Raw genomic sequence first — 66,374 nt, 5'->3', positions numbered from 1 at the left:
TAGATTGTGCGGGGGTTTCATGCCTCAAACTTATTACATTACTAGAATAAGAGACAACAGTACTGGCCATCTCTTTCAGCAAGTACTTCCTGTTGTATGTATTGCGCTGGCTTATCCACATCGACATGAAAACCCATCAATGAACGCGGCTATAAATAAACCCAAGCCCTGAAATTGCATTAATTATTGATCGCCAAGAGTTTTACAAAGTTGTCCTTCCTTCCTTTCAGCGTGGTTAAAAACTAAACTAGCTTATACTACTACAATCAGAAAAACAAAAATGAAAAAGTTTTCAATTTGACGGTGTTCTTTATATCTAGTTAGTTTAAGAATGGACATGGTTTTAGTTTTTTTTTTAAATCTGCTTTAGCCCTTCCTAGAGTCCAGTACTAGTAATATACAGAGTTGTTTATTATTCACTCCACCGCCTCTTCTATAAGCAAAGGGGATCTGTTTTCTGTTTTTATTACTCCATGCAACACACCAAAACAGAAAACTTACGCATTTCGTTATAATCTTTACAGGTTTGTTGCAATCTGTTTAGTGCGAAAATTAAAACAATTCCTCCTTAAACGACAGCCTCGGCTCCTAGATTCAATTAAGAGCTGAGCACTGTTTATATTCAGCACGACGCTTCTCCCAGCGGAGGAAGCGATCCATTATCTTAGTATTGTCTGCTTTATTACTGCATGCATCAGTCCGATTGATAAATTAAACAAATACAATACAAAAATAAAATAAAATAAACTACTACCGGTACCCTACAATGTATAATATTAATAATGCAGCCCATCCAAATTGTGAAAAAAAAAATACCCAATGCAAAGACATTTTTAAAGGCTCGTTTATTGTCAGATCAAAGGCATTTGTTGCAGCCGATATTAAACCACCGATCATCGATGTGTCTATTGTCCAATTAGATGTGTTTCAAGTAATGACAAGAACTGTAATTAATAATAAGCAATCTATTATATTTTGGCTCACTTGGATTATTGGGCCGTGGCTTGCTTCTCTCTGTGTATTTCTCTCTCTATCTCTTTGTGTCGTTTTCGTTCAAAAAAAAATGTATTCTGGTTTCCTATTGCTAGGACTAACCTTGTCCATAAGTTTCCAGCATTTCTCTACGGTCTTCTTATCCACGGCCCCGGGTTGGTGGTGCGAGTGGAGGTGATGATGGGGCTGGAAAGCGTCCTTCATCAGCCCAATCAGCCCGCCGCCCCTCTTCAAATTCCCTGCCATGCCAGTAGTACTGCCACCGGCACTAGCGCCGGACCTCCAGAGCAGCGAGCCTGCTTGAGACAGACGCCCCGAGCTGTGTGACAGCGCCAGCCGAGAATCCAGCGGGGGATGGGGGGTCACCGGAGAAAAAGTCCCATAAATAAATTGAGATCGCCGTACCGAAGGGGGACACGAAGGGGGACTTAATGGAGCAGAGCGGCCGGACCCGCCCGATAAACAGTTATCCTCCTCGGCTCGGCTCGGAATAAATTCAGTTGTTTTTAATTATATATATTTATTTAACAGTCTCTCTCTCTCTCTCTCTCTCTCACGTCGTTTTTTTTTTCACTGTCCTCCGAGAGAGAGAGAGGAAGTTTCTAAGTATCTCAGTGAACGAGAAAAACCGAAAAGCAGAATTGACGCCACTCACCAAACACTGCGTGTCCGTACGGAAATATATATATATATATTTACAATACTTAAAAAATAAGGAGAGGAGGAGGCGGCGGGTTAAAAATAAATAAATAAACACATTAGAATAATTAACACCGCCTTTTTCTATCACCGTCCACCCCCTACGAGCCCCCGCGCACATCCTTTTCCGCTTCTCGAGCGCCTCCCCTCGCGAGCCCCGCCCTCGCTCTCTGCGTTACGTTGACGCTCTTACGTCGCGCATTTTTCTCTGCAGCGTTTCCATCTCGGTATGTTTTCAAATGTTTCATTTCTGTCGTGGATAGCTGTCTGAAGTGCTGTGATTAAAGAAAAACGCGTACAAACCTCTTCCTCGCACCACACTGTCTCAGCAAACCTAACATGCAGTAGGGGGCTTGTTCACAAAGAATTAACTCGCGAGTCGTTTGAAGAAACTTATTATTATAAACGAGTACAGTATTGAAATTGGTTTTTTTTTTTACTTTTTTTTTTTTAATACAACCAAAAACCACGTAAAACAATAAAATACACATAACACGTCTAACTCTTACAATATGAAATTAAGATAAGAAAAAAAAACACACGCAGCGCCCTTGCACATGATCAGTATCCACACTGTAAAACCGCGCACAGTTGCTTTGCAGTATGTGTCCGGTGCAACACTAGGGTTACCATATCGGCTCCAGATTAACCGGACGCTTTGAGACAGACCGGGATTTCAAAATTCCCCCTAAATTGAAAGTAATTCACGTATAAATGAGCTCCACCTTTGCTGAGATTAATCCTGCTGTGGTGGAATTGCTTGGGCGCAGCAAACAAGTCACACTGATCAGCTGCTTCTGATCAGATCTTAATGAACGAATAGCTAATTTATCGATAGAGCAACGAGATGATGATGCGATTGTATTTGCAGAATAATATGGCCGATTGAATTTTAACAAACAGAAAAAATTAGCGACTGGCTGCAATTCATTCTTAGTATAATACAATTATTTAACGCGCATGCGGGTATTTAATTACCATTCTTAATTGTAGCTAAGGATGGTTCATTTACACCTTCATTTATTTCAATTTAGGGGCAAGTTTGAAATCCCGTTCTGTCTCATAGCGTCCGGTTAACAAAAGGGAAGTAGCAGATCATTTTTAATGAAATTGATATTTAGGTTTTAAAATACTTCTGTGTGTAACACACGTCGCTATATTGGGTTTTACACATAAAAGTTGCAGCAGTTTTAAAATGCACCTCTCGCTTACTGCATAGTGACATATACTGAGCGGGGCGGGTATTCTGTCTTTCTGAAATACGCCACGGCCTTTCTGCACTCACCACAACCTAAACAAACACGCAATACACTTTTCATCTAAACATGAGATAGAAGTAAAGCGTGTGTTCAAAACGTGTGCTACTCTGACTCCAAAGAAGCCACAGCCGGTTAAAACAGCGCCATTCCTTACAGTTTATGTTTTGGAGAAATATAACACGGAGTCCTGTCTCTTTAATTAAAAGCGCGACTGCGTTGCTACATGGCGTCTCTGGTTCCCTCGGCAACGAGAGACTCCGGTATCTTAGTAACAGTTATACCCGCCTTCTGTGATAGGTGATAGGTCTGCTACAGCCTCGAAGGTGTGTCCCTAGCACGGTGACTGGGTGCGTTGCCTTTCAATCACCAAGCGCTTTGTTTATTTGGGGGGGGGGGGGGGTAGTTTGTTTCCTACGTGAGAAGTCATTGTAGACCACAGATTGTAATTTAAGGTAAGGTTTATATTTTGGGGATAAAGTTAATTTTCTCAAATGCAGTATTCGTTTTTTCTAGGTGAAGGAATGCGATCAGCATTAGAAATTGTCGAGATTGTATTTTCAGTAATTTTAGGATTTCCTTGCAGTAGCGTGTTTATATTTCTGACTCACACAGAGCAACGTACAGGTCAAACTGTGGCTAGCAGGAAGGAGGAAAAAGCATGAAGGTGCCCTTTGCAGCTTTGGGGACTGTAAACAAACTGGACTGTCAACAATGCCTACTTCCCATCTCTAAATTGCAGCATGCAGTGAGCAGGCTCCAAGACATTATATTTTGTGTGGCATTGAATATCATTGCGGGGCACGCCTTTAAAAGGCATAATAGGTGTTTTAATTGACAGGTATCTCAAAAAGATCCTTGACAGGCATTATGGCTTGATTATAGACTGCTAAACCCTGTCCGGATAGCTGTCAAGTTGTTGTATTTTTTTTTACTGTTACTGTTTACTGTTTATTAATTGATTGTTGACAGGCAGGTGTATAGTGTCCTTGACAGGTACATCATGGGGCAGCAGTGTGGAGTAGTGGTTAGGGCTCTGGACTCTTGACCAGAGAGTTGTGGGTTCAATCCCCAGTGGGGGACACTGCTGTTGTACCCTTGAGCAAGGTACTTTACCTAGATTGCTCCAGTAAAAACCCAATGGTATAAATGGGTAATTGTATGTAAAAATAATGTGATATCTGTATAATGTGAAATAATGTATAATGTGATATCTTGTAACAATTGTAAGTCGCCCTGGATAAGGGCGTCTGCTAAGAAATAAATAATAATAATCATGTTTTTTTATCCTTGACAGGTCTGAGAATCTGCGGCCTGGAAAATGCCGCCTAAGAAAAGGGGAAAAGCAAAGGGGAAGAAGGGAAAGAGGAAGAAAACCTCTGATGGTAGATGTTCTGAGAGAGAGAGAGAGAGAGAGAGAGAGAGAGAGAGAGAGAGAGAGAGAGAATATAAACCCAGCACACAGATCTTATAGGAGTAGCAATCCTGTTATCCTTAGATATGTGGGAGAGAAGACAGCTTCCTGTCGAGTGGAGGCGCCGCAGCCTTGCTCTCAAAGCAGCCCCTTGCGGAGGGGGGGTGGGGGGGGGAGATCACGACTTATTCACCAACGCTTGGGGTTCATTTCTATCACTGTTGTCTGTGTTTCCTGTTCTCTGAAGGAAATGAATTGCAAGAGAAGTACAAGCGCAGCACTCTGGATGTGGCCGTGCTGAAGGAGCACCTCGGTGAGAGAACGATACACTCTTTCCTTTGTTATTACAAAGTGAAGGGATCCTTACGTGCAGACATGCACGCACACTGCACAGAAATGCAATAGTCAGTAACTGCATGACTGTTACTGAGAGTCACGGCAATACAAAGAGGGGAGATGGGCAAGTCAGCCCAAGTTTTTAAAACTTTCTCACGTATTTAAGTGAAGGATTCCTTTCATCTAACTTGACTGTTTATGTATTTTTTTGTCAGATGTACTAAAATCAGACAGAACCTTTAATATTATAATAATATATGCATTCAGTACTGCGTAGACCTATGTTGGAGAAACTTCAGGGCATTAATAACCTGGAATTATTGATTATCAATTCACTGAATGAACAGAAAGTGCCTGAAAAAAAAGAAGTTGATTTTATCAGGTAGAACTGCAAGAAACTTAGTAGACAAATGTGCCTTCTTTAGTGCACATGTTTGCCTGCTTATTGGTTCCTTATAGTTTTTACCTTCAAAATTGTGATTGGTTGTTTTGAAGTGAGATGAGCAGATTGAGTTACTTGCTGTGCTGTGCTGTGCGTGTGTCGCCCCTCTCTGTAGCCCTGCGGAGGGATGTAGCGAGACAGGCCCAGGCCTGCAGTCACAGCCTGAAATCCAGACTGGCTGTCCTGGAGCAGGAGCTGGACGAGGAACGTGAGGACAAGAAGGATATCAACGCAGGTGAGCTGAGGGCAGTGAAGTGAATCTTAGTGAAGTGAAACTAGCCTGGCCACTGCTTGTTTAGCTTTAGAGCTTCCTCAGCGTGAGCTCCAACGAAGGAATGGACCTTCAAATCCAAACAGCAATTGCATTGTTTTTAAAAGGAGTGTGCATTTCTCTGATTCATTCCCCCTCTCCCTGCCCGTCCCCAGACCTGACTCGACAGTACAAGTCCATGCAGATGGAGACGGGGGTGAGAGTTCATCAGCTGGAGATTGAGGTCAGCCGGCTACGCCAGCAGCTCGGTACGTTCTACCAACAGCCGAGACGGAGATCACAGCTGAAACGCTGACTGAGCCCCACAGCCACTGCAACGGCACGACTAGATAAAAAGTTTCTCAATATATGCCACGGCATGAATACTTGTGTTAAGTTTCACTTTATAATGCATCTGTGTGTTTTTATACACTGTATAATTCCCGTACGTGGTTTGATCATTCTAAAACTGAACTCCTGTATTCGTACCCCCCTTTCTCCAGCTCTGTGCCAGCAGGACCTGCAGGGCGAGCGAGAGGAGAGGCAGCGCACAGTGCAGGAGAAGGATGCCACCATCGCAGAGCTGCAGGGCAAGATCGACAACATGGAGACAGACTATGAGAGGATCCTGCATGTGAGTCAGCAAAGGGCCCAGACACTGTATTATTATTATTATTATTATTATTATTATTATTATTATTATTATGCAATGCAGGGTTCAAAGAAGGTGGCTGTTGAGAAGGTTGGTATGGATCGATGTTCTGCCCTTGAATCACCAGCACACTTTTGATGTATATATCCCCACCTGCAGGATGTAATGCTACATGACAACAAGACTAAACTTCACTGATCAAAAACCGTGTCCACAATTATGCTCTAGATGTTGGAGAACTGAAGACTTGTGTTTATTTCTGCTACGTGATCCCCCTGTGCCGCTACCCCCCCTAATTCTACCTCTCCCACTCCCCCTTCTCTCTCTCTCTCTCTCTCTCTCTCTCTCTCTCTCTCTCTCTCTCTCTCTGTCTAATTTTACCTCTCCCACTCCCCCCTTCAGGACACTCTTGACAGCCTCCTGTCCCGCCTGGCTGAGTCCAAACTGCGCTGGGTGGACGAGAGCACCGCGCTGCACTTCAACAACAAGGAGAGGCTGGCAGACTTTGGGCTCAACCCGCTGGACATCTGACCCCTCGCTGACCAGCGCATGGATGACCTGGGGCAGACAACGCAACACACGCAACCCCTAGGAAGGTTCATTGAGGTATCGGAAAACACATTGTGGTGAAGCACAGTGAAACACAGTACAAGAAAGGCAGGTATCCCCACAACGATTCTGACACAAGGTGCATTGATTATTAATGAGAAACTGCAACCATTGAGAACTTTGATAAGCTTTTCAAAGGGCTGCATGTAATGTAGTCTGTCCCCCCAACCCGTAACATGCAATGCACTTTAGTCTTTCAATGTACCTTGAGCAATATCACCCCCTGTTAGCACTGAGAGCACACAGCAGTTCAGGGTACCAGATCATGGGGTTCAAGAAACACAGCGATGCACCACGACTGTCTGCGAGAAGCTGAGAGGCTAGTGTCTGATCTTGTGTTTCAAAAATAAAAAACATATTGAGCTCTGCTTTTGTTGTTGTTTTTTTACGAAGGACAATGATAGTTATGGACGAGGTCTGTGGTTCTACTAATTTCAGAAAACCAGAACACATGCAGTTTTCACTAGCATGGAGTGAACACTAGATGTCTCTTTCAACCCAGAAATAAAAAAAGATTCACAGACCTCTGGATGTCTTTTTCTTTTAGCCTAATCTAAAATCTGTTCAGATCTCCTGCTGTAAATCGTGGTAAAAGCTAAGTTGAGTATGAAGAAAAGCATGTTTTAAAGAAAACTTTAGGAAGTGCATAGAATAATTATTGCAAACTCTGCGTGGTAAACTATGTAAGATCAGTCAGAAATACAACATAGAACAAATGCGGTCTTTCTTATCTGCAAGGGGCGTGTTGCTGGGGGACTCTACTGGTGTTTTCTTATGTTTTATTATGTGCTACAGCAGCGTCGGTGGAGGTGAAAGAGATTGAGAACGATAAAGGAATAACAAAGCGGTCCGTGCAGGGACAGGACTGAGCCGATAAGATCAGGGTGCACATTGAGATGCTGCTGAGCCAGCCTTGCAGAATAGGAACATGTGAGCGCTGTGACCAGTTATCCTGTGGTTTTGATGTTATCTTCTTCAGTGCAAGCCAGTCCGAGCTAAGAACGGTATGTTTTGGTAGATAGCATCATCTCATTTTACTGAGGCAAAAATCACATTTTTTTTCTAAAAAAACTGCATATCCTGTTTATGTTACGAAGGTGATAGTTCTCATCTTATAAAGCGATATAAGTCGCTAACTCTTTTTATCCAGTGACCCGCCTTGAATGATGTTTGAAATTTCATGACCTATGTTTTTTAAAACAAAACAATGGGATCAGATACAGATTCACTGGAGTCGGATCATAAAAAGATGTTGTGCTAATCGGATCTGGATTTATAATCTTTGATCCAATTCTGGAGCTACACGCGGCTTAACTAGGGAAACTGACCAACGAGAAGCAAACATGTCTGTGTGGCTCAAAGTTTCAATACCCCGACTGGCAAATTTCTATACAGCCTGAGATCAGGCAAATCAAAATAATAACAATATGAAAACATGTCGATTATGCCACTCTTAAAAAGTTGGCACATTATTTAAAAAATTTAGATATATTTTTGTACTTTTTTTTTTTTTAAATGTACCTAGCTGATTTTCACTGAGGCGGCCGCCTCTGCTTCCTCAATGTACGCTACGTCTCTGTCATGTCTAATTACATACTTGTGGTGATGTGCTCTACCACTGAACTCCAATAAAGACAGCTGCTGAAATCGGTTTCAGCCTCACAGAAACAAACAAAGAAACAAACTCAGCATGCCCTTACCAAGAATATATTTAAAAAAAAACCAAAAGATTGTACTTTTTACAAACAAACACAATGTGACATTTCCGTGGCTCAGACAGAAACACAATGAATATGAATTATTTGAATCATTCTTTACATTACTCATGATAGTTTTGGGACTGTGGTACTTTCTATATTTCCCACTGAGGTCCTTTCTACCATTCATCATCTGTAATCGCTTAATCCTATAGAGGGTCGCCCTCCTTTCTACCAGAGTTATTTAATTATTAAATATTATTATTTCAGCAGTGATATTTGTATTTCTCCAGTCCCTCAACCTTAACGCTAGGCCACATTGCCTCGCTCTTAGTCCTTTAGCTCAAACCACTAGGCCACACTATTTACCTCCCTGTCTCTCCGCTCTGACCATAACCTTGTTTAACTGTAGATTAGGGTGAATGAGAGCTCTTGAGTTTTTCTTGCTTGCTGGCTCTTTCCATTTGCCTGCTAGGTTTGTACTCAGTTGCTAATTGGAGTTGTGTTGTTCTGCTCTGCTGTTGCTGCGTTCTCTGGGGTTGCTCTACCACAGCATGAGCACCAGGCCTCCTCAAACTAGGGTACATGGGTTCATATATAGAGTCGGATTGTTCTGCATCAGCTTTCTTACCTGTAAAAAAACAAACAAAACAGATTGGTTCAGGCAATCCATTCATTCTGCTGCAGCCTGCAGCCCTGATCAAGGTTAGAAGGACGGCACACTCATAGTGCAGTCGTATGCATAATAATAATGCAGCACACAAGGATGCAGCTCGCTGTCTGCTAAAGCACTCACCACATCTCTGCTGAGATTTGTGTGCGATGAACGCCAGGATGACGACGACAATGAGAATGGCCGCACTGCAAGGAACCGCGATCAGCAGCAGCTTGCTGTTGTTGCTTTCAGCACACAGAGGAATATCTGTAAAGAAGAAGAGCAGATTCATTTAGGAAGCTAACAGCAGGACAGTAATGTTGTGGAAGTCCAGCTGGGCTGGATGATGCAGTGAGTTCATTCAGAAGTGTCAGTCCAGTCCTCGGAGGTCTGCGGGTGTCATTTAGGAGGAGATTAAGGGTGGGAGGGGCGTTTAGCATAACGTTGGCCCACTTAGGAACAATCTGGGGGAAGCATTTGCATAGCTTCCAGAAAAACCAATTGCTTTCTCAGTTCCGGTATGGGGAACATGTATTTTGCATATTGCATTTGCATGATATGGAATAAGCCAGCCCTCTAGAACTCCACCGTTTACATGCAACTCTGGAGAATTCCACCAGTATGCTACTTACTGCAAAAGGGACGTCTAGTATCCCGCATACTCAGGCATATACCACCTAGCCAGTGCGACAGACTCGGAAATACAGAATACGGCTGATCATATGGAGAATTTTCAGTTCATAAGGATTTTTTTTTATTCTACATACTCAAAAACACCTTCCTTTAAAATGCATGTAAATGTGGCTCTTACCACCAAAGGCTGCCTCCTCTGCGCTGACAGCGTTGCTGACCACGCAGGTGTAGACGGTGCAGTGGGGAGGTCCCGGGTTCGAGAGGGACAGATTGGGGGAGTTGTGGATGAGACTCCCATTCTGGTACCAGGAGAAGTTGAGGCTGGTCCCCTGCAAAGCTGAGCAGGAGAGGACCAGGCTGTGCATGGGGTCTTGAGGACGGGTGTGCCTGGTAATTGAAGGCACAGAAACGGGGACTGGGGGAAGAAGAGAGCCCATGTCATACACCCGGACTGCAATCAAGGATAAACAAAACAAGGGTAAAATAAAGAATGGATACCTTCCACAGTGAGGGTTACTTCTGTCTGTACCTCTGCCCCCTTCATGTCAGAGACCACCACTTTATACAGTCCTGCATCAGACAGGCTGAGATTGCAGAGCTCCAGAGACCCATTGAAGTAGTGGGCCCGGCCCTGGTACTGTGGCAGCGGAACCGGAGGACCACCGTTCAGGTCGTAGCGCAGGACCCGGCGTGTGTCTGTTCCCTGTTTCACACTCCACATGACGGATTGGGGGGAATCCACTGGAGAGCTCATCGTGATGCGTACCCCCAGACTGACCGCATCCCCAACCCGGGCAAACACCTGGGGTCTCTCCGCTGTCACCTTCACTGAGACGGAGCCCCCTGGACAGAGAGAAGGCAGGAGTATGCATATTACACGTGTAATACTACAGCACTGACTTGTGAGTGCATTGGGGTGCTCATTGCCACTGTGGTGTCGTTCTTCCTTTAGGGTATGAATGAGCGCTTACTCTAGAGTGTTCCGTGACGTATGTTTGAGAACCGTGGGGGTTTAGTTACAAAATGACGGTAATGTGTCCTGAATAGATGGATCTCAAGATATGGCAGGTCTGCATTCAAACGTCTGAACCATTCCGTATTATATCATGTGGTAGACCATATCTCTGACAGGAAATCCACAGTGTGACAGTGTGAACGGGAAGCCAGTGGAAAACATGGTAGACTATTCAACACACCTGATTGACATCACACTGACAGGAAACAGTGGGCAACAGTGGGCAATAACAACGAGTTATTTAAAGAGCGACTGTTTTTATGAATAAAATTAAGGCCAACACTTTTTTCTGAGTGGCATAAATATGTCTTGTTTTTTTTACTGAAGCAGAAAACTACCAAGTCTCAAAAAAACATACCTATGAAATATGATCTCAAACAACAGTCTAATGATAGATACACACACAGCATGGCATAGCTACTGACTGTTTATTGTCTAAACTTCAGCACATGGTTAATTGCATATTAATTAAACACTTATTTAAATAAAGTGTTACCAGAGTTTTAAATTCATTAAAAAAAAAGTTCTAGACCTCAAGAGAACAGCAACATTTACCTCTCCAAACACGCACGTTGAATGTTCTGCCCCACCTGTCTAAGAGTAAAGTGCAGTAAAGCACAGTGACAGCATAGACGCAAAGGCTATTATGGAACAGTAGCTACACAGAAAGGGTCCTGAATGGAAAAGCCGAGATAGTTTCCTGGGTTTTCATTCCAGCCGTCACACATTCGACAATAAGACATCCGACATCAAAAGTCTGAAATATACCATTAGGATATAGAACCAGTTTATTAGGGAACTATCAGCAGAAAACAGCATTTCCAGTAACACAGCAGACAGGAACACAGTGGTACATGGTCATGCTACAGTCATCAGATAACGAGAAATAAGCTCAGAACAGCTAATGGGGCAGTATGCATCACAGACCATGATTGCTGCAGTGGTTGGCTTTCGTTTCCTGTTTGCAACTGCAAGCAGATTATGCAACTTTGATTTTATTTTTCTTTTAGGTCATGATTTGTTTTTATTTATTTACTTATTTTAGATGTATTGTGATCCACATTGCAAAAGCTTGACACAATTCAGAACCAATATCACTTTAGCTGGGGAAAAAAACAAACAAATGATAAACCCATGCAATAAAACATATAGATGAGTATGGAGCAACGTGCATTTAGATGCAGCTACAGAAGAATAAAGAACATTAACGGGCCACAAAATAAATGAGTTGCAGGAAGGAGCAGTTGGGTTAATTCTTGCTGGTTTTATCATGTTTCGATTATTTTATTCTTGTCAGAAAAATACAGGGCACACTTATCACTCGTTTCAGAACTGGACGTTGACTTTTAACATACAGAATGAGCTTTTGACCTCAAAAACCCACGAGATTCCATGAGTGGCAGCACTGTTTCTGTGACCACGGTGACCAGCGATTACCCCAAACCGATCCTGGACTGCATGATGTCTCGTACATATTCATATTTTGTTTTAGCTAAACTTCCATTTTAAAAGCTCAGCAGTGGTGTCAGGGTGCAGCAGTCAAAAAGCTCCCCGTGGGTTGTTTTTTTTTTTTGTTCCCCTATCCAACTTCCTCATGGAAGAGCTTACGAATCAGAGGAAGGGTTTCTTTTTAAATGCTTATGACCACTGTTCACATGAACTGAAACGTTTCGTAAAGCCTGACCATGAAAAAAAAGTAGTTTTGGGGGGGTTTGAAAAAAATTTGAAATAAATACGTGTGCGTGCGTGCGTGCGTGCGTGTGTGCGTGTGTGCGTGCGTGCGTGTGTGTCTGTGCGTGTGTGTGTGTGCCTGTGCGTGGGCGTTTGTGTGTGTGGCTTTATCAGTCATGTTTCCCGGAACATCACAAGCTCTTTATAAAAAGTGACTGTGTATCTGCTCTTAAAACTCTTGTTCAAAGAAGCAAAGCTAGGGCCCCCACCTGCTCATCTTTCAATCTGTCAAACCACTCGGTGTAGCGCTGATGGGAGCCACTCTGTGCAAAACCACAGCCAAACACCAACCCCAAGGGAAATTACCGGAAAGTGTATTTTCTGTGTGTTGAGATGCTTTTAATTAAATGAACCCAGTTGTGCCCTTGTGTAAACAACAAGCCACTATCTGCAAAGCCACAGTGAAAACAGAGAAGAGGCGTGAATGGCATGCTGTGTGCAGCACTTCAAAATGAGCCCCTTATATTTTTATACATTTCATATTGTTATCCTTTGATATTTATGTGAGGCAATGGTTCTGCACTAAGGGGCAATGGCAGGGCAGGATTAGCTGCTATGGTGCATGAATACTATCATGTTATATTTTCATATTTTTTGTTGCCAAGAAGCAATTGAAAGAAAGTAGATATTTAGCCGAATGTTTGGTTAAGGACAGTTTTTGTTTTTTTAAAGCCCGTTTTGATTAATTAAATCAAGTTTGCAGTTCTGGTCTTTTAGAGAGTGTTTAGTCGTTTATTCTCAAAACAAATTCTTCTTAAACAGAATTGCTGTTACATTAATTACTGTAACATTAATATTGATTTTTGTTTTGGTTACTAAACTTTTTCTCATTATTATTTTCAGATACACAATTGTTTCTAAGACATGAGCAATGCAGAAATAATATGCAGCTGCAGCTAATGATTGATTGTGTAACATCTAATACAGATTTCATACATATTTGTTTGCATGACATTGTTCTAGATTGTTTTTAATGAAACCATCCTTTAAGTAACTCATGAATAGCTTTGTGAATAGTGCTTTTAAGGTGTATTTAAAATGCTAGGAGCAATTTTAAAAAAAGATCATTTATTAAGGCAGTTGTGATGTATTTGGTATGACGATTTTATTTTTATTTTGTGTTATTATTTATTTTGTAATTGCTTTGGCAATACTTTTGATGTAGTCATGCCAATAGAGCATCTTTGAATTGAACTGAATTGAATATTGTGCAATACTGAAACTGGGAATGAAACTGTTATCAAACTGAACTTCAATAAATTAATTTAGCTTTTAATTTAGAAAATGACATCTTATACTTACTAGTATATGTAACTAATTAATTAATTCATTAAAATAATAATACATGTATTTATTAATTGACCAGCTGATATAATAATTAACAACAAACAAACACAAATATATATTTTGAATAAATCAACATCATTTTCTACCCAAATACATTGAATTCAAATCATGAACTCCTCTCCTTGCACCAAGGTGACTAGTCCAGACCCTGGCCAGCACCAGTGGCAGGATTGTTTGTTTGCAAGCTTGATAATTGTGGATTATTATTATTATTATTATTATTATTATTATTATTATTATTATTATTATTATTATTATTTCTTAGCACTCAAGGAACAATTCCCCAATGCTTTTGATGTGGCGTTCCATAGCAAACTCATCGGCAGTGTGTGTGTGTGTGTGTGTGTGTGTGTGTCTGATCACCTTGCAATATGTTTGAGCCCTCCTGCACTTTTAAATAAAACGAGAGTGTTTACTAAACAATATGTTTGATAACAAGTAGACCAATAGTAACCGTATGTAATGATAAGCGATCTGAAAAGCAGTTTCAGTATCATACACTTACAAATGTTACATGCGTTAACAATGTCATTCTAGTTATAAAGTTATAGTGCATTTGCAATGTAATTCTAGTATATAGCTGTGATGCATTTGCAATGTAATTCTAGTATATAGCTGTGATGCATTTGCAATGTAATTCTAGTTATATAGCTGTGATGCATTTGCAATGTAATTCTAGTTATATAGTTATAATTAATTTACAGTGTCATTCTAGTTATATAGTAGTGCATTTGCAGTGTAATTCTGGTATATAGCTGTGATGCATTTGCAATGTAATTCTAGTATATAGTTATAATTAATTTACAGTGTCATTCTAGTTATATAGTAGTGCATTTGCAGTGTAATTCTAGTATATAGCTGTGATGCATTTGCAGTGTAATTCTGGTATATAGCTGTGATGCATTTGCAATGTAATTCTAGTATATAGTTATAATTAATTTACAGTGTCATTCTAGTTATATAGTAGTGCATTTGCAGTGTAATTCTGGTATATAGCTGTGATGCATTTGCAATGTAATTCTAGTTATATAGTTATAATTAATTTACAGTGTAATTCTAGTATATAGCTGTGATGCATTTGCAGTGTAATTCTCGCATATAGTTAATAACATATAATGCCTTTACAGTGTCATTCTAGTATAGTTATAATGCATCTACTATGTAATTCTAGTTATAGTGAATTTCCAATGTAATTGAAGTCACACAGTTCTGGTGAATTTTCAGTGGAATTCTAGATATACAGTTCTGTAGTTCTATTTGAGTGCTATTCTATTACATCGAGTTCCGCTGTGGTGCTCCTTCTATACTGTGAACAGAATTAGTTTTGGGGGGTCTTGCTGGCTGCCCCTTTGCTGTGGGTCCAGCGCATTACACAATGGATCATAACACATTTAAACAGCATTTCTGGAAACTATGAGAAATGTGTATGTGAAAACCTGTACATCCTACAGCAAGTTCAGCTTCAAACAGGTACATGTAATACAACTATTATAACAAAGTGCCTGTGTTTAAAGAGATCTGTCACACACACACACACACACACACACACACAGCTGCAGCAGAGTTATTCCAAATGATCCTCCTTAAAAACAATTCAAAGGCTACGAGAACTCTGGGGATGATTCTGCAGTGACAGCTCTTTGAATGTACAGAGGTGTTCCTGTTTTACGAATTTCTGGGCACTGATATTATTTGGTTAAAACGCCCAGTTAAAATTGCACATGATTTTTTTAAATAATAACCACCATAATCTAAAAACATAAACTATACAGCGCTAAGTCATGTTTTGATTTCTTTTGAAATAACTACAGCTAATGGTGCTTGTTCCGAACGCTTTGTGAGTGCCATTCATCAATGAATATGTTGCAGGATCTTGATTGTTCTTACCTATCATCCAGAGAGCAGAGCAGAGGAGCCACAGTGAGACGGGGTTCCTGGTTCTGCTGGGAGACATTCTGGAGTCCAGTTGAGGTGTTAGTGGCAGAGAGAGGACTGGGATGTGATTCAGACTAGCAGGCAGGCGGGCAGGCAGAGGGCACAGTGTTCTGAGTCACAGCCCTCATACGCGGAGCTCTGTACAGCAATAGTGAGAAACCACACAGCAACACTCAGGAAGCTGCCGGTACACTTTGGGTTTGCAGTGGAGGGGCTGAGAATCAGGGCACAGAAACAACAGCAACAAAACAACAGTTCAAGATAACTCAGCAACCTCACCCCAGTAATGCGATAACACTCACAACCTTGACAGAGCCCATCTATCTCTCAATCTCCCACATACTCTATCTATTCCCTGATATCTGTACCGTATTATCACTAATACGAGCTCATACGCCTATATATGAGGCTGCGCTTATGCACAGTATCAGGCAAATGTACTAAAGTTTGTGAAGGTTGAAGCAAGACTCAAAACTTAAACTGCATATCCCAGTAACCCACACAGCCTACCTCAGTGGGGCTCTGGGAGGAAGGCTCTTTTGCTCGATCATGGAAACTGACCTTTACCGCAGACAGGAAGTGGTCTAGTACCAGGAAGAGGAAGTGGAGTTTTTCTTTTTGCTACAGCGCAATGCTTGGAAAATATCCCCCAGTGATGTAAAAAAAAAAAGAAAACACCAAAAAAAAAAGGAAACAACAATACAACTTCTTTAACAGGACTATAAAGAGACCAGAGATTATAATTATGCCAATGAAAGGTAAGGTATGGATTTTAGGGGTTAGCGCTTCTTGAAGAAACCTGAAGTTCTCTGATCAGCAGGTAGGGGGAGACAGAGAGCTAGAGACACAGCGGCAGAACACTGTGGTGAAGCGACTTGGACACACTCAAATGCTGGCTGAACGAAACCAACTAATACACGCTGGCTGGCCCAGCCCACCTCACTGAACAGCTGAAGGCCAGACAGTTACAGAGGAGTCATGCAAGTATGTTCACTGAAGGAGAAAAAAACTTCAGAAAAGAATTTCAGCCGATTCAGACGAGGCTAAAGATGCACATACCAATCTCCATGGGGCCCTATGTAGAAGGGAGTGCAAAAGGAAATATTCTGAAAGAAAGAAGCTAGCTACGGAAAGTAGAAGGGATGTTTAATGGCCATTCTGGGTCGTTCCTTGCGAGTTGCACGCCTTTGTTAGTATCTCTTGTCATTTGGCTTATGAATTTGGCCTTTAGTGTTGAATGGGCGTCGATATACCACAAGTCTCTGCTTGTTTATGCCTGTGTAATCGACCCAGGAGCCCTCCCATGTGCTTGGGTTGCTCTTTGTTTTAACGCACTGCAATAGGCGTTGGCTGGCAGACAGGAATACATTATCAAAGCGGTTCTAAACCACTGCTGTTTCGCAGGCCGAGCGGTTTCATTAAGACACCTCTGGGTTTCTCATCTATAGGTTTGCAGTGGCTTGCCATGCTCTGCATTGATTTCAAAGCACTGCCCCTCCCTTATAAGGCTGACAGAATGCTGAGTCTGTCAGTGTTTCTAAATCTAAGCTCAAAACACAATCTCTTTGGTTAGTCATTTCACTGGTGAGCAGTCTGGAGCTCTTTTGGCTTGCTGTGTATTTTTATAAAGCACTCTGAGATGCTTGCAGATGAAGGATGCTGTATACATGACAGTGGTACGGTACATGCACTGGGAGTCTGTGTATTGAGTTCGAGGGGAAGTGGGAGGGCTTGAAGGGGTTAAATGTTTCGCTCATTTGCTTACGTTGAAAAAAGAAATCTGGTGATACCGGCAGTGCCAGTTTTAATGACATTCCACCCTGACAACACACCTTCCTCGGAATGCCTGTCCTGTGACACAAACATTCAGAGCAAAACAGCAGCTTGGTCCTCAGTGAAGAAGGGGCGGGTCATGTTGTCTGAATCAGATCGTTTTCATTTGAACTCATTTTCAAAGCTTCCCTTATAAAAGACTGGCCTGGCATAAAACACCAACAAATCAGACTTAAGAAATACTAAAAGAAAGACTTCTAATCAAAAGTCATCGGTCTTTGATTTATTTATTTTTTCTTAACACTGTTGAGAGTTTTATAGTTATGGGTGAACACAGAACTTTGACACAATACAGCACAGAACTGACACAATACGGCACAGAACTGTGACACAATACAGCACAGAACTTTGACACAATACGGCACAGAACTTTGACACAATACAGCACAGAACTGTGACACAATACAGCACAGAACTTTGACACAATACGGCACAGAACTTTGACACATTCCTATGCAGGGTACATAGCATACTCTACTTATCTGTGATAAACCAGGCTTACCCTGTGACTGGGAACAATTTCAATCTTAGCCCACCATCTTCACTTCATCTCATTCTATACACTGCAGTGTAAATCACAATGCTGAGACGTCCCGTAGCGCTAAACACAGCAATGAGAGATCGCACTTCATTTTTACACACGCGCTACAGCGGAGAAGTGCAGGAACCTGTGGTAAAGAATAAGTGTGTGTACCGAGTTTCATGACAATTCACAAATATGCACAGCATACACATTGACATAAAGATGTGTCCGACACAGACGAATTAGACACCTGCAGAAAAATCAAACCCATGTACATATGGTTGTGTTGTATGTATGTATGTATGTATATGTTTGTTTGTTTATTGTTTCACTGAAACACACACATACAGACACACACACACAGCCAGAGACACACACACAAAACAAGGCAATCCCAAAGCTAAACTGCACAAACAAGCAGGTACTTCGGCTGCCCATCTCCTCGGACATGTTGTAATGTGGACAAACACACTTCAGAGAGGCAGGAGTGAGCCAGCTGGCTCCGTGCCATCCTCCTCAAACCAAGAGCAGCCACCCGACCTGCCAATCTAACTCTGGGCTCGCAGAATGAACCCCTGGCTTGTTTGGAGTCCGAATGGGCTTGGCACATTACCGTGAGCAAACCGCGGGTAATGAAATCCTGGAACGGAAGAGGAGAATCGCTGTTTTAAAGAATTTGTTTTACAGGGAGCATGCAGCCATGCTAACTGTGCGTTTCTACAGACCAGTTCTTGTGTGATACTCCCACCCCTCCCTCCCTCCCTGCCGTTTACTCATAAATTATAGAAATACCAGAAACACTGCTTAATGCAATCAACTACATATACAGCAATCAAAAACTGCATCTCCTTTGCAGTTCAGTGCAAAACCTACCTCTTTATTGAAGCACTTTGCGAAATGAAGGTGTACAATCCTGATCTCATTAGGAGGCTTTCACGGTTTCTAGATTTCACTGACAACACAAAATACATGAATTGTAAAGCTAAATGTGGCATACTGTACCTGAAGGAATTTTAAAATGCCATGTCTAAGTTCTGCTGAGATTCTCTTTGGACGCTGTGTTCAGCAGACCTGCTCGTCTGAGACTCCCCTAAATCTGAGAACCACGACTCTGGTGTGAATTGTGCTCTGCCGTACACTGTGTGTTTCTAAGCATTCCTTGGCTGTGTCAGGGTCTGTCAACGCTGGGTATAGTATTTGTTTTAGCATTGGTTTGTAGAGAACGTTTTGTGGTTTAAACATTTCAAATGCTTTGTCGTTGACGCTCTTGGGAGCGAGATCTCTCAGCGATATTGGAAGTGCAGTTGCTGCTAACAGCTTCCAATGGAGATGTGAGTTATAATGATCCTTTGTAGTGCTCAGGAAGTGAATCGTACCAATTCACATAGAGGTTTCTACCTACTGGGACCTCATTGGTGAGTTTCAGGGCAGAATCCACCTGGACTGGTTAGACTGGATTCCAGCTGGTGGAGGGGGGGGGGGGGGGGGGGGAGAGAAACGCACCCTTATTCTTCAGATTCCAGAAGAGTAACTAATAATCAAAGACTTCTCTGAGAGAATCAGTCCCAGTCACACGCTGGGCCCTGGCCTCCATTATTCCACTCAGCCTAGTATGACAGTTGATATGCCCCTTTCCACCCTCTCCCCATTTTCAAGAGGTAGAATTACACAGCGGTGTAAAGACGGGGCAGGCTTGTCAGTGACTGGCCAGCTGAGAGGACTGGAATACTGAGCTTAAGATTGAAATCCTCCTAACCTTAACCCTAACCCCAACCCCAACGGAAAGAATGGAGTTACATTCTTTTTTCATTCCATGATATGGGCTAATACCCTTCAAAATTACTCTTGTAATTTTTGTTGACTATATATCCTTTGAGAAATAAATCATTTGTTCAAAAGAAAGAATGAGGTTCACTGATACCGCCCTCTGAAAAAAACCAAAACAAAGTTCGATAGTCAATGCTGATTCAGATCTAAGACTTTGCAGCACATCGCTCTGTTACTGCTCACTGCAGACAGGTGTTTTCTCGTCAAACCTGTTTCTACCTCGCTGTCGGGGTTCTTATGAAATGTACCTGGGTTGGGCGTCTCTGCTGCGCCGCTGATTGGTCGATCCGCGACAGGTGAAGCTGACTCGGGCAGGATAATCTGGTATTCTGGGCTGTGGGAGTTTAGTCGATACTGAGGAGCGCATAACCCGAACCCAAACTTCTGCCTTTTTCACCGTGATCTGACAGCGGAAATCGAGAGCTATAACCGGACGAAAATGAGGAGTGTCCTCGTCACAACTGCCCTTCTGGTGCTCTGCACCTTGGCAAAAGCAAGTATGGAATTAGAAAGGAAAAGTTTATGAATAATAATAATAATAATAATAATAATAATAATAATAATAATAATAATAATAAGCAACACATTTAGTAATTGAGTTTAGAGAAAAAACGAAAGGGTTAATGAATAATTGTATACATTTGTATTTATGTATTTATTTGAAATGTTAGTATCCAATGTGTTTTTTAGGATTATTATTTAGTAGAAAATATATACTGGATGTCATTCTTAAAAAATAAGACCTTTTAACTCGTGTTAAAAGTTCCATTTGTCGTCACCAATTCGGGGCCCAATTATGAGTTTGATGTACCGCATATAACCGATTCTTTATCCTGGGTAATTATAACAAAATACTGGATGTAGGTTTGCGGTGAATTTTTTTTAAATTATATTCTTGCAATTAGGTGTAAAAAAATGGTTTTGTCAAAAAAAAAAAAGTCATTAAAATTGAAATCTCCAGATAAAACGTTGTCTGGAGATTTCTATTTTAATGACAACAATTTGAGGGCGCACTCTGGTGGCGACATTGAAACATTACACTACTGAGTAGTTGGAAGAATATATACACACACACACACATTAAAACATCGACATTTTATTTAAGACAGTTCCTTGCTTTTTTAACAGCAGAATAGAACCTTAATCCAATATATTATTTTATTTTGTAGTATTCATTACAACCCCCCTTTTTTTTAATAACACATACAATATTGCCACTTTAAGTAATTGCAGTTAATTGCAAACATCATTTAAGGTCAGAGAAAGTTAAAATCGTGTTTTTAAAAAGCAAGAAAATGTAATCTGTTGCCTTACGTAAATGATAAGGATGTGTGTGCGGTTAATAGAGCACTGCCCCTAACAACACCTGTACTTTTGTTTTCTCCAGCGGACTTCTGGGTCACATTGCTTTCTGGAGACAAGATGATCACCGGTATACTATCAAACTCTGTGATCCTCACTCTGCCCCCCTGCAAATTCGCAGGCCAGCAGGTCAACTTGGAGTGGGCTGACACTAACGGAACGAGCTGTAAGTCAGACACTTTTTTTTTAATGTTCGTGTTATCTTGGAAACGCCCGGTTTGACCACTAGGGGCCGCTGAAGGGTGATGATGAATAGCTGAACAGTCCACTGTGGGTCACAGGTGTGGTATTAAAATTCAGTGCCCCCTACTCGTTGTGCGCATGTGCAGAGCTGTATTTTTCCAGTCACTACACGTGCTCTGCTGATTTTGCGCAGCGGCTGCCATCGATCAGCAGCTCTTGAGATAAACACGCAACGTACCACATATGTTTTTAATACTGTACCAAAAATACACAACGTAGCATTGAAAGAGTAAGCTGAAAAGCACATAAGTTGAACAGTTATTCTATTACAAACGACTTCTTTAAGTGACGACAGCGATAGTGCATCAACTAGGACTGCGGACACAAACACAAACGAATCCGCTCACACCTAAAGTAACGCATCCTGACAAGACACAGACAGTTTGCGGAAATACTTGTAGAAATTAGAGAAATGCATGACCTGTTATATGTGTTACTAGAAGTTCAGCATACAAATGCAACGGGAATTTGTATAATAATTGTTGTTTAAGAAAAGCAGTATTTAGGGTTACTCCACTGTGTATCAGGGCCCTTTGGAGATATGTCTATGTAACTGTTTGCATTTCTCAAGCAGCAACTCTCACAAACGCGTTCGTGGTGCCAGGGTGCCAGTTCAAGAGAGCTGTGATTCAAGCATCCGACAGCAACCCACAGTTCACAGTGACCAGAGACCTGGGCTACCAGCTCACTGGACTGACACCAGGACACACCTATAAGTAAGTTACTGGGACAGGTGTTATCCAGACATCTCCACTGTCAGAAATATTGAGGTTAGCTGCAGTGTTTATATACCAGGATGTGTGGGGTTCTCCTGGTAAAGGCACAGCCGTCTGGTGTGCAGGGTGTCATACAGTCAGGGGAGCGTCCTGGCTGTGCCAGGTCAGCGGTCTTCACTGGGTATTCCGGAGGGAGCTTCACATTGGCTGTGGCGCTCCTGCGGATTAGGAAGGCCAAACTGGCAGGGACTGTTTCTCCTCATCGCGCTTGAGCGCACCCTACTGGCCAGACGCCTAGTGAGCTCAGAGCAGACGCCTGTAGGGCTGGCCTTTGTCCTCCAGAGGCCGGTAGTTCGCTGACATCCGCTCTCTAGTTCCTGGGTGTAGAAGAGGAAGCTGGCTCGCTCGTGGGATCCGAGGACGCTCACTGAACCTTCAGTTCTCCTGAGCTGTGCACGGGATCCTGCAATGCCCCAGAGTATATTTTTATAACAGTTAAATAAGGGCAATTAAACAGTAAAGATAACCTTAATGTGGACTCCCTGTCACCTTGGAAGAGGTGTTTAATTATTTATTTAATTGTATTTTACTTTCTTCAGCTTGCAATATGTAATCCCAGCGACACAAGACAGGAGCAACGTTGTGGTGGCCGGTACCAGACAAGGTAAGCCTTGAGCGCGGTTCAAATGCTGTACGCACAGCGACACCATGTGTCTGCTTTAACCCTTTCATGCACGGCTGCCTCATATGGGGACGGACACAAAAGACCTCTCCTTTCTTTATATGGGGATGGATATAGCCTCATACAGGGATGGAAATAAGACTCCCATTGCATAGCAGTTTGATTCATTCCTGCGTTTACTATGAGTTTAATGAGGCACACCTGAGCTTGTTACCTGTTCTCTGTGGCTAATGAAGCTGGTAGTGGCAGTGAGCAGCGAGAGGAAAAACAATGCACCCATCTCTCTCCCTGTGTGTCTGAAGCTCGGATGGATGTGTTGAAACTAGTTGGCAACTGGGTGCCTGTTCATTGTGTCCTTGTCTCCTCCCCTAACAGTGCAAGACTACAACTCGATCAACGGTGGTCTGGCAGCCCGGTCCGGGGGTATGATCGTCATCACCGTCCTGCTGTCCATCGCCATGTGCGTGCTCATTGTCGGGCTGATTGTGGCTGCCGTTTTGGGCCGACGCAAGTAGACATGAACGGCCACAAGACCAGCTACCAGAGCTTTAAAAACACGCTTTCTTAACTCCCGTGTGCATGACAGCATCCCTCGTGTTTTAGATCTTTTTCTTTCCCGTTGTGGGGCCATTTGAACTTGCCTGCATTCCTGCAAGGCAGTGCATTCAGGCCAGTGTGTGTAACTGCCCCTCAGAAGTGTTTTTGATGGGCTGAACTGTAATATATCACTAGCTTGTAGCATGATGGCAGCCCCTGTCCTAGCCTGACTACAGCTGTAGTGTGCATGTCTGTTACCCTGTGCTCTTTGTTTTGTTCTGAATTGTTATTTTAATAAAAACGTATAAAGTGTCACTATTTGTCTCGTGTGTTCATTTAGATCAGGGGTCTCCAATCCTGGTCCTGGAGGGCCGCTGTCCCTCCTAGTTTTTGTTCCAACTGTACCTTAAATTAATTAATTGGACCAATTATGCTTCTAATAAGCACTTAATTGGTCCGATTAAGTAATTTAGGGTATAGTTGGAACAAAAATCAGGAGGGACACCGACCCTCCTGGACCAGGATTGGAGACCCCTGATTTAGGTTATATCTGGTTGCTTAATTATAGTTGTAAATATAATGCATGATCTTAAAGTTCATAGTTTAGTATTATTATTAGTATTTTTTTGGATACCGTAAAGTTTTATGTTATAAAAACCAACATGCTCCATTTATTCATAAACCTCACTGTCAATGTCTGCCAATCGAATTGAAATAGTGTGGTGTTCGTTTTATTGTTTGTCTAATAAAATAAAAGCCACGTCGCATTGTCTCTACTTTTTTGTGTCCGGACAGCTAAAGCAATAATTGTTCTTTAAAAAAAAAATCTAAAACTTAAAACAACTGATAACTGCTACCCCCAAACCGTACACCGTCTGCCTGCCTCATCTCGATGGGACGGAATGCGCTAACACTTTACACGTGATTAAATTGGCTGGAGATGCTCAATGTGCGAATTGGTGATGATTACATTCGAGTCGTTAAACTACAATTCACAAATGGATTGAGTCAAGGCGACTGAGAGACACGCCATAAAGACTTAATAAAAAGCAGGTACACCCGAAAGTCCAAAACACTTGCCTTTGAAATGTATCTTCAGCTTCAAAACAAGACGTGGCTGTGCGATCTACACCTGAAGACATGCCTCAGCGACTGGGACATGAACGAGGAGATGAAGCTGGCCGCAACTACTGACCAGTTCTTTCAAGGTGAAGTACCGGATTTCAATCCGCAGAACGCATACGCTCTGGTAGAGGCGGGGCTGCTACACACAGGTGTGCGATTCTCCGGAGTTAGTGCGGGACAACAGCTTCCATTGGAGGGGATGTGAAACACGAGCTCCTCTCGCAATTAGACCCTGTGCTTTTATAAATGTGAGCGTTTAGAGTCAGTGAAACTGTAAGGTTTAGTGTGTGTAACATTTTTAAAGGTTACAGTAACGCCTGGGTCTGTTCCGTTTTCTGCATAGCCCTTCAGTTGAATTCTGCTGATAACAATTTTTACCTTTTAATTTTGACACTAACACAAGGGTTTCATTTCACAATTGGGCAGTCATTTTGGTGTTACAGTTTAAGTTAATTAAATATAAATGTGATAGCTGATTTTAGTCTTGGAATTAAGAAACTCGTTCTGGAATCGACCACAGTCCTCCCTGATTCTAACCAATATAAGCATATTAACTACAGTGTTTAACTATAGGCTCCATTCACTTTCTTTAAATATCTCAAGAAGGAAGTACTACTAAGATAAATATAGCGATCTGATTTGAATAATGCGTTGATGTGCGTCTGTCCCGCTATAAACGTGACCAGTGTTTAAACCTATCCCCGGTGCTGTATTGGCGCTTCCACGGCACGATCAGCGCAGCTAGTCCCTGTTCTGACGTGAGATCCTCTCTCCGCTCTGTGTGGTTCAGATGAGAAGCTGAATGACCAGTACCTGGTTCGATGGCACTATGCACGCTTCTCCAGGCGCAGCTCGTCGGGGATGGAGGAAACGCAAGCCCCGCTCTACACTGAGAAGGAAGGTGAGTGGACCGAGCGCATTAACAGAATGGCATTGTGGGAATCAATTCAGGCAGTGATGCCGGTCTCGTGATGTGATCGCACTCCATTAGAGGGTCTGACCTACAGCACAGGGAATAAGGAAGCAACCACGAATTTTTTTAATGGAATATGGTGTTGTCCTGTCGAGACTATCGCCCCTCCACAAACCCGATTTTCTTGTTCCAGTCTCCAGGGCAGATCTTTTAGAGGTCTTATTTCTGTCCCCCCCAACACACAGAATCTAACTTCCAGCCCAGTCTCTGGTTGATGGTGAACCCCAGGCTGGCCTGCCCCATCAAGTACCCACAGGTGGAGCAGCCCAAGCCCCAGCCTGGTCCCCCTCTGATGGAACCGAAACACTCGCCCCTGCCCCCTGCCCCTTCCTCCCAGTCAACTAGAGAGGATCTGAGCCTGGACGAGTCCCTGCTCTACACGTCTTCATCCAGCGAGTACATGGTGTGCATTGCTTCTTGAGTACACCTCCTGACAACAGCACTAATCAGGGCTGGGAAGAAGACTCCTATTGCATAGCAGTTTCACCCAGTCCAGGTTTTACTATGTGCTTGATTAGCCACAGTGTGTATAGGTAGCTCAGGTGTGTTTTTATTAAACTCGTAGTAAAACTAGGAACGGATCAAACTGCTCTGCAATGGGAGCCTTATTCCCACCCCTGCTAATGATTGGCTTTAGGAAGCATGGTGGTTGCCGTTCAGCTTGTGTGTCTTCTAATTGGTTGCCACTGTGCTGCACTGCGTCTTGATTGGTTGAGGTGCATGTCGGCTTCCAATTAGAATTTGGGCTTGCTATTTGCATCCACTGCGGTAGAGCGAATCAATGCAGGATGTCGCACATAACCTTGAACTTTTAAATGTCTTGAATTCAGTTCACAGATGATGACACTTCGTCCCTCGATATCCCTGTTCCGCGGAAACCCAAAAGCTCTCCCAAGCTGAGGAAGAAGCCCCTGAAAGAGAAGGCAGTGAAAATCAAGTCCCTGAGCAAGAGGCTGCAGACGGTCCTGCAGGAGAGCAACAACCTGAAGAAGGGGTGCTGGCCGCGGCCGCCTATCAACTACTGCATCCTCATCGCCATGGCCCTCAACAGCAGCTGGAGCGGCAGCCTCAACGTGCAGCAGATCTACAACTTCACACGGTACAGCAAGCCTGAGGGATCGCTGGAGGGGAAACGGCACCCTCTAGCGTTCTGCAAGGGAACTGCACCCACTGTGTTCTGAAAGGGGAAACCGCATCCTCTAGCGTTCTGCAAGGGAACCGCACCCACTGTTCTGAAAGGGGAAACTGCACCCTCTAGCGTTCTGCAAGGGAACTGCACCCACTGTGTTCTGAAAGGGGGAAACCCGCATCCTCTAGCGTTCTGAAATGGAACCGCACCCTCCAGCGTTTTTACTAAAAGGTCTACATTTGTAAGCTGATCAAGGGGGTTCGCATGACACCTGATCTATGCAAGCAGGAAGACACCCTAACGAAACCTGTACGCCAAATATATTTACATGCTTTTTATTTTATTTTTTTAAATTCTAACTAATACATGCAACCTACGCTATTGAGAGTAATTGGAGAGGACCGAATGCATTCTGTTTTCTCCATGTATTTATTTAGTTTTGTTGTTTTACCCAATTTTTCAACAGAGAGCGCTTTCCCTTCTTCCGCACGGCTCCCGACGGCTGGAAGAACACGATCCGCCACAACCTGTGCTTCAGCAACAGCTTTGAGAAGACGCCGCAGCTGGTGTGCAGCCAGGGCAAGCGCAAGTCCTGCCTGTGGAGGCTCACCGTGGACGGGCGGCGTCGACTGCGCAGAGAGATCCAGGGGCTCTCCGGCGACTCCTTCAAGGTGCTGCGCATGAGCATGATGGAGCCAGGTGAGAGCGCAGGGTACTGACAGGGCGTCCCATAAGTCAGGGTCCGGTTCCGATCCGAGGAGAGGGCGTGCCCTACACGTTATCTGACACACAACTAGACTCAACCCTACATGCACTTGTGAAAATGATCTCGGTTAAGACATTTCACAGCTGAAAGAATTGGAGAGGCGAGCGACTTTCACGATTACGCCTGCGATGTCTGACCCATGGAAAGCTTGTACAGTATGCAAACATATGCCAACACATACAAAACTAAGTTTTTATACATCTACCAATTTTTCTTGCAGATTTGATCACTGGCTTGTTAGAGATGTAATCCCCCTCCATTAACAGCGAGTGGTCGATTCCGGCCTGACGCCCTCTTGTGGACAAAGATGTTACTACCACTGAGCAGGCTGCAGCTGTTCCCAGTTCACAATGAATTGTGCCTCCATGGTCCCTAAGCTTCTTCACACAGAGCCCACACTTTGAAGAACAAGGTTTGGTGATGAAATCACCAAGTGGACTCGTCTGCTTTTTATGTTTTAATGAATGCTGGAAGACAACGGACCATGCAGTTCTTGAGGCACTACGTTTAATTTCCTCGGGTTTCTGCAGAAGTGTTTGATTTATAATTCACTTTACAGTCCTTGTGTGTGTTTATCGGTACAGATTTGTAAGGAATACTGAACGCAGTCTGTACCTTACTGAAAGAGCCTATTATAGTCTCTTTTCATTTTTTCAATAGAAAACTAGACTTGTGTAAATAATGTAAACAATGAGTATTTTGTGTGTATATATACTAGGAAATTACATTACATTGATTGAAAATTTGGTTGCAACTTTTCCCCCAATTGCTGTGTATTAACCAGTAAACCTGTTTTCTTTTCTGCTGCTTTATAAATACAGCTCCTACCTCTAGAAATTCAATTCTGACAAAGATGTTCCTCTTGTTCTGAAAAAGAAATAAACATATTTATCAATTTCTGTTTGTTTATTTAAAATTGTGTTCACTGGAAGACCTATGAGCTACTACCAGCTCGTGTACAAAGGCGCGGACCAGGAGCGAGTTACATACAAGCATGCAGCGAGCACAGGGTGTCAAAATCCATGTGTTACTGTATTCACTTCGCATGCAATCACAAGGCTGGTTCAAATGAGCACACAGTCCCTGAGAAAGTGACTCTGTGGATCGGAGTTCTGTGGGTAGTGTATTCCAGTCCGATGGGGATAGCGCAAGCTTCATTTGCAGTAGTACTCACTGTTGGTATTTCAGAAGATGTATTATCGTCACACACAGTTGAACTCCTGCAACAGCCTATTTGGATAGACAGGTAGTTTATTTGATTTTATTCACCTTGTTTAAAGGGATCTGGTTCCACTCTTCTAACAGACCACGCTGAAGAATAAATACACTGAATCCTATGCATCGTCATGTGCAGTAACACTGTGCTCCAACCTGCTTCTATTGACCACGCCCCTTATATTAACCTCTCGGCTCTTTATTTTCAGAACACAGAAATTCACAATTGCATGAATGACGGTACGTGATTCCAAACACTGTATATTAATGAACCATTGCACGCAATACTATTGACAAGTCTACTGCAGCACGGTTTTATCGATATTAACATTATATATTAAAAACAAGATCGGAGTTTAGTGTATGGGATTCCTCCCACCGGCTAGAGGGCGCTAGTCATGAAACCGGCGCCACTCTAATAGCTCCAGCTCGAGGTTACCAAACATGGACGGGGGAACTGTTTGCTTACAAATAATGTAACGTGCCTTTGTAATTATATAAAGTCACAGCCGGAAGCTGTACTGTTTTATATTGCTAGAGATATGGGTGCGTTTTACTGCAGCGTTTGTAAACAGACTTTCTTTGCTGGGAAAAGTCACATTTTTGGGAAGAAGCACCAGGACAAGTTGAAAATCGTCCTGACTAAATTCTTAGACAAGGTAAGATCAAGTCCAGGGTGACACCGCTTCAGTTACATTGCACTTTTATTTCATGTTAGCAAAATTAGACATGTGTGCCGGGTTACACTGTGATGTGATTAATACTACTGGAAACGTACAACGGCTTGTATGTGTGTTACAATCCCTTTCTGTTACTATTTCCATCAAAGGAAAACTGCAGCATGCAGAGAGATCGAAAGTTTATGTGCACCGTCGTGAGCAACCGTGGGGATGCTTAACAGATTGACCCTGCTGTACGCTTTGCTGTTTGTCGGAAGATAACACCAGAGAATTGAATTGAGTGCAGTGTACGTGTACGTGTACGTGTACGTGTACGTGTGCGTGTGCGTGTGCGTGTGAGAGAGACTTAACTGCCATTAACCCAGACGCCCTTACAAGCGTGTGTGTTAACGTGATCTTCTCCAAAGGGGCTCCTTTGCAGTGAATGACATTTCCTCCCCCCTCCCCAGGTGAAGGAAGCTCGCAGGATGTTGAAAGCCCCAGCGGTGGAGAAGTACGACGTCACTGAGCACGAACTGAACTTGTGGTGCTACTGCTGCGGGGCCGAGGTGCAGAAACACATAACCAACGGCAACCTGACCGTGCTGTGCGGGGGGCTGCTGGAGCACATGGCCAGGTAAGGGTGCGGCAGTTTATTAACCCCTAAACCACAGCGCACCACGAGCGGGGGGGTCTTTGGGCTCCGCTTGCTGTTTTGGCAGTAGACAGCTCCTGCTATGCACAGTAACCCAACCACAGGAACTGAAAGCAGTTGACAGTTATGTCTGTAAAAAAAAAATTCCAGTTTCTTGGAAGGAATTGATTTTAAAAGGGAACCGGACTTGACCCCACCCTGGTCTGTGGGACAGAACTCAGCCACTGTCATTTTATTTCACAGCCCCGAACACAGAAAGCAGACCGACAGATTCTGGTGGGAAAACAAGGCAGACTCCAAACTGAAGGAGAAATTCCTCTTTTCAGAGGAAGAGATGGACAGGTGAATAAACTCATTCTTCCTCTGTGCGCTTCGATAGCATGTCACGCTTAGCAAAAGGGATATATCTGAGCCTCACAAAGAGAAGTGATGCTCTTTGGTCCCGCGTTTAACTGGCTTCTGAACTTGCTTTTTAAAGGTTTAAGACTGAAGTAGCGAAAGCCCTGGAATCCTATGAAGAGAAGGAGGATGAATTCATTAAACAGGTATTGAAAGGGCTGGCATTGAACACAGTGCTATAAAAACACAATGCTAAGTAATAGGCTGTCAGTCCGATTAACCTAGTGACACAGTCGGTTGAAACAGAGCAACCAAGACACTGAAATGCAGAGGAACCTCTTTCTCTTGCTTCAGAGCGACCACCTTTTTATTTTTCAAGTTACTAAACTCTTGTCTTTTTCACAGCAAGCGTCTTATATCAGAGAAGTGGAGCAAAGGAGACAGGAAGTGATGCAATCCACCTTAGAGGTTTGTTTTCCCAGGATGCACCAGAACAGTATCCATGACCACCTATAACGATATTATTTATTATTATGATTCTTATTTGTTTTATTTTTAATGTGACCGTGTCTTTCTCCTAGTTGGACCAATTGGCTGTTCTCACTGCTATTGTGCGTAGTTTACTTTCAACTATAATACATTTTCACTTAAGCGTGTTTCCTGAGGAGGTGTTTTCGGTCTTAAGTTAATATTAATATTTGTATTTTAATTGTCTCGTTTACATAACTAAATACATTTAGAAACTTAATAAATTCAATGACAAGCATTTCGACTTCATTGAAGACATTGAGAAAGGCTTCAGGTCGAAACGTTTGTCACTGAATTTATCAGGTTCCTGTTAGTGTTTCTAAATGTAACCTTTAATTTGAATTCAGATTCGGTATCGAGTGTTTAATAGTTAAGGATGATACATTACATGATCAGGGAGTGTTTCTGTATAAAATGGATGAAATGGTGAAAAGAAAAGCAAACGTTTACTTTTCCTGAATCGAACCCAGCCTGAGAGTGAGTCGGAGAGCCCCCAAGGACCCCCGCAGTGCGGCCCCCCGGGACACATCGAGAGGTGAGGCCCTGTCTGATACCTGCTCTAAGGGGGGTGGGTTCAGTTCAACTTCCTAAACGTGTTTCTAACATTTCAGCTTTATATTAACCACCCAGAAACCCACAGCGCTCCAAGAGTTTAAAATAAACCCATACAACAGACTGAATAAATACTGAATGTTTGCACCTTTGTAAGATAAAAGCAGAACACAACTTCCTCAGTTTGTCTCTGTTAGCACACACGCACACGTTGCATGGCGAGTGTCTAACCCTGCTCACTGCAGTTCAGGTAACCGGGACAACTACAGGAGAGGGGGAGCAGGGAAGCGGGCCGGGCCAAGTGGAGCAGACGAATTTGAGGATTCTGATTGGGCAGGTGGAGGCCTGGACTTAACTTTCATTGGTTATCAGGTAATTTGCCTCGCCTGCTTTAACTTATCACTAGTTTTACATTTATTTAATGTACAGTATTAAAGTCAATAATTGTATTTTTTTTTTTTTTTTTGCAGGATTCATCAAGTGGTGGAAACGTTCACACAGGTAAAGATGTTAACTGTACTTCTGCAGTGAATGTATGTGCATGGTTTTGTAATGAAACCAGGTTGAGAGCAGCGGGTTGGCAGTTAAACAGGTCTGTGCAGTGCTGGCGTGCATGGCATGCTGTTCTTGCAGCATGTATTGAAACCGGCAGAGTCCTTTCTGGTCCCACCTCGGCTCTCCCTCCTTCTTTTACAGGAGCCACCCCACCCTGGCTGAAGCAGGACCCTGAGGAGGGCGGCTCTGGGACCCAGGAGCCCCAGGCTGGACCGTCCCACGAGGAGTTCCTGAAACACAGTCAGTGCCTTCTATATCCACTCTCTCCCACTCCAGGACCTTGTTCCTCTCATTGTGTTCAATTATTAAACTGGACCTATTTAACCTCAGATCGGCTCAGCAAGCACGTCCTAGTTTAATTATGCTTGGTAAGTCTGGAGTGGTACCTCTCTCTCCAGGACTGGAGTTGCCTAACTCTTGATAATCAGGTAGTTGTTCCAACCATGTTAAGCATCCAACCAGGTCCAGGAGCAATTTATTATTTCATTTAACATGTGAAACCTGGTGTGGAATGGCCCCTTCAGGACCAGAGTAGACCATCTCTGATCTACAGAGCCACTAACCGAATTGCCACGACATGTCATTGATTTCACTGCGACTCCCTGTTCCATTTCCAGAGGAGCAGGAGAAGCTGCGGAAACTCCCAGCCAGTCGGGTGGGGGCGAATTTCGACCACGCCTCTCAGACGGACGCTGGTTGGCTGCCTTCGTTTGGAAGGGTGTGGAACAGCGGCAGGAGGTGGCAGTCCAGGTAAGGAACACACTGGAGGGCTTTGTGAAGCAGCTTACAAACAAGCAGGGTTATCAGAGTGCCTGGATAACCAGCCCTGCTGTCAGGGAATTACACCATCACTGCAATACAATTCTAAATACAAGTTGTTGTGTTAATAGGATGAATTCGAGATTATTCTGACCAGTTTTCTTTCACTCGCAGGCACCAGTTCAGAGCCGAGGAGGGACAAGGAACTAATCACAAGCGAAAGAAACATGAACCATGGAAAGGAAGCAAGAAGCACAAACCGGCAGACTCTTGAAATGTGTGTATGTTCCAGACTTCTCTTACTGTCCAGCAGGGCATGCTCCCATTGTTTGTTTTACTGGGAGTTAGGAGACTCCAGTTGAGAAGTATAAGGTGAAATGTTTTTAATTTGGAAATCCTTGTATGTTTATAACCTAGATGCATCACCCATGCATGCATCCATCCTGAAAATAAGTCAGTTCAGGGTGTTGTATATAGTGTACATATTCTCTCCAGTTTCCACTGCTAAATTGGACACATGGTATTGCAGGAGGAGGAGTAAATGTAAAAACCAAACACATTGAAAATAAAACATTGAAAAAGTGTTTGTTTTAATGTATTACATATTAAAGATCTGGGCAGTTTTAAAAGTAAATAAAAGCCTTTACCTGTAGTCTCACTGTATCCACTTAACATACTCTGCCCCCTATCCAGTGCCCATCACTTTAAAAATCTGGGTCACTTTACCAAATACCCCATGCCTTGGGACACAGCAAGTGGAGCACTCTGCTTCCTTCCCATAGCATGTGTAGAGTACACCCATATGAATTAAACCCAGTCACAGTACCAATACTGGCATTGACATATGCCAATACATACCAGGTCCACAAACTACTAGCCATGAACATTTAAACAAGCAGCAGGTTCCAAAGACCAGTAGTACCACTCTTGGACTACCTTACCTCAGGAACTACTGGACAATTCTAGCACTTGTACATCAAAGGGGTGTAGCATGTGCAGTTTAGGTCTTGCATTTAGCAGAGGGGAGGCTGTCCTTATTCAAGAGAAAAAGTAGCATTTACCCCAGAGTTGAACTATGACCTTCTACCTCACCCTCCATGCTTACACCAGTGGTGTGTACATTGCTGAATGTTTAAGTGTGTGCGACGTTTCTCAAAATCAGACGGGCACAGATAGACATTTTAACTTTTTATTTCATTTTGTACAATCCCCAACATTCACTGGCATCCCATTGACCCTGAAAGAGGAAAAATACAAAACGTTAAAACTCTTCAAGTTTGCATACCTTCGAAAGAGGCAAAGCAAACAGACTGTAGGGTGTAACAACTAACATACTGCTTTGAGCAACAGCAAAACCGCTTTATTCACCAGTATATCTCTACTGCAGACTAATCACTCCAACTGTGTAACATGGGAAGGCTGTGAAACCATGACCTCACCAATTGTCAAAACTATGCAAAGGTCAATCACAAAAGCATCCTTAAATGCAGGCTTTTATTTGGAATGTTAAAGCTCTTATAACATACCAACAAAGTGCATTTTAACTATGAGTGTTTATACACAAACTGCTGAAGTCACAACAGCTCCTAACAGGAGTCCCAGTGCATGCTGTATTTATATATTCACTTGGTAAGGCCTATGTTGAGCCCGGGAGCCCAGTGTTTGAGACTAGCTGTGTGTCTGGGGTGCTGGATTAAACCTACAGCACAGGACAGTATGAAAAGTGGAGATGCTTACCTGTCTATGCCTCCTTCTCTTCTGGTGCATCGGGTCCCTTGGTGTTTCTTGTGTAGATAACCTGAGCTCTGTGTTTAGAAACCAGCTTGATCATACCTGAGGGGGGTGTGGGAGAGAGAGACAAAGCAAGCAGTTTACAATTTACAGGTCTTAATTAGCAATAGCACCAATCTTCTGCCAAACTTGCTTGACTCAAGCTCGCCATGGCTTTATTCAGCATTTGTGGTTTGCACAGGAGCCCCAAGTAAAAGATTTAGGGGGACACTCCTGTATAAAACCTTGTCACTTTGAAAAGCAGCATGAACAGAAATCTCTTTTCTTCAACCTGGTTATTCCGTTTCTCTTTAAATGGATGCACTGTAATTATGAATCACTTATGGGTAAGTCAACCAATGTCTGTTAAGAACTGGTCAAAATTCCTGTACATCTTGGTTTTTATAATACATTTGTAACGCGTCTCATTGCAGAAGACAGCTTCTCTTATAAGACATCCTACACACGCTGTGTTAACCTGTATAACAGTACGGCTGCAAGCAGACCACACCTTTGTTGAGCAGTTCCTGGAGGGAGGCTCTGGCCAGGGATCCCCTGATCTTCAGCCTCTCAGACACCACAGCGGGGGTGATGAGTTTGTAGTTGGGCACCTCCTTGTACAGCTTTTCATAGGTGGCCTTGTCGAAGAGGACCAAGTTGTTGAGCTTGTCCCTCACTTTCCCCTTGGACCACTTCTACTCAGGCAACAGAGACAGGAGAAAGAGTCCATTAATCCCTGGGACTATGCAATGTTGTGCAAGATGCATGCAATTTCAAAGTCTTAAACCACAGTTAAACAATAAGGCACATCTTAGAGGCCACCAGCTCAGATGCAACTAAACTCATTGTCAAGCAAGCCAGCATTAAAAGTGCATGGAGGTTGTTCATGCTACGCCTGGTGTGCATTGCTGCTCAAAGCGAGGATGCTGGTTTACCATCTTAGGTGCAGCACCTTGTTTATTGCAATGCATGCACTAAAACAGGTTTTGCACAGTCCACAGTGGGATTTAATTTATTGCATTTTGAGCAACACCAAGACATCCAAGTCCTGAAGGGTTTAAGTCAATGTAATTAAGAGGGCATTATACCCTTAGGCTTCAGTATTGCACATTAAATACGGTGCATTCCTCTAAGAACGTCCATATGCAACAGTTGACACTAAAAATGCCATCAATGTCATACACAAATATACATTACCCCTGTATAGTTTGCAAGAAACTAAGCAACGTTTACTGAATCACAAGCTGTGCATTTCAACATCCCCCGGCCGCTGAACGTACCTTCTTCTTGGCCTTGCCCCCGGACTTGTTGACTGGGTCCTTGTCCTTCTTACCGGACTTGCCCGCATCTTTCTTCTTCTTATCGTCCTTGGGCGGCTGAATAGGGGAAGAGCAAAGAACAGCGTTCAGTTTGTTATATACACGGATTCACTCACATTGCCAAACATGACTGGTCCTGTAATCCTAGCATGTTAACCACTTGCGATTGAAGACGAAACGGAATTATGGCATATCAACTACATGTAAGAATCATTATTAAATACAAATTCACACGCCGAACAAACTAAACACCAGAACCAATCCGTGTATTTTACATTTAGTTTATCCGGGTGGCCAAAGGAAGACGCAAAAACACACTCAAACCCACACACACTGATCACTGTGTCTGTGGTCTACACATCACATTTCTAACCTGTATTTATTTTATTTTTAAATAAATGAGTGTAGTGGAATTTAGAACATACCTAATAAAACATGAGCCTGTTTTTCATATGCAGACTGAGAACATTTTTTTCGTTTTTTACCACAGCAAACAAAGTAATGTGACAGTACTACTACGCCTAGTCTTATTTGCCCATTTTCAAACAAGTCTTCTCAACTGCAACCGTGCTAGCCAAACATGGACTTTCTGTTTAATAAATCACAGTTTTAATTTGTTACATCTTCTAGCGGTTTGATTAAGATTTTCATGTCATGAATGTACACATTGCTACTAGGCCACGCCGCACGTTGCACTGGGCACTACTCGTCTCCCGGAGTGTTAGTTCAGACTTCATTTTTTAAACGTTTTTACAAGATGAAAACACACAGATTCGACCCGCTGCTTTGAAGCGGATAGCCGACACCCCATGCCCGCATCACGGCGTCAAAACCCGCCGTTTCCCAACAATTTAAAGTAATATTTTGCCGTCTCGACTCTCCACAATGCCTCACCATGATGCTGCTGCTTCAAGATGTCGGACAGAAAGGCTGAATCCTTGCGCGAGCCGCTGGGAAACCCCGTGCATACGGGGGTTTAAGGTTGCCGAAGGGTCTTCTGGGAACTGTAGTTTCAAAGATGTAATCATTTTTTTTTTGGCCTTGGTTCAGGACAACATAAATGTCTCTAGTCGTTTATTTTAATGTACCACAGTTCATTACATTACATAAAAAAGATACGATTTATAAAATGTCGGTGCTTTAGCGCTACTTGGGATTCTGGGAATTGTAGTCCCTAGATCACTTCGACTACGAATCCCGGTCCTACATTTCCCAAGCTGCGCCGCGCGGCGGTGAAGCAGCTGGGTGCAGCCGCAGTAAACATGGCGATTTTCAGTGTGTATGTGGTCAATAAAGCTGGCGGCCTGATCTACCAGTACGACAGCTACACTCCGCGGGCAGAGGCCGAGAAAACCTTCAGCTTCCCGCTGGACATCGTGCTCAAAGCGCACGACGAGCGGATCCTCGTCTCCTTCGGCCAGCGAGACGGTATCCGGGGTAAGCGGAGAAATATATGATGCCATGGGCAGGATTAGAGGGGCTACTGAAAAGCGTTTGAGGAGGAAGCAGGCGTTAAAAAAGGGATGTCAGATGATGTTACACTGTCCGCACTCTGTGATCTGTCAGTGCAATACTAGCGCTGGGTTGCCTCACTAACGCCGGTGTCCCGACCTGGTTTCGTTTCTCCCACAGTGGGGCATGCCGTGCTCTCTATTAACGGCGTGGATCTGAACGGGAGGTGCACCGCGGACGGGAAAGACGTGATCGAGTACCTGAAAGACCCCGTCAACTACCCGGTGTCCATCCGCTTCGGCCGCCCACGCCTCTCCTCCAACGAGAAGCTGATGCTGGCTTCGATGTTCCACTCGTGAGTAAAATCTACAGATCGGAAACTGAGTGGCACCACTGAATTCATGCAGTTGAACACGATTGATTGCTTGGCAGTGAACCTCCTAGTTTTGAAACCACCTCCTCTGTGTTTTCAGGCTGTTTGCAATCGGATCCCAACTGTCTCCTGAAGTGGGGAGCTCTGGTATTGAAATGCTGGAGACGGACACCTTCAAACTGCACTGCTACCAGACACTCACGGGTGAGAAGCTGGCTGTGGTGTTAACATGTGGAGGAACGCCAGCCTGGGCTGCAGTCCTGTCTGGAGTTAGTAACATAAAGGATCGTGCAAACAGCAAGATTATCTTCTCATTTGTTATAACGTTGCTGTAGCTTCACTCTCTTTTAAACAAATATCAGCATTGCCCAAAGACTGCTGAAGTAATAGAGCACAATTCATAGTTATTTCAATGCTAAACCTCCTTTCATGTTGAGAATTTGGCGCTGTTGTGTTAATAGGGTTCAGGAGTCAGTGACCAAGTTGTTTGTATGAGACAGAATCAGAGGTACAGTAAAGTGCTGAAGTGTAAGGAATTCCAATCCGGTAACTTGATTTCTGTGTTCTGCCAGGTATCAAGTTTATTATTCTAGCAGATCCTCGTCAGACTGGGATCGACTCTCTTCTCAGGAAGATTTACGAGATCTATTCTGATTTCGCTCTGAAGAACCCCTTCTACTCGCTGGAGATGCCCATCAGGTACAGTAGCGCTTAGAACTACAAAAGCACGTCGGTCCCACACCTCCAGGGATGGGAGACACGCAGGTTTAGAGGTGGAAATAAATGCACAGAATGGAGGCTGTGGATCAGTAAACATTAACAGAGTCAACAAGTCTTTTTGTAAAGATGTGAATTTCATTCGTTCTGTATTTTCCAGGTGTGAATTGTTCGATCAGAATTTGAAATTGGCGCTGGAAGTTGTGGAGAAAGCCGGAACTTTTGGACCAGGGTCCTGATCTGGAAACAAGACTGGGATTTAAAAGAACAGCTTCATCCGAAACTTCAGACACTCAGAAATCCGAAGGCATTCCAAGAAAAGTCCAATAGGCAAGCGTTTTGACTAGTGTTGTCATCAGTGGAGTACAGTCACTAGCCTACCTGAACTACTGGTGTGATGCCTGCTCCTGTTATAAAGTGCGCTCTCCCTATACTTGCTTTACTATCCATTCTCCACACTGGGATCTGAACAATGCACTGTGAGGAATGGTCATGCTTGGAGCAGCATTGCTTTCAGCAGCTTCCACATCAGGGTCTTGGCCATGGAAACACATCTCCAGCGCATTTTATTACAGTAGTGTTAAAAATAAACTGCTTTCTCGTACCACTGTATACCTTATGATTGGGGTTTTAAGTTACATCCCACAGTAGCTTGTGGCCACTTCTCTTGTGTCTCGAGGGACCGCACTGTACATATTTCATATATATAGAAATGTGATATGATACTAATTTAAGGACAGCATGTTCAGGGCTGCAAGTTTGGAAGTGTGTGGTTTTCGTTTTCTGTTGTAAATACTGTAAGAAGAATAAACATTCTCGCTTGTGAAATTGTTTTTCTGGCTTGGTTTAAATTTTCCCCAGTGCACAGCAAATTTACACTTTCTCTGTTCATTATTGGTGCATCTGAAAGCTGTCCCCAAACTTCATAGCAGTAAGAGAAGCTGTCTGGATTTTAGTGAGTCAGTTGTATAAAGCACTCCCAGCGGCTCAATCGTAATATCCATGTCTCCCTCCATTAGGAGCCATGCTGCTTGCATGAGCACGGCCCTGCCTGTGTAGGATGCTGTGTCTCAGTGCCTGGGGGGGAGCAGGTGAACTTAGCAATGTGAAAAAGGTGGAATGAAAGTAAGGAAACTGGCATACTGGTAAAACAGTGCCGTGATATTGCCATTGCATCGCATCAGCAGTGAAATGGCAGGTAACATGAAAGGTATACAAAATCCACTAAAGTTACATTACTCAGGGTCTGTCAAAACGGTCTGCCAATCTGAAAGCAGGAAGATACTGTGCTAGAATTTATTCATCAACGTTCAGGTCTGGTTTTTCTATGTAATAAATAACACACTGTTTATTGAACCTCCCCCTTTCCCCAGGGGTAATTTGGAAATTACAGACAAGGATTAAGAGAAAAATAATCAGACACAAAGGCATGTAGTGTTTTAATACTCTATTAGTGTTGTGATATTTTATTAATGACATAAATACAGCTTTGTAACGTAACACCAATTCACTGTCATGTCCGTACTGGAATCAAAAATAGATGATTGCCGTTTAATAAAATATCTATCTCGAGTAATAATCATTATTATCAGAAATGGTATTTTATTGAAATAATACTTTCTAAGAAGAAATGCATTAGTCTTTTACAAGGAAGCAATGTGGGTTCTAGGGGATAAAATCTGATTATTAACAAACCAGGCAAAAAAAATAAATAAAATGGCTAATTTCCCTGACACATAACCTATTGTATTAAAATATCTATTTAAAAAACAAAGGATTCAAGACCCGTGGCAGTACTTCACACAAATGAGATGAAAACCCATTTTTCACTTTTGGGATTCGTTCCAGTTGTTACCCAGTAATATTATAAGCTTACTAAAAAATACAACCTTGTGTTTGCAGATTGGGAGACACTGAGGGAGGCGTTACTGAATAGAAACAGCACAGGGAGATTAATAACCCAGCTTGCTCACAGACTGCACTGTATTTGAGTTGCCTTCTATTGTGATACTGATAAGGTGGTAGCAGGTGTAATACAATGTGCAGTGTGACTGCCTGATTCTGTGTGATTTAAACATCTGATTCAGGACACAATGTTGTTTTAAAGGGTGAGTATTATCTATTCCTAAAGCACAGAAATAATGATCTGGTAGGGGGCTGGGTAATGCGAATCCTTTTGTTACTATCAAAATGATTTAGTTAATTCCTAAAAAAAAATTGCTGAGCTCAGATTCCAGGTGTGTTCTCTGGAACCGGATTGGCGGACGGGTAATCGGACTGACCAATGAGGAAAGGGCCTGCCCGTGTGTTGTTATGCTACGTGACGTGTCAGCAGGCCGCTCCTCTGGGCCGTGGCGGGGTCGTGCTGTGAACTCGCGGCTCAGTCAGACCTCTTGGACACGCGGCCCATCTTGGTACGCATGTTGCGGAGCAGGAAGAAGACCAGCGTGGTGATGGCGCAGGTCACCTCCGCTACCCAGAATGCAGTGCTCCAGCTGTAGTGCTTGGCAATGGTGCTGAAGGGAAGTCCAGCCAAGAAACCGCCCACTGTGCAGGGAGACACAATGACTGCGTGATTAACCACCACCACCTCTATACTGCAATCTAGTCTCTTATTAATGTAATTAGGCAGGGCTGGAAATAAGACTCCTATTGCATAGCATTGTGACCCATTCCAGGTTTTACTATGAGCTTGATTAGCCACAGTGTGCCTTATTAAACTCACAGTAAAATGAGGACTGGGTCTGTTATGCCATGGGAGTGTCTTATATCCCTCTTAGGGGTTCTCAATTTGAACCTCAAGGCCTGACTTCTACCCAATGAAAGGACAGTGCTCTCTTGAATTCACAGTTGGGTCATGTTAACAGTAAATTGTACAAGACAGAGAAATAAAGGGAGCACTATGCTTTTTAAAATTAGGGTTGAACCCAAGTAAAATGCATTCCGACTCACCATTGGCCATCAGTGCAACGATGGCGTGGGACGTCCCACAGAAGTTAGAAGGAGCGCTCTCATTGGCTATCACCCCGAACAATGCGATTGGTCCATAGGAGGAGAAACCGAACAGAGCCCCCAATGAGAGAATCAAAATCTGGAGGAAAAAACACACAATGATCCAACGCAAAAGAGGCAACATAAAACATGAACACACTGCATCCACTGCACTGGTCTGATGGCTTTAACTCAGCTCACATGCACTACAGATCGATGAGAAGACTGTCTAGTGAAACCACTACATGGAAGGGTTAGGTAAGTGGAAAACAAGCTGAAGAAGCAGTGTAACAGGCAGCGCCAGCTTGAGTGACCGCCTCCTGCTGGTGGGAGGAGGTAATGGCATATCCGCTCTAAATGGGTCTGACCCATATCCCTATTTAAAATGGACCATAACATACTTGTTACAATGTTGTCTAACTGGTTTGCCTGGGTTAGGGTTAGGATCAGTAATGCTGGAGGTTCTCTCCAGGTTGGGCTATTCTGTACTTTAATCTAGACTCTGGATTGCTGGTCAGCTCTCACCCAGCCCCGCCTGTTATACCAGCAGATTAAACTACAGATGGAGCGAAGCAGAGGAAAGGCAGGGAGAGAGAAGAGAAAGACAGAAACCTCTTGCTCCGATAAACCAGTGAGGATAGAGAGAGGGTGAAGAGCCACTGTCCAGAGTGAAGACTCCTGCAGGGTCCCAGAAAGGGAGGGAGAGAGAGACAACAGGAGGTAAAGAATATTCAGATCATTAATACGGACACCTAGAAAAAAAAGTTTTCGTACTTTGTACATTATTTCTGTGTTTTAGGAACAGTCACTCTGCACATGAGATGCAATATGAATCTTTACATCATATAGATCTGATCCTCTAGAATCGTGGACTACAGACTGCAGGGTAATGCTTCAGTGCCTACAGTGGGTTCAAAAGGTGAGCTGGAAAGCCCTAATGGAGCTTGCTGTGCTCTAACCAGCCCCACTGTCAGATTATTAAAGAGAAAAACAAGGAGCGTCTGTTACTTTGGAGGAGTCGGGGGTGATGGTGACCCGGAAGAGGTACATGGACACAGTCATCCCGGCCATCATGGAGAGCAGGAGGGCGTGCCGAGGGTTGCCATGGCTACGCAGGCCTTGCTGGAAGGGAGGAGGGAGGACAGGATAATGAATACACAGCAGTTCACATCGTCCACTTGACCAAAGATTAAAAAAAAATAATAATTCAAGTCCAGGACCCCCCCCACTCCCACCCAACTCTTAGTGCCCCCACTTACCCGAGCAACGGCCCTGTCAGAGAGGAGCCCCGCGGCGATACTGCCAACCAGACCCCCCACCTCCAGAGCACTCATATAGGAGCTTCCTGAAACCCACAGGGAGGGGGGAGAGGGGAGTTAGACAGGAAATAAACAGAGTATCCGTTCGGCTCAAACCGCTCTGCAGTGGGAGTCGTGTTCAGCAAAGCGGGTTACCCATGAGTATGGACTGGGCCTTCTCCTGGATGAGGAACAGCTGCCCCCAGTCCGTGCAGGCGGTCTTCACTCCAAACACAACCAGGTACCCGACCGAGAGAACCCAGAGGTAGGGGGACAGCAGGAACTCCTTCAGGGTGCTCTCGTCCCTCGAGCCTGGCAGAGGGGAAAATAAAGCTGCACAACATTTCAAAAGGAAAACGGAATTCCTTGCCACCTGTGTAAACATGCCTCCGCACTATTCCTTTTATTTGTAGGGACACAACTTTCACTTTTAGTTTTTAAAATCGATTTGACAGGATATTTTCAACAGGGGCTGAAAAGAGATCAGCCTTGGTAAATATTTAAGACTGGGAGATGGACGGCCGTACAGATGTGCTGTAACTCACCTCCTTTGCCCTTCTTGGCCCCAGGTTCGATGCTGGGCAGCCCTACGTCGGCCGGCTCGTTCTTGATGAAGAGGAGGCAGAGGAAGGACGTGGCGACGCAGATCAGCCCCGAGATGGACAGCGTGGTCCTCCAGCTGTAGCTGAGCGCCATCACCGTGGCGACGAGTGGGCCCAGCCCCCCTGCCAGGTTCATACTGCAGGAGAGCACGGCCCACCAGGTCCCGAACTGAGACGGCTCGAACCACTGCAAGCACAGGACCATGGGACACATCATACCCACTGCAAGCACAGGACCATGGGACACATCATACCCACTGCAAGCACAGGACCATGGGACACATCATACCCACTGCAAGCACAGGACCATGGGACACATCATACCCACTGCAAGCACAGGACCATGGGACACATCATACCCACTGCAAGCACAGGACCATGGGACACATCATACCCACTGCAAGCACAGGACCATGGGACACATCATACCCACTGCAAGCACAGGACCATGGGACACATCATACCCACAGGACACCACAGAACATTACTCACAGGACCCGAGCCCGAACTGTGCAACTGACATCACACGCAACGAGCGTGCCGAGCTGCGTGGAGAGGATGCAGTATTAAGAGGAGCTGCATTTGAGCTGAGAATGGCGGATCCAGAGGCTATGCTTGTGTTTTTCTTCGTTTTTGTTCGTACAACGACGGGTTGATTACACAAAGAGGAGAAGAATGCTTCTCGGACAGGGCAGTGGTGTGGATCTGATGCGCACGATACGAGTGTACTGACTGACACAACGTAACAAGGAAAATAATGAACCAGATTCGGATGTTGGTGACAGCCAATGGAGCCCTCCACTCATCCCTTTAACATGCAGGAGCTGGGCAGGGCTCCACTATAAATATCCAGCTCTGTAACCCAAGCCCCTTCCCCTCTGCCCCACAGTGTGGAGCTGTTAATACCGGGGGCTCCAGTAGCACCTAGCCCAGGAAAGGTCCCGGGGTGAAGTAACATTGGCATGCAGAGTCACAGTATCACAGTCTAGTCTTTTACCCAGCTTTCAGGACAGGGGTGCTCATGTTGAGAACACGGTGTGCCAGCACAACAGGCTAATGCTGTTCATGTGAACTCACAGACAGTTCAAAGACAAACACAAAAACACTCACAACTTACTCTTTCCATCCTTCCTCTCCCCTTGCTGTCCGTTTTAATCCTCTCTTTACTCCTCCATCCCCCACTCCACTCTTCCACTCTGAAACCCACACCCCTCCCCCCTTTTCATCCACCATTCCCCTCTCACCTTCCTCAGCACCTTCCCACATGGGGGCCAGCCCAGCCCCTGACCCAGCCCGTTGATGAACCAAAGCACTGCGAAGACGCTCACGGTGGAGGTCCAGGAGAAGACCACGTTGATGGTGCCCACCAGAAAGAGGCCGATGGAGAAGAGCCAGCGCGCGCTGATCTGGTCCGACAGCACCCCGCTGATGAACTTGCTGATAGCGTAGGCAGCAGACTGGCTGCTGGTGATCAGACCTGGACACACACAGGGGAAAGAAAAGGGCCACTCTGTATTGTACGAAAAAAGCACCCGTCCTGGCCGCTACGATTCTGATTCATTTACAGGAGTGTAAAGGATATTGAAACGGTACGGCGTCTGCAGCGATCAGGAATGGCTTTTCAGAGACGCAGCAGCCAATGCTTTAGCAAAGGCACGGTAGGGCAGCTGAAACATTATGCACACACACTTGCTGGGACAGATTTTAGACTTTTTGCAATCTACTGCAATCGATCACTTTGCAATAAGTACATCGTTAACTGTCAACAGGAAAAAGAGCCCTCAAGCTTCCGAAACACATACACAGACATGTGCATGGGCTTCCATTGGACGACCTGCACAGATTTATTATACGCGTGACCGGCTGAATATTACAAAATACCAGGGCTGACCCTGTCCTCTATTACTATTATATAACAACACTGCCATGCAAACTCTGGGGATGAACTGGACTGCTTTTTTCTAACCAACTATTCATTTTACAAATCTTGCAAGACTGCTACAATTGTTCCTAACCATAAATCGACTCTTGGCAATCATATAACCTGTCTGCAAAATGAATATCACGTTTCTAGATTGTACTAATCCCTAAAGGAGAGTGTGGCCGCGCCCGCTCTTACCCAGGTCATCCTTGTCCAGCTCAATCTCCTCCATGACGGAGGGCATGACGAAGGAGAAGGTTTTCCTGTTGAAGTAGTACAGCGTGTAACCCACGAACATGGCCGTGAATATAGTGGTCCGGTAATATCCATACCCCGTCGCCCCCATGGTCTCGATTAACAAAACCACCACTTGAAGAACGGAGCGAAAAAAGGACAACTTTATATGCGGCGCAGCAACACAGCCAGCAGGAGCGAGGAGAGCAAACGAAGTGAACTCTGTGACGGCTTCAGTCCCCTCCGGGTGAATTTAAGCAAGAAAGGGGAACAATGCTGCAGTCGATAACAGGGTTAATGGTGAATCGCAGAGCTAACAGGGAGCCGCCCTGTCAAGCCTTCCATATCAGTGGCCTCTGATAGCAGGTGGTGGTTCAGGAGAGTGGACAGTGAATACAGAGAGATCTCGTCAGGGGCGGGGGCTTATCTCTCCATAATGTAATCATTCATTTGTTTTTTCTTCTTCTCTGTGCTTGTTTTGCAGGCTGTGTTTTTCTCAGTCAGTTTTCCCCTCCTCTCTCGTCTGTCCCTCGCTGCTGTTTGCTGAGTTACTGAGTGTTTTTCTTCTCTGTTCAGTTAATGATTGACTGTAGGAGTCCAATGCTGCAGAACAACAAGAAATGAGAGCAACATGAACCTGGAACCATGAGCAGACTTCACAGGACAGGACGGTTTTATTACACGGTTTTGCTATTGCATAAGCCCGAGGTCAAACTGCATTTACTGTGTGCAACATTCCATACATTTTGCAGGAATGGCACCAGGCCTGCCACAGTGACTGATTCCCTCATTGCAGCCACACCAAATAAAACCCTCTGCAGGATGTGAGCACTCTCATATCAACCAGCCAAATCACATTCTCGCCTACACCCGTTTTTGTTTCATATCTCTGTTTGTCTTCATATCCCTGACAATATCCTAGTTCTACTTGATTGAAACGGGACACTCCCATTGCAGTCTGAGCCGTTCACAGGTAACAAGCCCAACGACAAGCGTTTATATTGTGACTCGGGTCCATCTATTATCTATAATACCGTGCCTATCGCATACTGCGTTGGTTTTGATTGCCACGCAGGACACACGCAGCTTCATGCATGTGTTCTAAAGTCCGTTATAGTCGACATGCAGGCATGAACACAACTCACACACACACAGAGTCCAGGCAGAGTTCTTGCACGATCAACTACAGAGCCAAGTGCAATTTCACTTACAGAAGGGTGTTCTCGCTTGTACACTCTGCAGGCAACAGGACCGTAAACCACCCGAGCGACTCAGTTGACCCCCCGGGAACTGGAACGGGAACACCGTGTCCCCGCTTAGCGAGCTGATTGGTCAGCTCCTCGTAATAGGAGGCAGGTGCCCTTTTAGATGTGATCTTTAACCTGGGGGGGATGCGTGCAGGCAGGGAACCAAACGCTCAGCTGTCGCTGCCAGCGATTCAAGAGCAGCTTATACAGTCATTAGCGGCTATTAAACTAGCGCTTATATTATTATTACATTCAAATCGCATTCCAAGATCACGCCGTTTATAAACAGTATATACTGCATGCAGCTTTCAAAGATTAGTAACTTTATAAACCACAGTTTATTCTGAATTGAGACAGGGGAATGCATTCTGCACAATCGGCTTCACGACAGCGACCCGTGGAAAGAGCGAAACAGCTACAGGCAACGACCTTTGCAGGCTGTAGATATATGGGTGCTCTAATAAACATTTTATTCATTGCAAATGTTCATATTTGTTTCCCTATGCACTCTAAAATGTAACAGTAACTATTTACATTCATGCCCACTGCAGTATTAACTCTCAAAGCACGCCTGCACTGGAAACAGTATGCTTTTTAAAGCCCATGTTGTCTTTTACGTCGTTCTGAAGTGGAACATGGTACACGTACACAATACGTTAATAAATTAACAAGCGAGCTCAGTTAAATAGCTACATTTTTACCTTTCTGTCTGCATCCTCCGACCAGACGAAACAGGACAGGAACTCCCTCCCACGGCAGCTTGGTCCGGCTTCGCTATTGGATTAGCACGCTGCAAATCATTTTCGTGTTCTTTCTCGGAGCTGCAATGTAACCCGAATGTGGAGCGCATCAGTATAGCCGTAAGCAGATTCAGTGTGCTGTATTTATAGTTCCTAATGTTGCACGATGAATTCCTTTTGCAGGGATCTGTGACTATGACAGAGCTAGTTATAATGTTCTGATCATTGCTGGGTGACAGTCAGCGTTTCCTCAACCCATGCATTGATTTAAATGGACCCACAGGCATAACCTTTGCAGTGCAATGCATACAGTTAGTTTACCTTTGCAGTGCAATGCATACAGTTAGTTTACCTTTGCAGTGCAATGCATACAGTTAGTTTACCTTTGCAGTGCAATGCATTGGTATATTGCACAGTACACTATTGGTACTTTACTAATGCAGTACGCCTTGAGTTCGAGATTGTTGGTGTATTCTTTAAAGTCCTACCTCCAAACAACACTGTTTGATCTATAATGAAAATACCCGTATCCTTTTAATTGGATAGAGTGACTGGGGATCTGGTGTGGTGGGCAAAGGGAACCAGGTACCCTTTAAGAGGGACGACACTGTTCAGTTGTGATTATTATTATTATTAGTTACATCTTAGTTGTTGGTCCCTGCCCCAGACAATGTTCAGTTGTGAGCTGAAACTATCCAATGAGAATGTAAAGAAACTGGAACAGAAACACAGTCTGGTGCACCATGTGCTACGGGTGTACTAAATGGCAAGAGAAAGACTTCTCTTGAAGAACTATGTGTTGATGTAATTAACCTTGTTGCTAATAATTAAAATCATGTATTGTATTTGAAAGTAGTGTGTTTATTAATGTACCGGTATGTAATTCACTAGTTACACAGCCTAGTAGTAATGTAGCACCAAACCATTGATCCATCAGTCCCTGCTCAGTTTACCTGTAGCGTTGATCCATCAGTCCCCGCTCAGTTTACCTGTAGCGTTGATCCATCAGTCCCCGCTCAGCTTACCTGTATCGTTGATCCATCAGTCCCCGCTCAGCTTACCTGTATCGTTGATCCATCAGTCCCCGCTCAGCTTACCTGTATCGTTGATCCATCAGTCCCCGCTCAGTTTACCTGTATTGTTGATCCATCAGTCCCCGCTCAGCTTACCTGTAGCGTTGATCCATCAGTCCCTGCTCAGTTTACCTGTATCGTTGATCCATCAGTCCCGCTCAGTTTACCTGTAGCGTTGATCCATCAGTCCCCGCTCAGCTTACCTGTAGCATTGATCCATCAGTCCCCGCTCAGCTTACCTGTATCGTTGATCCATCAGTCCCGCTCAGCTTACCTGTATCGTTGATCCATCAGTCCCGCTCAGCTTACCTGTATCGTTGATCCATCAGTCCCCGCTCAGTTTACCTGTAGCGTTGATCCATCAGTCCCCGCTCAGCTTACCTGTATCGTTGATCCATCAGTCCCTGCTCAGCTTACCTGTAGCGTTGATCCATCAGTCCCTGCTCAGTTTACCTGTAGCGTTGATCCATCAGTCCCTGTTCAGTTTACCTGTAGCGTTGATCCATCAGTCCCTGCTCAGTTTACCTGTAGCGTTGATCCATCAGTCCCTGCTCAGTTTACCTGTAGCGTTGATCCATCAGTCCCTGCTCAGTTTACCTGTAGCATTGATCCAGCAGTCCCTGCTCAGTTTACCTGTATCGTTGATCCATCAGTCCCTGCTCAGCTTACCTGTAGCGTTGATCCATCAGTCCCTGCTCAGTTTACCTGAAGCGTTGATCCATCAGTCCCTGCTCAGTTTACCTGTAGCGTTGATCCATCAGTCCCTGCTCAGTTTACCTGTATCGTTGATCCATCAGTCCCCGCTCAGTTTACATAATTTTCTTTGGGTATCCGATTACAGGTTTCCAGTTTTTGATAATTTGCTAATCCAAACTGAATGCGACTCAGGGCGTGTGTGTTTCATCAGTGTCCTCAAATCAGACAGCAAAGATGAAGGGAACCCTGCGCCTCAAGCACTGTGGGACCCGGCCGAGAAAAGGCTGAATTACCAAGGAGATACAGGAGTCCAGACAAGCAGCGGTCTTACAGTAAAAAAATCTTTATTAACATTTTAGAAAACAATCAGATTTTGTCTCACGCCCCAGTTTCTTAAATACGCTTTTCTGCTCTTCCAACAACAACAACAAAAAAAATAAGAAAACAGACGAACGAAATTGAACCACTCTCCAACAGAGAAAAGAAAATAACAAAACTGCAGTCTTTATTGGTTTTACTCAGAACGCTGTTCAGAATTTCACAGGGTAGACCAACAGGAGATAGGGAATATGCTCAGCGCCCTGCGTTTGAAAAGTAGCAACAGACCGGTCAGTCATTCGCGATACATTTGAATCTGGTTGAAATGAGAACACGCACAGGCCACAACAGCAGTTTCCAAATGTCGCTACTGGATTTCAATAGGATGATTATCAGGGACAAAAACACCACACAAGACAACCCCCCCACGTCCCCCATCTGATATAGGGCAACTATACACTTCCACTCTGCATAAAACTCTCGTACCACCCAAAACCAGTTCTTCTGGGAGGGGAGGGGCAAAAGGACTGAACAAAAACCTAGCCTAAAAAAAAAAAGGCAATTTCAATTTTTCAACATGTGATCGTTTTACATTGTATAACTCTGCTAGACGCTTTCATCTGGACGTTGCTAATAGCTGGCTTTGAGAATCAGTCAGGATTGAAGCTAGACTCCCCAACACAGGATTTCTCCGATCGCATACAGAGCTACAGCTGAACAGACGACACGCCATCCTGAAATGGCTCAAACAGCATGCAACGGGTCTCATTTCAAGCTCTCAGCCTGTGATCCAGAGACATGAAAAATGTAAGGCAACACCCCTGAACACTCCTTCAGTGCTAGAGAGGAATGTTACTCTGCACGGGCTCCGACTCTAAATGAGCGCTGCTGGGTAGAAGCGAGGCAGGCTTCTGTTACCTTGCAGTTTAAAACACACCAGCCAGACTTCAATCTCAATGTTTAGTTATTTGGTTATTAATGTGGATAGCTCTGGGTGTAAAAATAATACTGTTCCACGGTAAGGGGTAATGGAAACCTTTAAAAGGAATTCAAGTATTTATTAAAAAAAAAACACACACAATAACTTGTACAGTTAGTGAAATCGGGACAGTTATCCTAGACAGACTGAAATCAGCTCTTTGAAACAAAGTTGTTTTTCAGTCCCGGTCTCTCTGTGCTTCAAAACACTCTTTAAAAGGAGCAACAACCACAGTTATAAAACACAAAACAAAGTCTGTTTTTGTGTTGCTGGTGATCTCGCTGATTCAGGTGAAGCCATTTTTCATGTCAGTGCGCTGCACTAAGACTCACTTCCTGTGTTACAAACAATAGGGTCCTACCTTGCTGCATGTGTTGTCTGTCTATAGGGGGATACAGATAGAACTCAAAGCCCTGTGGGAGGATACAGCGTGTCAAAGTCTAAAATATGAACAGCAAAATAATGGACTTGAGCGAACTGTTATGTGCTTTTTTAAAAAAAAACCCTTGGTGAGGTCTGTACTTCTTTAAGATTACAACAGGAAAGGAAAGACATTGCACTGAACTAAACCCAACGTGTGCTGGGGCTGTGCAGGTGTGGTAGGCAGTAGGACAGTCACTTATAGCAGTGGGGAGGAACGAGAGAAAAATCTATTCCCTAAACATGAAATGTACACCTCTTTCCAAACTGATCCACGGACACGTTCCATTTTAAATTAAAGAAAAAAAAAAAAAACACAAAACCGCAACATTACAAAAAAAGTAATGCCAATAAATACATTGAATTTTTCTCTTTGACGAGCTCCAGGTGTTATAATTCATCTTCTAGGTGGCTTTCCGGTTTGCTGCTGCTTTCTGTTGATGCTGCAAAAAGAATCAAATGAAAATGATAAATACAAAAGGACACAACACACACTACGAACGGGACGCATTTACAGAGATGCTGACTGCGTAAAATAAAAAAACAAACAAAACAGAAACACAACAGCAAGTTTCTAATGTGTAATGAACACTCTGATCACGTTTATACTCCCCCTGCTTTTGACCAGTCTTAGTAAAATGAATTTCAATATCGTGACGCTAGCAGGTCTCGGTGGCAGTGGTGCTTTTTAGCTTAAGAAATGGATGTCACATTTGTTTAGTACAATCAATAGTCAATAATCTGAGATGCTAAACACGGAGATCTGGATAACTGTTCCAACCCTACCTGGAGTGGGCGTCGCTTCCAGTTCTAAAGGTTCCGTTGGCTCTGGTTGGCTGCTGGTGTCTTTCCCATCAGCCTCTGCGGTGGGCGGTTCGTCAGCTGGTTTCACAGGCTCAGGAGCCTCTGTTCCTGGGTAAAAGGAATGTATTGGTGTTGGTATTACTATTGGGATTGTTTGGATACACAATGATCCCAAACGGGTAACGCAAAAATAAATCCCTGAGTGAGTAACAAGTGAGAGACAAAACCTCTTCTAGTCTTTATATGGAAGACGCAAATACATGACCTCATACGAGCCGGATGCCACCACCCCTCCATATATAAGCAATGGAAAAAAATATTTATGATGTGTCCAAAACAAACCCCCGCACCCCGACCCCACAGAGAATGCTAGAGAGAAATATCAGGGATTTATTTAGGGAGATCGCTCCTTAAAGTCAAACAAAGCTGCAGCGGCTCACCTTCAGTTTTCGTTTCCTCCTCTCCTGTGGGCTGGATGACTTTCTCCTGGTCTTGGGCAGTGCCGTTCCTCTCTGGCTCCGTCTTGGTGGAGTTGTCCTTAGGTTTGGCTTTGGGTTTGGGCTTGGCGAACTTGGCCTTGTTGAGTAGGTACTTCACCTCCCGGTCCAGCAGCCCCAGCTTGGCCTCGATGTCCTTGGACAGCAGCACGGGCCTCTCCGTGGCGGGGCGCTTCTCCTGCTCTGCCACCGTGGCGTTCTTCCACGTCTGGAACGGGAGAGAGGCAGCGTCAGCATCGCCGTGGAGAATCTCAAAACAACCATCCACAACTCTACACCCACCCAAACCACCAATCACAACGCACACAGTCAAGTGGACCCGTGACGCCAACTACCAGATGGGTTTAAGTGAACGTTAATCAAAGTAGTGGTCTTCATTACTTTGTGTAATCCAAATTATGGGTTCAATTTTGAGATCTGATCCTGCCTAGGATGCCTGACTGACAGGACACCCTGTAGTTTAACTGCTCCTTGCTGAAACATGTGTCTCAGTCAAAAAGCCAAACAGCCTGGCTTCATAGGAACTCACCGTGGTCTCGTTGATGACTTTCTCCAGCGTGTTCAACTCCACCTCAGTGAAGATCTGCTCATCCTCTGCAATCTGCCTGGCACTCCTGCAGAGAGGAAACGCACACACAAGGTGCGTCAGTAACAGACAGATCCCTGACCAGGGCTACAAACACGTCATCAGCATGTACAAAAACAGTGTGTCAAAACCTCAGTCATGCATCTGCAGGACAGGATCTCTTAACCCATGCAAAGTTTGAAAAGAATCACAGCAAGTCCTGCAGATCTGCAATAGGTTACTGCAGGTCTGACGACTCCTATTGCATAGCAGTTTCACCCATTCCAGGTTTTACTACGAGCTTGATTAGCTCCAGTGCATAGTAAAATCAGGAATGGATCAAACTGCTATGCAATGGGAGTTTTATTTCTACCCCTACATTGTAATCCCCCCCTGTGGCTCAGCAGGACAGACAGAGAGGGGCAGTGAACCCAGAAGAGGCTGCTCACTTGAGGAAGAAGGCAGTGTGGTTCAGCATGCTGTCGAGGGCGGCCAGGCGGTCAGGCCACTTCCTGCGCTCCTCCACCCTGAAGAACAGGGCCTTGCACAGCTTCCTGAGCTCCGACAGCTTCTCCTTCAGCTCCTGAGCAAAAAACAGCAGGACACAGGACCTCAGCAAGATACAGAACAGCAAGGGTGTAGCAACCAAACTGGAGCAACTTTCATTTACTTTGCTGTTGAATTAATCTTTCAGCAAATCTTCTTACAGTCCATTCCAAACCAGCACCTTGTTCCAAGCAGGTCCTTCAACTTCATAGAAGACCCAGGTTCAATTGAACAGCCAGACACATGGTAAGAACAAGGCTGTGGACTGCTCACTCATTCTAAGGGCATGGTTAGAAGATCGTGGACTGGACTGACGAGCGAGAGAGCACCAGATTAGTGACGTTGCCAGGCCCTGTGCTAGCTGCTCCGGGTCAGACCCCCCACGGTGCTGACCTTAGTGTCAGCTGAGTACCCGTCCTCATCCAGCCAGCCGGACGCCTCGCTCAGCTTCCCTGAGATCTGCTCCTTCTCCTCCCCCGTCAGCACAGCCTGGAACTCTTCCTGCTCCAGCTTGTCCTGCGCACAGGGACACACGAGACAAAGGGACAAGTTATTCCAGCTTCAAGGGGTTACATTTTTAAAATAGGAAAGGTTTGCAGCATCTTCACTTTGCAGATAGAGTGAATGGATTCTGGAGCTGGGTGGACACCAGCAGGATTACTAGAGAGTGGATGGATTGAAATCTCTCCCAGTCCTGTACCTGTGTCTCGAAGATGAACGCCTCCAGAGTGTTGAGGATCTTTTCTCGCTCGTGTTTCGCCAAGTCTCGATCCGTCAGGTCCTGGAGCCTGAAGAGGATTACAGAGTCAGAAATGACATCACCCTTTTCATTTCACAAGCAAGCATTTACTACCCCTCCTCCCCAGACAGTATAAACACAAAAAAGTGCTTTACAAGACCCTGCTCTGTCTCTAGTAGACCCTTCATATAAAAAGCACAGTCATGATTTTAGATTTTAACCTGTAACGACTCCTATTGCATAGCAGCATCACCAATTCCAGGTTTTGCTACAAGCTTGATTAGCCACAGTGTATAGGTAACACTCAGGTGTGTCAGAGTAAATCCAGGAATGGATCAAACTGCTATGCAATGGGAGTTGTATTTTGATTTCCCGTGCTGTGTGTTCTCACTTCGTTTTGGAGCTGTCTATCTGCTCAGCGGTGAGGTGAAGGACATCGTTGATCTGCAGCACCACTCCGATCTCCTCCGAGATCTTGGATTTCTTCTTTGGTTTGGGCTGCTTCTCTTCCTCTTTCTCCTCCTTCTTCCCTCCTTCTCCCTGTCCCTCAGCTTCCCCCTCTTCCTTCTTCTCTTCCTCCTTCCCGGCACTCTCGCCTTCCTTCTTATCCTACAAAATAAATAATGAAACCAACCCAGCAGAATTAAATGAAAAGGTAACTAGTTAGGGATCAGCCTCAAAACAATCAACAATGCATCTGCAAGGGGTTGTAAAGAGGCAGTTAGAAACAATGTTAGTTTTAAATAACAGAGGACAGCGTGCTTCAGAAGATAAGGCATTTCTACAAAACAGAATTCAAGACATGCAGCCTTAAACTAATAATGCATCATTGTAATAAACATTCCTTGATGGCAATCTTCCAATAGCATAATTAACATGTTTATAGATTTTTAGATAATAATAACTGTGCTGGACTAAGTGTCTGGTTCAGAGCTAATATAAAACTTCCCTGTGTTCGTTACCTGTGCACCATACCACTAAAGCAGCATACTGGGTGGTGTTACACTGGAAAGGGAGCCAATGAAAGTGTACGACTGTAAAAGCCCTCTCCCCTCCTCCTCACCTGTGACTCTGTGTTCTCTTCAGACTTCTCTCCCTCTCCCTTCGTCTCGGCCTTCGTCTCAGCCTGGGCCTCTCCTTCAGGTTTATCCCCAGTCTCCTGCTTCTCCTCCGGGGCAGCGTCACCTTCTTTCTGGGCCGGCTCCTCTTCCTCCTTCCCACCCTCTGCCTGGCTCTCCTCTTCGTCCTGGAGAAGGTGAATGATTATTTATTGTTGCATTGATGAGGGGTGGACCAGGGGGATTATATTCTTCACCTCATTAAAAAGGTCTAAAATGTGCTCCTGTTGTCAGTTGAACTTAGAAATGTTGAAAACACTGAAAGACTTCGAGACAAAACATTTGACATTGAATTGATTTGATTCCTTTCATGTTTTATAGGTCATGGGTGCAGTTAGACTTTCTCTTTTAATTTGTAAAAATAAATAAATAAATAGAATTTATGGATAACCGCAAAGTACATAATAACAATAACAAAAAAACAAAAACATTGCTTTCATATTTCTGAAATTGCATTATATTTCTGGTTGCACTTCTGTTCGATCTAGAAAGCAGTAAAACAATATAAAAAAATAAATAAACGAGATAATCAAAGCGCTCACCTGAACTGGTTCGGTTCCATTTTCCTTCGGCTCCGAGCTGCCACCCCCAAACAGACTGGAAATGGTGTTGCCCAGTTCTGAAGAGGACAAGAGCAAAACCCATCCTGATCAGGGGAGGTGCAGGAAACACAAACACTCCTCCGTCTTCAAACCATCACATACCAACAGGACTTTACACGAGGGCAGTACAGTAAATCACAATCAAGGACTTTCACAAGCTGAAGAGCAACCAAGAGCACACTGAGACTGACTGGAAGGAGAGACACTGGCTGACTGGAAGGAGAGACTCGCTGCAGCTGCATGGAAACTCACTTGTCAAAGTGGACTCTTCGTCTTTCTCCTCCACTATGGTCTCAAACACAGACTCCACCTGGACAGAAGGCAAAGAAACACCTTTAGCTCACAAAAGGGGTCCGACAGAGGCTCTAGAGATCTGCTGGTACAGGTAAAGGAAGGGACCCAAGAAGGATGTTATTAAACAGGGACACTCACTCTGTCCAGGGACAGGAGGCCGCTCTCGTCCATGTTGAAGTGTGCTTTGATCCCCTTGGACTCTGTGTCCGCGTGCTTCTTGAAGCTGCTCCCCACTCCGCTCAGCTGCACTGTGGTCAGGTTGAGGGGTCCGAAGATCCTGGGGAGGAGAGGACAACCAGATCAGAACCAGCACCGCTGCACTGTGAAGCTCCAGGGAGGCTCAGTCTGTACAGAACCAGCACCGCTGCCCTGTGAAGCTCCAGGGAGGCTCAGTCTGTACAGAACCAGCACCGCTGCCCTGTGAAGCTCCAGGGAGGCTCAGTCTGTACAGAACCAGCACCGCTGTACTGTGAAGCTCCAGGGAGGCTCAGTCTGTACAGAACCAGCACCGCTGCACTGTGAAGCTCCAGGGAGGCTCAGTCTGTACAGAACCAGCACCGCTGCCCTGTGAAGCTCCAGGGAGGCTCAGTCTGTACAGAACCAGCACAGCTGCACTGTGAAGCTCCAGGGAGGCTCAGTCTGTACAGAACCAGCACAGCTGCACTGTGAAGCTCCAGGGAGGCTCAGTCTACAGGGTGCCTTTGTACAGCAAAAGGTTTTGCATCACCCTATAGAATGAATTAATTTTGCTTCATATAAAGTCAAATGAAACCTGCTGAATATTTATTTGAAATCAGAGCAGGGTCACAGTGCCCAGGATCATGCAGATTGGAACCGTGTGAAGCGCTGGCAGCGTTACGTACCGGAGGTCTTCCTCGCTGAGGAAGCTCACGTCCCCGTAGTTGATGTTGAACTGGAAGTCGTCGGTGTAGCGGTTGAAGGTGATGACCTTGCGCTGCGGGTACGGAGACATCCTCTGGAACAGGACGCGCTTGTTGTGTTTGATACTCTTCACACCCTCCTCATCCTCCTCCGTATCGCGGGTGAACTCCACCTGAGAGAGACACCGTCACACAGGAGGGCTTCAGCTCAACCCACAGCAGCTCAAACGTCTCCTGACACACGAGATTTCTCAGATCGGATTGTGTATTCATTAAACTTTTTGGTTACGCTTTGAGGAATGTCATACTATAAAATGTTTTTTTTTAAAAAGCCTGCAATAGCAATGCATGAGTTTGCATGTTGAAAATCTCAATTCTTTAAAAAAACAAAAGCAGTGAATGTCACCTCCATGGCTCTGGAGTTTAATATCTATCTTCAGAGACAGGGAATCGATACTCCTGGTGTGGACGGGGGTTCCCTCACCTGTATGGGGTAGATGGGGAAGGGGCTCACCTGTATGGGGTAGATGGGGAAGGGGCTCACCTGTATGGGGTAGATGGCAGCGTCTCTGACCAGGAAAGGCTTCACTTTGAAGGCTTTGCTGAGCGCGGCTGCCTGGTACACGGCTCCCATGGCAGCAGCCTCGTCAGCATTGATATTCTTACTCAGCTCCTCCCTGCAAACACACACACACACGGGGTTAATCAATTCATCTCAGCACGGAGGTGGACAGGAATCCTGCCATCCTTCACACAGAAATGCACTAGAGACACACATGCACAGCTAGATGAATGACCTTTGAGATCAATTCAATAGACACCACACTCTGCCAGCACTGTCTAGCCCTAGTCTTGCACTAGCTGACCCAACATTAGTGCCAATTCTCAGACCCTCCCTTAGAGGGGACTCACTTGCCCACTGCCTTCAGCAGGAGCTCCTGCACTTTGGGAACTCTCGTGGCACCGCCAACCAGGATCACACTCTCAATCTCGTCCTGCAGAGAAATTCAAATAAAACACACACACATCCATCATTCATTGACTGAGACAAGGTAGGCTTTCTTGCAATGCCTGCTGAAAATGTTTCTGTATTTCAGGATATGAACATTGAAAAATAAAATGTGTGGATTTATCACAGAACATGTTATAGTATGCGAGAACAGCCCAATGACATCATGAATAAAGTCAAACAGGTGTACTGGAGGAGGGCATCAAGCAGAACATCCTCTTCCCCGTGATCAGATCAGGCTGTTCCTGCCCACCCCAGTGCATACCCCTCCCTCACTACATCCCATCCGGCAGAGAGAATAAAGGCATCAGGTGAATGGAGAGCTGCATGCAGCAGGACTCACCATGGTCATCTCTGCAGAGGAGAGAGCCTGCTGCACTGGTCCAGGGACTCTCTGCAACAGGTCAGCACACAGCTCCTCCAGCTCAGCCCGAGTCACCCGCGACTTGAAGTCAATGTCATCCAGGAGCCCCTCCACCTGCACAGGGACACCCAGCATTAGCACAGGACTGGGGGATGGGACAAGTGCACGTACACACACAGAGAGACAAGCACGCATATGCACGCACACAGAGAGGCAGGCACAAACACACCCAGCGTTCGCACAGGACTGGGGTGTGGGAGATGCAGTACCTGAGCCATGTGGTCCACGTTCGCGCTCAGCACGGTTTTGAGGCGGTTGGCCTCCTTCAGCAGCTTGGCCATGGCGCGCACGTTCTCCCGCACGTCCTTCTTGCTCTTCTTCTGCTCGTTGAAGAGCTTGGCCAGGTGGTCCCGCAGACGCAGCTCCATCTCGAAGCCCCCCAGCGTGCGGTCGAACCTAACAAAGAAACCCATTGCACACAAGGGGAGCCGTCAACGCTCTTTCTGTTGCGAGATGCAGAGATTTTCATCATCCAGGACTGCAGGTCCTCCTGTGCTGTGGGGTCTCTTTCACACTGCAATGGTCTGATCAGACCAGGTGGCAGTGATAAGGTGTGTGAAATCAGGGATGAAGACCAGAGGCACTCAAACCACAGCTCTATAACCATGGTGGCAATTCCAACTCCCATTGAACCCTACCCTGTATAACCATGCCATACACAACCCCATTAAAACCAGTTTGAGATCCCCTGCTGTGGACAGATCTGAACACACAGAGCGGACAGTGTTTGCACCTGCATGAAACTAGAAAGAAAACATCAGCTCCTTTCTGCAAGCGGTTGCTTCACCACTAAGACCGTTGTGTTCCTCTCTGAATACTTCCCCCTGGAGTCTCAGCCTCTTGCAGGCTGCGGTACTGCGGTCACCTACCCGACTCCTCTGATCTGCAGCTGGGGTTGGGTCCCTGCGTCCTTTGTCTTCACGCTCTGGTACGTCACGATGGTGGCCACGGTGCTTTCAGAGCCCATGTCATAAAACATCACATTCTGAGGAGGACGACACAATGATTTACACATACAGAGCTGGGATATTTACACACATGCTGTAGCGTATCTAGCAGTCATCCTGAAGAGGTTTGGTACTAGCTTCGACTAAGCCATGCACTACAACTAAATCCATCACTACAACACTGTGTCACTAATGTTAAGTGTCAAAGAATAGGGCCTCTCCATGTATGGTGAAAACTCCCATTATAAAATAAGTGTGACTTATCTAGAACTCCCACTGTGGCTTCAGTTGTAATCTGCATCACATCCAGCATCTCTATGAATCTGAATGCGGTGCTACCAAGGTTACTGAAACAGACCCCAGGGTGTTTCTAGCTCTGGAGGAGATTCTATCAAACCCACCTGAGCCGTGCTGTTGATGTCTTTCCTCCTGAAGACCCCGTAGTTCAGGGCGACGGCCGTGTTGTCATTGATGAGCTGAAGGACCTTCAGGTCTGCCATCTGAGCTGCCTGTAGGACTGCCCTGCGCTCTGCCTGATTGAAAAAGGCTGGGACGGTGATCACTACGTCTTTGATGGGCTGCTCTGTGGGAGGGATAATAAAAAAGGTAAAACAAAACTCTGATAAAATCAGAAACAGTCACTACTGAACACCATCAGTGATCACCAGAAAACCATTACTTCAGCGGTTTGTTGCAAGTATGAGAAATGTAAAGGTAATGGAATGTGTGAAACACTACATGGTATGGCAGCACAACTGCACCACACACATTACAAAGCATTCAACAGCATTTAAAGGATGCGTGAATCCAACCTGCAAATTCCTGCGCAAGGCTCCTGGAGTAATTGAGGACCATTCCCAGAATCTCTTCAGGAGAGTACCGAAGCTCACTGGAAACAAACACGATTCAGTCATTGGGCTTGTTGGCTTCCGTTTAATTTCCTAATTAAACTTTAAACACATTTAAACTTTAACATAATCAGAAGTCGTCCTCCGTCACTTTTTTTATAAATTGCATGTAACACTAAATCTGTATTCAATTAAATAAAAAGACAGAAGAAATGGTTTACACCGGCACTATGTAAACACTACGGCGAACACGGATACTTGGTCTGCATGTTTGACAGCGGCTTGATGTTTAAATCCATGCAACTCACTCCGAGACTCTGTAGAGCACGGTGCCTCTGACCTCGTCCTTTTCCAGCTGGTGCTCGGGGAAGCGTTTCTGGTACAGCGCCACCTGGGGGTTGTCAAGCGTCTTGCCAAGGATGCCCTGGAGATAGCGGAACACAAGCTTGGGGTTCTTCGCTGACTAGAGAGAGAGAGAGAGAGAGAGAGACTATTTAATTTCATCAAAGACGACACTAGCTGAAACAGTTGTTTCTTTTGGTTTTAGCTTAGAATGATTAAAAAACACTTTAGTGATAGTGCTCACCTACAGTTTTCATTTTATTTTACATCGAGAAACTTTTAAGAAAACATTATCTCTCCTAACGCTGTATCCACCCCCCCCCGCCCCAATGCAGCTCAATCCCTTACCACTCCCAACGCTCCGTCCTCAAATAGCCGTTCATTCTCTTTCAGACAAACAGCCACTGGAGTTTTCCTTCTGGACTCTCTGAAAGAGGAAAGATGTTTATTATTGAACAGCCTGGAAACTGCTGGCCCTGACTAACCGATGAACGACTGATCATTCCTGATACTTCAGCAGGGTCTGTACTGCGATGCAAGGTCCATATGCATCGGGACACATGAGCAAAAGCACTTCTGCGCAGCTGTGTGTGGTCCAGCAAATGGCTCTTGACTGATAATTAAATGCATTTAATTGAGACTCCCATTGCACAGCAGGTTGATCCACTCCTGATTTAACGATGAGCTTGATAAGACACACCTGAGCTTGTTAGCTATGCACGGTGGCTAATCAGGCTTGTAATAAACCCTGGGAGGAGTGAAACTGCTATGCATTAGGAGTGTTCATTCCATTTCTGGATGGTATGAATACATGCAGCCACTATCTCATTACATGCAAAGCATCATTTTTTTGAAATGGCACTCGTTATACTGGTAATGTTTTACAGGACACGTCTACAGCACTGATTTTTGGTACACAAGCTTACAAAGCCTTTTTAAATACATAAAAACGAATTTAACATGGGGGTCATGTGACTAACAGGGATGTCTCACTGTGAAGCAGATGGCTTCCTATACTCAAGGTCAATATTTACATAGCCTAATCCCTGAAAGACAAACACGCACGCTGCAGTGCGCATGTGTGACACAAACGGAGGCACTTACCTGTTCAGAACGATCTCCATCGGCACTCCTGGTTTCACAATTGCTATTTTCATCCACTCGCTGCCCAGATCCACTGACATCACAGCTATAGAATCTGAACACAGCAAACCAACATTGGAACCAGCAGCAGATAACCCTGGCTTTTAATAGCAGGTAAAACACTTTAAAGTCAAGTTACAGAAAGACCAGCCTAGGATAACTAATCCAATAGTTAGTGTCTCACACAATAAAATAAATAACATTAGATAAAGTTGGATATGGTTAGTCTACTGGTCTGCTATACTACTGGTGCGCTCTGCAATGTGGAGTGGAGTTCTCTTTCCTATACTACTAGAGCGCTCTGCAGTGTGGAGTGGAGTTCTCTTTCCTATACTACTAGAGCGCTCTGCAGTGTGGAGTGGAGTTCTCTTTCCTATACTGCTAGAGCGCTCTGCAGTGTGGAGTGGAGTTCTCTTTCCTATACTACTGGTGCACTCTGCAGTGTGGAGTGGAGTTCTCTTTCCTATACTACTAGAGCGCTCTGCAGTATGGCGTATACAGGTGTGCACAGTTAAAGACCAGTGCTTATGAATGAATGGACACAGCGTTTGCTTCCAACCCTGCAGACACACGCTCAGGGTCTGCGTTGACAGCAGCAGATGCAGTACCTGTATGTGAAGGCAGGCATGCTGCTAGAAAGCAGAAGAGAGCCCACAGTGTCATCCTCCTGCCCATCGGACCAGCCTACAAAGACACAAGTGACATTGTGAGCCATGACACAGGAACACACACAATACCAGTAACAGGGTCAGTGGGAGATATTGCATTTTAATTACGGTACAAAAAATGTGTGATTATGTTCAGGCTTGTATTACCCAAAAAACATACATTACCTATATTGGTGCTGTTATTTGCTCATTCTTTACAGAGCAGCCCCCATTCATTTAAATGTATTCCTCCGACACAGAGCTCTGCAGTGCAGGCCCATCTATTTAATAAATGTGACACTTGTGTTATAAAAATAGGCTCCATGTTACAATAAGACAATGGGCTGGATCGATGTTGAGCCGTCCTTGGGAATATTCTGCAGTAGTAAAGTTTAGCAGCTGGTTCTGCCACCCTAACCTATATATCAAAATGATGCGCCGCTCACTGACAGAATAAGAACCTCACTCTACACGGTGGAATCAGAGTGCTACAGAGAAATCCAGCAAGACACTAATCCTGACGCCCACCCCTCCCAAAACAGATATAAAAGCAGGGATGGAAATAAGACTCCTATTGCATAGCAGTTTCACCCATTCCAGGTTTTAATACCAGCTTGATTGGCCACACTAGACAGGTAACAAGCTCAGGTGTGTCTTACTAAACCAGGAACGGATCAAGCCGCTATGCAATGGGAGTCTGATTTCCACCCCTGTAAAAGGTAACACAGTACATTGCTAGGACCAATTTAGAAATGCACTGTGCACACAGGTCTGAATGCAATATGCATCAAACGCCATGTGTTGCAAGGTGGGTTGCACACAGGAGAGAATGTGTTATGTTGCGATCACAGCTCCTTCACTAACGTTCTCTAGAAGCACAGTCACGGCTTTCATGGGTGCATTCAAATGAAAACGCTGCGTCATTGAAGCTGACGAGTTAATCCATTGGAAAATCTATGCGTGGTGCTGTGCGCCGGGTAAGACGTTCTGGTTTGGTAGCGATCCAGACTCATTCCTTTTTGGGGTACATATGAAACTGCGTATGAATGCAAAACGTTCTGACAACAGAGAAGACACGTGGAACACACCTACACTGATAAATATTATATTGTATCATTGGCTATGTATCCTACCTAGGAATATTAGATTGATTTTATGTGTGTATGTATTAAATTACATTTGAAATCTGATTTATCAACGAATGACCCCCACCAAAAATAATACGTAGACGCAACATCCTGTTCAAATCGGATGCCCCGGTGGAGTTCAACAATATAACGCAGAGAAACACAAGTCGAAATTCAAACTGTGTGTTATAAATAAGAACTCAAACACATAATGAAGAATGCACACAGTAGCAGCTGGCTTGATCGCTGATGATCTCTCTTGGATAAGGAACTACACCGCGTTTGTTTTCAGTTGATCTTGAACGCAGCGGTTCGGTTATTCGTTCACGGATGTCGATAACCGGTGTTCCGCCTACCCGTCGTACGCACAGACACGAATCCAGGCACCAGAACGTTCTCGCCAGTTCTTATCGCCTTCACTGTAACACGGGCTCGTTTTACCCTGACGTGGATTTAACATGCGACACACATTTACGCATTTAATTCAATTAAACAATTACAACTAACAAAAAAAAAAAAAAAAAACAGCGAGGCCTAGAACACAGATCAAATCAATAAAAACGTGTGCACATCACCATAAGTTATACTAACTCAAAATCGCAAGTGCAATATCTTAACATTTCCATTTTTAATACAGATTTTATAAAAAATACAAAATCACAGTTGCATATATTTGCTTTGGTAACAAAACAAACATTTAATTTATTTCACTGTCCCAGTTATGTCTGAATTGATCCATGTAGATCATGTGCGTGCTGTCAAATGATATGCTGTGTATTTTCAAATCTAGCACAATGCAGTAAAATGGAGATTACATATGGACTTACCTTTTAATATATTAAACTTGGGATTCTCAAAGACCGTGCCTATGCACGATGTAATAATGAGTGTAGCTACCCTTACCAGCACCCCGTCTCTCCTACACCATCATACCCTGTTACTATACAAGTATTCGAGGTAAGAGCTTTACCCCTTTGCATTCGCCGGCTAGTTGAGCTACACGCAGGCTCCAGGACGCGGCGCGATCTCATTGGACCGACTGACACCCGGTGTTCTACGACTCCGTCACCACCGCGACCCGGAGACCCGCCTACTTCTTTTTTAGAGTCCATCCAATCTGCGCTTTCTGATTGGTCCACGTTCCCAGCTACACCGTGGAAGCGGAGGTTCGGCACGACCCGATTGGCCCACGTTAAAAAGAAGAAGGCGGGATTGGATGTTGTTGTTCTCCCAGCAGCTGCTAGCAGGTGTTGAGGGTGTGCGTGGTAGCTGGGTGGGCTGGGTTCACTAGTCACTGTCGTGTGTGGCTCAGTGTGCGAATTTGCAATAATATGACGGAACATGCAAAGCAGGGGATCAGAATCTAGTGCAGAAAGAAATCGAAAAACTTGAAAACTTTCTACTTCAAAACATGATTACAACCAGCATCCTCTTATTCAATTCGCATCACCTCTTTCTGTCTGTATTTGTGATCTTATCGGAGGGTCTGGACGGGTTACGCTTTCAACGCTGTGTAACTGTTAGAAAGATTCCCATAATACAATTAAATAACACATGGCATTACACCATACTTGAAGTGAGCGACAGCCCTTGCACCTCGCCCCGAGTCTTACAATGTGTCTGTGTTATTTATAATTCCTTGTGTTGTGTGTGTGTGTTCTTGAAATGGTGTGCGATCCTTACCTCAGCGATCTCACACAAACCCAGCACAAAATACATGCAAATCAGTTTTTGGTATCCAGTTACATGGCTTCACTACATTTTGAATATGTCTCTCAGTCCCTGCCTGATCACGTTCCATTGTAATTAACACCAAATAATTCATGATCTTAAATCTTGAATCCGCAATTAACAGTGAACTGCACCTAACTTACAAATACCTGTTTTTAACCAGCATTATAGTATTTTATAGCATCGTTTTGTTCAACAGCAAGACCAAAGATATTCTAGTTACAGTGAGGCTCCTACGTCACATAGCCGCCGTGTCCCGTCTCACGTGACCCACGGCTGTGCTTGTCACATGACCGCTGGGCCGCACAAGAGAAGATGGCTGCGTTTCTGCAGTGGAGACGGTTCGTGTTCTTCGATAAGGAGACGGTGAAGGATCCCGGTGATGCCGGGAAAGGCTTTACCCTCCCTGCTGGGATATCGGCATGCGACTCCGGTCGGGGGCACATCGTACTGGGAGATATCCTTTCAATACGTACTTAAAATAAAACATACTAAATACCTGTTGTGTGCGGGCCCTGGTTTTCAGTTGCTTGTTTCTGAGATGTGACATATTTCATTTGTTATTGTTTTTAAATACAGAATGGGTATACAAACGTTACATCTGAATTAAAGGTGAACGTTTGAAAAATAAAGTCAAAGAATTTACTGTCATAACTAAAATGAAACGTGTTTTACCGGTAGCTGCAGTAGTTCCTCTTAATAATTCTGAGAGAGAGAACATTTGAAAGTAATTCTTGCCGTCTGGCTGCGGGAAGGCGATGCATACTGTAGCCAGTTGTACACTAAATCTATTTTTAGATATATTTTTAAAACTGTGTTGATTAATTTATAAAATACAACAGAAAATCCAACGTAAACAATACTTAGGGTGTTATTTACAAAACATAGTCACCGATGTATGTTGAGCAATAGCTGTTGAACTAAAGAAACACTTTGTACAAATTCACTTAAACATCAATTTTCAGTTAACTGAGTAAAACAAATATAAAGAAAGGCAGATCTGCACTTAAGAAAAACGATCAAGATATTGAGTACATTTATTCAAAATACTTTAACAAGAAAGTAACCCTTATATTATACAAAGACTTTATCCGTAAAAAGATGTTTACCAAAGTAAAAGCATGGTAAAGCTAAGTAAAGCAAGCCGTGGTAAGCTATGCTAAATGCATAGTGTAACTCTGAGGAAATCACGGGAAACCTGCAGCGTTGCCATGGTCATCTTTAATAAGGGGCGCTCCTTGCTTAATGCAAATCCTTAACCCTGTTGCTCACATATGGAGGGTCAGATTTGGTTCCTGACGCGCTCCATGCAGCCCAC

The 66,374-nt window shown here is 44.4% G+C and overlaps 11 protein-coding genes across 22 annotated transcripts in view; 6 read left to right on the top strand and 5 right to left on the bottom strand.

Annotated features, from left to right (window-relative positions):
* LOC117962485 (E3 ubiquitin-protein ligase CBL-like) overlaps nt 1–2,605 on the bottom strand; it is a 26,755-nt gene extending 24,150 nt beyond the window's left edge. For 2 of the 4 annotated variants that reach the window (XM_059009731.1, XM_059009732.1), the window contains exon 1: nt 1,649–2,114. In XM_059009731.1, coding sequence (XP_058865714.1) covers nt 1,649–1,813 — 165 coding nt within the window. In that variant the 5' untranslated portion in view covers nt 1,814–2,114. Of the gene's footprint in view, nt 1–1,095; nt 1,504–1,648; nt 2,115–2,417 lie in introns of those variants that run through there. The other 2 variants (XM_059009733.1, XM_034912634.2) reach the window with 2 other exon arrangements.
* Nucleotides 1,862–7,019, top strand: LOC117966622 (coiled-coil domain-containing protein 153-like). Of its 2 annotated transcripts, none has more exons than XM_059009736.1 (7): nt 1,862–1,919; nt 4,246–4,333; nt 4,610–4,675; nt 5,256–5,375; nt 5,567–5,659; nt 5,894–6,024; nt 6,445–7,019. In XM_059009736.1, the coding sequence occupies exons 2-7, from the start codon at nt 4,270–4,272 to the stop codon at nt 6,571–6,573; spliced, it is 603 nt and encodes a 200-aa protein (XP_058865719.1). In that variant the 5' UTR covers nt 1,862–1,919; nt 4,246–4,269; the 3' UTR covers nt 6,574–7,019. The 2 variants fall into 2 exon arrangements, with proteins under 2 accessions (XP_058865719.1, XP_034768926.1); XM_034913035.2 differs by lacking the exon at nt 1,862–1,919 and adding an exon at nt 3,349–3,403.
* A 1,330-nt stretch (nt 7,020–8,349) lies between these two features.
* Nucleotides 8,350–15,839, bottom strand: LOC117397061 (carcinoembryonic antigen-related cell adhesion molecule 6-like). The gene is made up of 5 exons (XM_033995572.3): nt 15,617–15,839; nt 10,135–10,479; nt 9,815–10,051; nt 9,145–9,270; nt 8,350–8,979 (listed from the first exon to the last, which is right to left on the bottom strand). The coding sequence occupies exons 1-5, from the start codon at nt 15,681–15,683 to the stop codon at nt 8,762–8,764; spliced, it is 993 nt and encodes a 330-aa protein (XP_033851463.2). The 5' UTR covers nt 15,684–15,839; the 3' UTR covers nt 8,350–8,761.
* A 4,311-nt stretch (nt 15,840–20,150) lies between these two features.
* On the top strand, nt 20,151–23,702 carry LOC117397153 (uroplakin-2-like). 2 transcript variants are annotated; one of them, XM_033995732.3, is made up of 5 exons: nt 20,151–20,344; nt 21,235–21,375; nt 22,024–22,168; nt 22,768–22,832; nt 23,226–23,702. In XM_033995732.3, exons 1-5 carry the CDS (start codon nt 20,287–20,289, stop codon nt 23,363–23,365), a joined length of 549 nt encoding a protein of 182 aa, XP_033851623.3. In that variant the 5' UTR covers nt 20,151–20,286; the 3' UTR covers nt 23,366–23,702. The 2 variants fall into 2 exon arrangements, with proteins under 2 accessions (XP_033851623.3, XP_033851624.3); XM_033995733.3 differs by having other exon boundaries at nt 20,155–20,344; nt 22,027–22,168.
* A 743-nt stretch (nt 23,703–24,445) lies between these two features.
* Nucleotides 24,446–28,279, top strand: LOC117966520 (forkhead box protein N5-like). Its single transcript, XM_059009684.1, has 6 exons — nt 24,446–24,595; nt 25,303–25,413; nt 25,671–25,888; nt 26,316–26,584; nt 27,081–27,313; nt 27,601–28,279. The coding sequence occupies exons 1-6, from the start codon at nt 24,475–24,477 to the stop codon at nt 27,627–27,629; spliced, it is 981 nt and encodes a 326-aa protein (XP_058865667.1). The 5' UTR covers nt 24,446–24,474; the 3' UTR covers nt 27,630–28,279.
* Nucleotides 28,280–29,011: 732 nt separating this feature from the next.
* On the top strand, nt 29,012–33,287 carry LOC117397121 (centrosomal AT-AC splicing factor). The gene is made up of 11 exons (XM_034912673.2): nt 29,012–29,254; nt 29,725–29,891; nt 30,153–30,251; nt 30,388–30,454; nt 30,654–30,716; nt 31,247–31,311; nt 31,574–31,700; nt 31,799–31,829; nt 32,025–32,123; nt 32,501–32,633; nt 32,817–33,287. Exons 1-11 carry the CDS (start codon nt 29,138–29,140, stop codon nt 32,914–32,916), a joined length of 1,068 nt encoding a protein of 355 aa, XP_034768564.2. The 5' UTR covers nt 29,012–29,137; the 3' UTR covers nt 32,917–33,287.
* A 530-nt stretch (nt 33,288–33,817) lies between these two features.
* On the bottom strand, nt 33,818–36,753 carry LOC117397051 (small ribosomal subunit protein eS25). The gene is made up of 5 exons (XM_033995556.3): nt 36,626–36,753; nt 35,693–35,788; nt 34,924–35,107; nt 34,380–34,475; nt 33,818–33,879 (listed from the first exon to the last, which is right to left on the bottom strand). Exons 1-4 carry the CDS (start codon nt 36,626–36,628, stop codon nt 34,384–34,386), a joined length of 375 nt encoding a protein of 124 aa, XP_033851447.1. The 5' UTR covers nt 36,629–36,753; the 3' UTR covers nt 33,818–33,879; nt 34,380–34,383.
* Nucleotides 36,754–36,942: 189 nt separating this feature from the next.
* Nucleotides 36,943–38,877, top strand: LOC117966529 (trafficking protein particle complex subunit 4). The gene is made up of 5 exons (XM_034912766.2): nt 36,943–37,168; nt 37,364–37,538; nt 37,657–37,760; nt 38,129–38,255; nt 38,434–38,877. Exons 1-5 carry the CDS (start codon nt 36,994–36,996, stop codon nt 38,510–38,512), a joined length of 660 nt encoding a protein of 219 aa, XP_034768657.1. The 5' UTR covers nt 36,943–36,993; the 3' UTR covers nt 38,513–38,877.
* An 830-nt stretch (nt 38,878–39,707) lies between these two features.
* LOC117397183 (glucose-6-phosphate exchanger SLC37A4-like) lies at nt 39,708–47,432 on the bottom strand. 6 transcript variants are annotated; one of them, XM_033995837.3, is made up of 10 exons: nt 47,268–47,432; nt 45,284–45,922; nt 44,409–44,641; nt 43,108–43,351; nt 42,719–42,895; nt 42,524–42,609; nt 42,273–42,386; nt 41,877–41,942; nt 41,226–41,364; nt 39,708–40,820 (listed from the first exon to the last, which is right to left on the bottom strand). In XM_033995837.3, the coding sequence occupies exons 2-10, from the start codon at nt 45,429–45,431 to the stop codon at nt 40,654–40,656; spliced, it is 1,374 nt and encodes a 457-aa protein (XP_033851728.3). In that variant the 5' UTR covers nt 45,432–45,922; nt 47,268–47,432; the 3' UTR covers nt 39,708–40,653. The 6 variants fall into 6 exon arrangements, with proteins under 6 accessions (XP_033851728.3, XP_034768654.2, XP_034768652.2 ...); XM_034912763.2 differs by having other exon boundaries at nt 42,719–42,874; nt 47,268–47,430; XM_034912761.2 differs by lacking the exon at nt 47,268–47,432 and adding an exon at nt 46,531–46,658.
* Nucleotides 47,433–49,402: 1,970 nt separating this feature from the next.
* LOC117966543 (hypoxia up-regulated protein 1-like) lies at nt 49,403–64,392 on the bottom strand. Of its 2 annotated transcripts, none has more exons than XM_059009557.1 (25): nt 64,296–64,392; nt 62,160–62,235; nt 61,513–61,606; nt 60,757–60,835; nt 60,375–60,529; nt 60,031–60,107; nt 59,620–59,801; nt 59,141–59,256; nt 58,481–58,667; nt 58,191–58,325; nt 57,751–57,833; nt 57,383–57,515; nt 56,821–57,011; nt 56,096–56,234; nt 55,916–55,973; nt 55,604–55,680; nt 55,007–55,189; nt 54,335–54,552; nt 53,905–53,992; nt 53,598–53,720; nt 53,108–53,241; nt 52,623–52,707; nt 52,037–52,301; nt 51,579–51,704; nt 49,403–51,235 (listed from the first exon to the last, which is right to left on the bottom strand). In XM_059009557.1, the coding sequence occupies exons 2-25, from the start codon at nt 62,224–62,226 to the stop codon at nt 51,183–51,185; spliced, it is 3,048 nt and encodes a 1,015-aa protein (XP_058865540.1). In that variant the 5' UTR covers nt 62,227–62,235; nt 64,296–64,392; the 3' UTR covers nt 49,403–51,182. The 2 variants fall into 2 exon arrangements, with proteins under 2 accessions (XP_058865540.1, XP_058865539.1); XM_059009556.1 differs by lacking the exon at nt 64,296–64,392 and adding an exon at nt 64,153–64,287.
* Nucleotides 64,393–65,317: 925 nt separating this feature from the next.
* The window catches only part of LOC117397257 (vacuolar protein sorting-associated protein 11 homolog), a 9,583-nt gene continuing 8,526 nt past the window's right edge, over nt 65,318–66,374 (top strand). Inside the window, exons 1-2 of the mRNA XM_059009577.1 lie at nt 65,318–65,517; nt 66,333–66,374. The exon at nt 66,333–66,374 is cut by the window's right edge and continues 103 nt beyond it. Of these exons, the coding sequence (XP_058865560.1) occupies nt 65,372–65,517; nt 66,333–66,374 (188 nt within the window). The 5' untranslated portion in view covers nt 65,318–65,371. The remainder of the gene's footprint in view (nt 65,518–66,332) is intronic.

The sequence above is a fragment of the Acipenser ruthenus genome, chromosome 39 (assembly GCF_902713425.1).
Source record: "Acipenser ruthenus chromosome 39, fAciRut3.2 maternal haplotype, whole genome shotgun sequence".
Lineage (NCBI taxonomy): Eukaryota > Metazoa > Chordata > Actinopteri > Acipenseriformes > Acipenseridae > Acipenser > Acipenser ruthenus.
This window is presented reverse-complemented; position numbering and strand designations above follow the sequence as displayed.

Bases quoted from the DNA above. Each gene is read 5' to 3' on its own strand.
- LOC117966529 (XM_034912766.2), top strand. From the start codon at position 36,994: ATGGCGATTTTCAGTGTGTATGTGGTCAATAAAGCTGGCGGCCTGATC. The intron at 37,169-37,363 runs GTAAGCGGAGAA...TTTCTCCCACAG, and splicing joins CCAGCGAGACGGTATCCGGG to TGGGGCATGCCGTGCTCTCT. The intron at 37,539-37,656 runs GTGAGTAAAATC...CTGTGTTTTCAG, and splicing joins CTGGCTTCGATGTTCCACTC to GCTGTTTGCAATCGGATCCC.
- LOC117966543 (XM_059009557.1), bottom strand. From the start codon at position 62,226: ATGGGCAGGAGGATGACACTGTGGGCTCTCTTCTGCTTTCTAGCAGCA. The intron at 61,607-62,159 runs GTACTGCATCTG...TGCTGTGTTCAG, and splicing joins ATGCCTGCCTTCACATACAG to ATTCTATAGCTGTGATGTCA. The intron at 58,668-59,140 runs GTAGGTGACCGC...TTTCTTTGTTAG, and splicing joins CTGCAGATCAGAGGAGTCGG to GTTCGACCGCACGCTGGGGG.
- LOC117966622 (XM_059009736.1), top strand. From the start codon at position 4,270: ATGCCGCCTAAGAAAAGGGGAAAAGCAAAGGGGAAGAAGGGAAAGAGG. The intron at 5,376-5,566 runs GTGAGCTGAGGG...GCCCGTCCCCAG, and splicing joins CAAGAAGGATATCAACGCAG to ACCTGACTCGACAGTACAAG. The intron at 6,025-6,444 runs GTGAGTCAGCAA...TCCCCCCTTCAG, and splicing joins ACTATGAGAGGATCCTGCAT to GACACTCTTGACAGCCTCCT.
- LOC117397153 (XM_033995732.3), top strand. From the start codon at position 20,287: ATGAGGAGTGTCCTCGTCACAACTGCCCTTCTGGTGCTCTGCACCTTG. The intron at 20,345-21,234 runs GTATGGAATTAG...TGTTTTCTCCAG, and splicing joins CTGCACCTTGGCAAAAGCAA to CGGACTTCTGGGTCACATTG. The intron at 22,833-23,225 runs GTAAGCCTTGAG...CTCCCCTAACAG, and splicing joins GGTGGCCGGTACCAGACAAG to TGCAAGACTACAACTCGATC.
- LOC117397121 (XM_034912673.2), top strand. From the start codon at position 29,138: ATGGGTGCGTTTTACTGCAGCGTTTGTAAACAGACTTTCTTTGCTGGG. The intron at 29,892-30,152 runs GTAAGGGTGCGG...TTTATTTCACAG, and splicing joins CTGCTGGAGCACATGGCCAG to CCCCGAACACAGAAAGCAGA. The intron at 30,455-30,653 runs GTATTGAAAGGG...TCTTTTTCACAG, and splicing joins AGGATGAATTCATTAAACAG to CAAGCGTCTTATATCAGAGA.
- LOC117397061 (XM_033995572.3), bottom strand. From the start codon at position 15,683: ATGTCTCCCAGCAGAACCAGGAACCCCGTCTCACTGTGGCTCCTCTGC. The intron at 10,480-15,616 runs GTAAGAACAATC...CTCTCTGTCCAG, and splicing joins CTCTGCTCTCTGGATGATAG to GGGGCTCCGTCTCAGTGAAG. The intron at 9,271-9,814 runs GTAAGAGCCACA...TCTTCTTTACAG, and splicing joins AGAGGAGGCAGCCTTTGGTG to ATATTCCTCTGTGTGCTGAA.
- LOC117397051 (XM_033995556.3), bottom strand. The intron at 35,108-35,692 runs GTACGTTCAGCG...TTGCCTGAGTAG, and splicing joins GGGGCAAGGCCAAGAAGAAG to AAGTGGTCCAAGGGGAAAGT. The intron at 34,476-34,923 runs GTGTGGTCTGCT...CACCCCCCTCAG, and splicing joins CCAGGAACTGCTCAACAAAG to GTATGATCAAGCTGGTTTCT.
- LOC117397183 (XM_033995837.3), bottom strand. From the start codon at position 45,431: ATGGGGGCGACGGGGTATGGATATTACCGGACCACTATATTCACGGCC. The intron at 42,610-42,718 runs GTAACCCGCTTT...TGTGGGTTTCAG, and splicing joins GGCCCAGTCCATACTCATGG to GAAGCTCCTATATGAGTGCT. The intron at 40,821-41,225 runs GTGAGTCGGAAT...CTCCCTGCACAG, and splicing joins CGTTGCACTGATGGCCAATG to TGGGCGGTTTCTTGGCTGGA.
- LOC117966520 (XM_059009684.1), top strand. From the start codon at position 24,475: ATGTATCTTCAGCTTCAAAACAAGACGTGGCTGTGCGATCTACACCTG. The intron at 24,596-25,302 runs GTGAAGTACCGG...TGTGTGGTTCAG, and splicing joins TACTGACCAGTTCTTTCAAG to ATGAGAAGCTGAATGACCAG. The intron at 26,585-27,080 runs GTACAGCAAGCC...ATTTTTCAACAG, and splicing joins CAGATCTACAACTTCACACG to AGAGCGCTTTCCCTTCTTCC.